The 72,089-nt window shown below is 40.5% G+C and overlaps 1 protein-coding gene across 3 annotated transcripts; it reads left to right on the plus strand.

Moving 5' to 3' along the window:
* The first annotated feature begins 7,368 nt into the window (after positions 1–7,368).
* On the plus strand, positions 7,369–56,673 carry igdcc4 (immunoglobulin superfamily, DCC subclass, member 4). Of its 3 annotated transcripts, XR_006841968.1 has the most exons (21): positions 7,371–7,817; positions 23,377–23,691; positions 30,211–30,352; positions 32,352–32,485; positions 37,172–37,306; positions 37,961–38,113; positions 38,692–39,099; positions 39,179–39,343; positions 39,721–39,858; positions 40,258–40,440; positions 41,133–41,345; positions 41,847–41,948; positions 42,124–42,322; positions 43,812–43,939; positions 46,112–46,282; positions 46,481–46,615; positions 51,108–51,210; positions 51,396–51,627; positions 51,755–51,883; positions 52,918–53,590; positions 53,736–56,673. XR_006841968.1 is itself a non-coding variant. In XM_046376128.1 (20 exons), exons 1-20 carry the CDS (start codon positions 7,751–7,753, stop codon positions 53,443–53,445), a joined length of 3,780 nt encoding a protein of 1,259 aa, XP_046232084.1. In that variant the 5' UTR covers positions 7,371–7,750; the 3' UTR covers positions 53,446–56,673. The 3 variants fall into 3 exon arrangements, 2 of the variants coding, with proteins under 2 accessions (XP_046232193.1, XP_046232084.1); XM_046376128.1 differs by having other exon boundaries at positions 52,918–56,673; XM_046376237.1 differs by lacking the exon at positions 51,755–51,883 and having other exon boundaries at positions 7,369–7,817; positions 52,918–56,673.
* Positions 56,674–72,089: the final 15,416 nt, after the last annotated feature.

A 72,089-nucleotide genomic window follows, 5' to 3' on the forward strand; every position in this document is an offset into this window, starting at 1 on the left:
AAACCCCTCCTGCTGTGGCATGCTAACCACTGCACCACAGCACCACCCCTCTATCCGCCATCTGTCAGTGCTTATCCTTTGCAGGGTTTCACAGGGCTGAAGCCTGAGAGAAACATCCATTCACGCTGATATTCACACCTACAGGCAATTTAGAGTCATCAGTTAACCTAACCTGCATGTCTTTGGACTGTGGCAAGCCGACAGAGCTTCAGACAGGCCAAGAACCAAGAGCCTTATTGTTATGGGACAACAGTGCTAACCACTGCCCCTCTCTACAGATTAACAAATTCTTTTTTATCAACTCTTATCATCTTGCTGGTGGGAATGGAAAGCTACTACATCTGGCCCTTCTCTACCCCCTTACCTCACATGGTCACTTTCACTGGTCTCTCTTTTTTCCTCTTCTCTGGCCATTAATAAGCCTTAAACAGAAACAGCAGAAGTGGCTATAAGCAGTCCCTCTATCAGTCTTTCTCATTCCATCTCTCTTTCTGCCTCTCTCATCTCTCTCCACCATTGACAGGACCGTTGAGATGAGCTCTTCTCTTCTACCCTTGCAATCTTAAATTCAGATTGTGATTCAGAATCCATCGTTAAAGCTAATTAAGAGAAGGACTGCTGGCCCTGTTCTGTTCAGAGCCCATCTTCTCCCTCCCACTCCAGCTCACCAGTAGTGCTTCACTCTGTATAGATTAGAATGGGAAAGTCAGATTTCCCCCATGAGCTTTCCCAACGCGGCATTGATGCAACACAATGAGCCTTTTCAGGGTCCTCTTTGCTGTGACCATTATTTTGCATAGGACGTAGATACAAGGGAGGATATTAAGTGTCGAGTGAGACAGTGAGAGATGGTGGAAAAAGAAAGACGTCAGACAGAAAGGGAGAGGAAATGAAGGGTGATAAATAGATAAGATAAGATGAGATAAGAACTTTATTGATCCTGCAGGAAATTGTTGAATAGACTTGACATTTTACAATCAACATTGTTTGAACATCATTGGCAGAGGTTGACAGTATCTTATTTTGTGCTTCCATATTTGACAGTTACCCTTCAAATACAAAACTTTATTTTTAAATCATGCTGATTTTTCTATGTTGAGTAATGCTGATTTATCTGTGGTTGTCATGCGGATTTGTTTTATAAAATTAAGTTAGATAATGTCTTTTTAGAATGCTCATTTTGTTTTCAGTCAGTGCTTTGCCACTTTACTCCACTTGTTTAATATTGAGTATATGAATACGTTTATTTATCTTCATCTCTGGGTGTGTAAATGCACTTTAAATGAGGAAAAAGTAAGCGTCTGTTGTTTGACATCCTGGCTTGATGCTCTCAATTGCGCCCCAGTGCCAGAGTACCCTAGTGTCATTGCCCAGTCGCCCCCTACCCCATGTGCCACTGTTGTTACGGTTTCTATGGAGACGCTTTCCTACAGACCAAGAATGTGGAGGGCACCCCTCCAGTGGAAGGAGGTGGAACAACATTGTGGCAAGGCAATCATACACCAACCTCATTTACATATCCAAACATGAACCATGGACCATGCCATACAATGTTTGTTCGCTAAACATCTCACAGTAGTTGATTAAAACCAGTTGGAAATGGACCATATATTTATTATTATTATAATTAATATTATTAACAAAGGTTTTGTTGATTCTCAGGCTAATGATAACAGATGAAAGACAGCTCCAGCACACCATTCTTCTCTGAGAGTATAGAAAACTTTTTCGTGCACTAGGATTGTTCAGCATTCTGATCACTGTTGCTCCCTTTCTAGTGTAGACATGAATGATGCATGCTGCTGTCTGGGCCTGATGTGACCAATCCTCAGCACCTCCAGCTGGGGGCACTGTTCTACCTGTCTGTCAGCCAAGCAGTCTGTGGTATTCCCTTACCTATTCTGGAGATGCTCTGCTGTCAGATGGGGCTGCGTGCCTCTGACCTTGACGAATATGAAAGACAGCCACCACAGAGCCTACTGTAGCATTCAGATACCCAAACCTTACAGGCTCAAGACTGTAACACTTGTGGCCTAAAGACAAGGACATACACACACACACACACACACACACACATATATATAAAACAATATAACAGAAAAATGTAGTAGTCCATTTAAAACCTTTTAAATACTATGGTTCACTAATTAACAGGCCAAAATATTAATGGAACCAAAGCAACAAAATTGCACCTAACAACCATTAACATATTCCACTGGGGCCGTAATTATAGCAGTGACTGACTGCCAGACAGTCACACTTATTTTGATATAATCTTGCACAGAATCTCAAATAATAGACCCCATTGCTGGTTACATGACAGTAATGAAAGAGTGTTTTAAATCATTAAAAGTCTATTTTGGTAAGTAGAACACATAATCATAAATTAATTTCAGTTAAAGGCTAAACTGACTGACTTATAAAGATCTTGTGACCACTTATTTAGCACATAAAATGCCAACTTCTGACAGTACATATATCATTTTGGCATGTGAACGCTTATAATCCTTCCACCTTGAACAGCTAATGAATCTCATAAAGAAATCATCACTACAAATGTATTTACCATTCACAATTCCCTCAAGAAAAATACACTAATCAAACATAACTACAGGTTAGATACTTGCACTTACATTTATGACGCTTCAAGTTTTATGTCTTATGGCAAATTACTGTAATGTACCAAGTATACAGTGTGAGTTTTGTTAGAACGTTGGCAATAGGAATCAGAATCAGAATCAGAATCAGAATCAGAATTGTCTTTATTGTCATGTAAGTGAAGAGGTTCCACATTACTAGGAATTTGTCTTAGTGATTGGTGCATGCATAAAACGTAAGAACGAGTAACATATAATAATAGAATGAAATAAAATAAGATAAAATAGAATAAAGTAAAACAAAATAAGATAAGATAAGTAAAATAAATATGGTTCTGGAGGTAATACAATAGTGAGGTAGTACAGAGTGGAAGTAGTGCAAGTAAGTGAGGTAAGCAGTGCAAATGGTCAGTGGGTGGATCATGACAGTGGCAGTAGCTGAAGTGCAGATATTTTAATCAGCTGGCGTTCAACAGTCCAACAGCAGAGGGGAAGATGCTGTTCTAGTATGAGGTTTTGGTTCGAATGGACGGTAACCTCCTGCCTGAAGGGAGTTTCTCAAAGAGTCTGTGTTCAGGGTGAGAAGAGTCAGCTGTGATACAACCTGCATGCCTTAGGGTCCTGGAGATGTACAGGTCTTGGAGAGATGGAAGGCTGCAACCGATGGGTGAGGGGAGCGACGGAGCTGGCACTTCCCGAAAGTTTATGATCATCTCCACTGTCTTCTGGGCGTTCAGCTCCAGGTTGTTGTTGCCACACCAGGACACCAGACGGTCCACCTCACTCCTGTAGGCAGACTCATCCCCGTCCGAGATGAGTCCGATGAGAGTGGTGTCGTCTGCAAACTTAATCAGTTTGACAGACTAGTGGCCAGAGGTGCAACAGTTGGTATAGAGGGAGAAGAGCAGAGGGGAAAGTACACAGCCTTGGGGGGTACCAGTGCTGACGGTCCGGGTGTCCGAGACATTCTTCCCCAGCCTCATGTGGTGTTTCCTGTCTGTCAGGAAGTCAGTAATCCACCGGCAGATGGGGTCAGGCACGTTCAGCAGGGACAGCTTGTCCTGGAGGAGAGCTGGGCAGATTGTATTGAAGGCAGAGCTAAAGTCCACAAACAAGATCCTAATAGGTTCCCGGGGAGTCTAGATGCTGCAGGATGAAGTGGTATAGTAAATAGATGGACTTCCATATCACACAAGATGGAGATCGCACTGGCAAAACACAACTTTAGGGTGAGTTTTCTCTGGAGCAGTACCATCAGGCTGGATAAGATTGAAGATGGAATAATGACAGGAGTGCACCATCTCAGTGATTTTGTTTTCCTTGGCCATGAACATTTTTGTAAAATCTGCTCTGAGCCAGATTGCAGAAATCCACAGATGAAATCTGCCCAGCAGATCCAATACCAGGCTGTAGGTGAAGTGATTCTGAGGAGAGGACAGGTGAGCAAAGAGTTCTGCTTCAGTACTGAAAGCTTTATCAGGTAATATAAAGATGTAGAGCTGAGGAAAGATGTTTGACAACATCCTGAGGGATACATCATCCATCTGAAACACCTGTATTGACTTGGAGAGTTGGCTGAGCAGTGGACTGCTCAGGAATGCCAAGAAAGTCTAAAACGTGGTTATACCAACATGGTATTCTGCCCCAAATCCTGTGACCACTCCTGGTGTACAAAGTGCTGATGCCACCACTTGGGGACTTGAAGAGGAAAATAAGTTCTCACTTCAAAAGATGGCATGGCCTGTGTAGTAGTCTGAGCAGTATCGCACTCTATATGCATAACCACAAGCTGTAAGCTTACATTGAGATCCTTGGAAGAGGACATCAAGGTCACAAGAACTATGGAGGTGTACTGGGAGTCTACTGACTCAAAGGTAGCCGAAGCTGGAATCAGGGTGGGGAGCGGGAGAAAATTGCAGTAGAGATGTTTAATACTGTTGGTGCCATGATCATGTCCTGAAGATAAATGCAAAAACAGCTCAGGTTCTCTCAGCACATCCCAGTCGCTAACTTGAGAAAAGATATTGTACTTCTGTTTGAATCTTCCAGTCAGTCTCATAGGAAGATCACTTGGACAAAATAAGGAAGCTCACAAAGTACAAGGACCTGGTTGTAAAATACAGTCGAGGTGGAGGCTGGAGGGCAAGGTGCTTCCTTTGAAGTTGGATGTGAGGGCTTTGCACTACAGTCATTGGCTAGAGACTACAGCACATTGGGCATTGAGGGAGAAAGGCAGACAGGAGTCAAAACACCATAAATACAGAAGAAAGGTCCACAAGGTGGTGGTAGCAAGTAGTAAGCTAGCTATATGGACACAAGCTGAGGTCTTACCAGCCTCAGCTGGGTTGTCTGGAGGAGGATGTATAATGGTAAAAGACCTAAAACACCCAATGATTGCAAGAGCATCACTGAAGATGTGTCCAGAAGCATCAGCAGATTTGCTCATTATTACAGAAATGCTGACAATGAAATACAAATGAAATTACCATGACAGTATTTTGATAAAAGGCAGATTACGTATCTTCAGCAGATTCAAGAATGTTCCTGAAGTGCACTGGTGTGTTTATTCTCATTCCATGCAGTTTTTTAAGAAGAGTTTCATCTCACTGTGAATACAACAGATGCTAAAATGGACACTTTTGCGACTGCAGCAGGGTTGCTGCAGAAAATTATAGCATTATCTGTCAAATCTAATTTGTTTTCACAGAAAAACAGTGACACCAATATATCTCTTACTGCCAAGAAAAACTACCAAAATGTTGCTGTTTTACTCCAAGCCAGACAAGTTTACTGTTGTATTATCCTAATTGGTCTCAGTGGGCAGATCATCAAATGTAGAAATATTTTTCTCAGCAATTGGCCTGCTTTGTCTTTGGCTATCCTGGCTTTCCTTCTTTCACTGTGTAAAGAAAGCTGTGCCTATTGGAACGATGTCCTTTTATTTCAAGAGCACATTGTTTTTATCTTGTATAAAAGTGCTTTAAATATGGTAATAGAATACTAGTGCTCAATCAGAAAGCCACCAGTCTTATAATACATATCAACCAGAGTGCATGGCCTGCCATGACTGTTCAGAGTAACAAATTGTAGATAGAGTTTCAACTGTTGCTGCGGCATGTTCGGTTGGATTGTGGTTTACAGGAATCAGGTTACCTATAATTAAGAACATCTCTTGGTGCAGGTCGTACCCTCCAAGTCATTTCACTTCTGTCTGTCTGGCTCACAGCCAAAACTCCAACAAATAGTGAAGTATGAACATTTTATGACTAAACCAAAGCTATTTCTCATAGATAGTTTGTGCATTCAGGTTATAGTGCTTTTGTGAAGTGATTTGTGAGCAGCTAGTCATTTGTGTTCATTATGTTACGGGAGCTGGGGAGGAAAAAGGAGAAGCAGGGAAATTACAGCTTGACCACAATCACAGAGGACACAGCAATGCTATTAGCTTTCCAGTGCAATCACGTAATCCGATGGCCCAGACATTTGCTTTAATCAGACACCTGGGAAATGCATCCATCCCATTTCATTTCATCAGCTCAAATCAATCTCATATCAGTATTAAATGAATACGCTCAGACAAGAAATCAGGATGGACAAGATATTATGAAGCTTCCAAAGGGAACTCCTTCATTACTGCCTTTATGATTTCCTGTCTTTCTTCTCAATATTACGCAAATATAAAACATATTCTACTCCTACATGTTCAAAACCCATTTTGGAGAAAACGAAGGCAGGCTATATTTGAAAGCGCAAATGGTTTATTATAATTCAAATTATGCAAGGTGACTCTGTAATAGTAATTAATAGGCTTTGTTTTCAGGCTGGAAAGCAATTTATAAGTAGATGTCACATCAAAAAGTGTAAGTGTGTATGTTACACTTCAGAAGTTCAAAGAAGGAGCCTTTGTTCATTACAGAGTAACAAGTAGCTGCTTTGATGTATATCTGTCTGTCTGGATGAATCTTTTGTGTATTTCTCTCCTGCTCTATCTTTGGGCGCTGGTGAATTTGGGGATGCTGCTGCTGGTATCACTGATGCTGAGAGTGCTGCACGAGGCAAGTCTTTGTCTGCTCTGGGAAGGCTGGGCTCCAGCTGGCTCCCGCTATGTGCAAGAGTCAGTGGGTCCCTCAGCACTCAGTGCAGGAGGCGAGCCGGTTGATTGATTGGGATGCACACCACAACCAACGCCACCCTCCCCTCGTCTCCTCCTCCTCCAGCACCACCACCACCTCCTCTTCTTGCCTGTGCCTGCTCAGTGAGCACATGTGCTTCTCTCCATTTTTGTTTTTACCCAGACCTCCTTTATCACACACAAGCATTCACGAAGCCATGCAAACACGTCTGTGCGTGTGCATGAAGAAAAAGCGCACGCTCTCTCATACACACAGAAGAAAAAGATACGTTTATTGAAAGAATTAGTGTAGGTATTGCTTGATTAGAACATACGGTTTCCAATGAAACACGTGTATCTGGATGTCTGAGTGCTCATAACGAGTCTGGCCAACACTGGGTTCATCCAGGGCAACACACTGGCAATCATTACATATGACCGCTTCTCCACACTTCGGGTTGTGTTCTAGCACAGAAGGAAATATTACCCAAACGAATTCATCACTCCAGACAGAGAGACGGGGCACTTGTGGTAAAATATATATATAGACAAATTTAATATTGCAAGTGTTTCCACAACGTATCCGCTTTGAATAAATCCCCCAAGTGCTGGTGGGAAGCATGGAGTTGGACAAAAAAGGAGGAAAAAGGGGTGTGTTAGAATCACCGACTGCTTTCCAGGACTCCAGCGACGAACCAGCCAGCCAGTGTCAATGTGCGTGTGCGCTTAAGTGCGCGTGCGTGCACCGATGCGCGTGCGTGTGTATATGTGTGTGTGTGGACTAGCAGCCAACACACACTTAACATTCGTTCGCAACATGGCGTTGAAGCGCCGAGAGACACGACGGCTCTCCCCCGACTAATGCAACGTTATTGTTAGGAAAGCTAGGGGAGTGTTAACCAAAGAGACCTAAACATTCACAGAGACGGCTTTACGCACCGGCGGAGACAATAGCGGATTCCAACATATGCATGTCGCTATAACGGTATAGCTGGTTGTATAGACGTACCGCTACCCCACTGGTGGAAATCAAAGGCTGTACATGGCGGTGGAGAGTACAATTTGGCTGCTCTGTCTTCTTTCGCTGTTTTGTGGTCCATCCAAGCAAGGTAAAGCATTCACTTTAATCATCTGTATGATTTTCAGTGGAGTACATGTGTGGGGTATCGGGACACTCATATTACTCTGAAGTACAGTTCCTCAGAACAGAAGTAGGCTGTGATAAGAAGCCACTGGGTGAATGTGCACCTTGCACGGAACGTGCAACGTCCCATCCGTATTCTGTGTTCACCTCATGTGGCCTCTCTGGTGCGTATGAGGTAGTTTTACTTTATGGGTGTCTCTCCCGGGACGCATTGTAGGCTTCGGCGTTATGAAGTTGCAGTACGTTTCCTCAGGAACAGCCCCGGATGGTGCCACGGAGCGGCCAGGGGGCTATGAGCCCGCCGGGGAAGTTTCTGATCAAGCAGGAGATGGTGCTCATTCAGACATGTGGGCTCGGCCGTGGGGTTTAATGCGAGTGGAGCGCCAAGCTGCACGGTCTGTAATGTGTAGATTGTTTTGCCAGTAAAAAAACAGAGCTTTTCCCCTTCACAGTTTAATTACAGTGTGTGCGCATGGGACGTCTGGTGTTAGCCGCCGGCTCAGAGTTGAGTGAGAGGATTTTGGTGGTGTCGGTGCATTATCTCACTAAACTTGAAGAAGAAAATGTCTGGAGCTGATAGCGTAAGATGCACAGAAGCGGCTGTGTTTCCCACACATTGCTGGTGGCTCCTGAGAGGGGAAGCGTGTTGGCTGGAGAAAGAAGTCTGCCCACACAGAGGAAAGAGTGGAGATTTACATGACAAAGATCTGCGCAGACTATCAGTCTACGTTACACAGTTAAATGCTCTTTAGCTCCAGGAAAAAACAGATATTCCTAACAAAAAGTGAATCTGATGTATTTTCTTTCTTAAAACTTTCTTTTTTCAGCAGAACATGCACACCCAGATGTTCTGCCCTATAATGTCATATCATATGAAATGACATCAGTGTGAAATCAGTGTAACAAAGCAGCTGTGAGGAGTTAACTGCAAAGCTGTCCTTTAGTATGTTATCCACATTATTTTTGTACAAATGTTTAGAGAGAGAGAGCAAGCGCACAAGTGCTGAAATGAAACCGGCTGCCATCAGGCTACATAATGTAAAACTATGGCAAAAACTCTCACATTGCTCTAGTACTCTGCTTTTCAGATGTGTGATGGACAAAGTAAAATGTTCATAGGTGCATAAAGTTTGACATACTAAGCATGAACACATAGGATATATAACTTAAGTGAATCTATACTCTTTCTCAGTTTGAATTTCAATCACTACAGCAAAATGAATCAGCCAATATTCTGATAACAGTTTGAATCATTGCTGAAGAAGGAATGCCAAATGTTATCTGGCTCCAGCATCTCAGATGTGAGCTTTTTTATGCGGCAGTTGCAACCCCGGTGTGACATGTGCTGCAGCGATTGCTACCAGTATAGTGATGAGAAATAAAGGAAATAAAGTGTGCAGGGATTAAAGAGGCCATGAGACATCAAGTGTGGCAGAATGAATATCAGAAACTCTAAAGTATTTACTGTAGTCTAAGCACATACAGGTAGATGCCTCCCCTTCCAAGATAAACTTTAATTTTATCATTTAAGTTCCATTATTTATTGCTCAATTACATGTCATAAGGTCTTAAAAAGGGAAGCTGCTAGAGATTTGTCTCCTTGACTTCCATCTGATAGTGGTAGAAGGTCAGAGGATACAGTTTATAAAGAGTTAGATTACCATGCCCTGCAGATTCCAGCAGAGACAGAATAAGAAATGACTCCCTTTGAGATCCTCCTGACAGGAGAGTGAGTAGCACACTGGGGGCGATCACGTCCAGATGATGAAATCTCTTGCAAGTGAATGGCGATTGTGCTGGAGGTTGTCTGAGATAAGAGTGTAGAGGAAGAGAAAATGGATTTATTTACACTGTGAGATTTATCGTTGAAAGTTTTGATATGTGGTTGCTGTCTGAAAAGCCTTTGAATTGATAAAATTTGTAAAATTACTAATGGAACACTAAACGAATCACAGACTTAAATCCATTAAATCATTTAAGAACTGTCGTCAGAAAGTGTTTTGCTTCAGAGCAGAAGCTCCATTCATATTCATGGGCTTTGCAAAACACTGACAGCAGCATCGTGCTTCATGATCAAATGAACAGGTTGCCATTCATCATGTTTTATTACTGAATAATCAAGGCGCGTTCACAACTCAGTAAGGGTGACTTTGTTGTTCACATGTTCCTCTGTGTGTGTGCATTTTGTTGGGTTTAGAAAGTGGAGCATGCATGTTGTGGCTGATGGTAGCTGTGGGAACTGAGGCTGGTGAATGGGGGCTGGGGGTGATTCTGGGACAGGGATGAATTGGTGGGTGCTGGTGGGGCCAATTTGAGGGCAAGGGCCATGGCTACATCCACAAACAAAGAGCTTGTTTTGACCAAATGAAAATGTGTCAGCTTCATTTAACACATCACAGTGTCTGTGTGTTCACAGTCTACACAGTGATTAAGGAGACTTAATAAAAACAATATTTGCACTCTTGTAAGGCTTTATGAGCACACAAATGTGATTATTGCCATGCCTTTGGCCTTTTTATATGCACATGAAGTTTTAAACACAGCAGCCGCTGCATAATGAAGCATCGGCACTAAAATGACTTAGAATGTCACATGACATCACTTACCCTTGATGTACCAAATTTGACTAACAGTTATGAAAATTGTTTAGGAGTCCACATTAACTCTTATTGAAAGTCTCCTCTCAGTCATCTCAGCTTTTTGATTTGTACCAAATAATGACTGAGCTCACAGAATGCTTTTGTGTCCATATTAACACTCGCACAGTCAAACTATTCTCTTGCAGTTCCACTGGAGCAGCATAGTGTGACATGCCCTGATTAAGAGGAAAAGTGCGTCACGTTGCTTTCTTTCTCCTACATACGTTTGTACAGTTACACTGTACAGAGAAACAAATCAACAGTGTAGACTGTGGGGAGCCACTGAACGCTCTAAACTTTGTCAGTCAAAATTAAATGAAAGAAGACAAATGGCAGACCAAAGGTTTTTGAATATCTAAACACGCTGTAACCAAGTGAAAATGATAACGACCTTCATTCAAAATAAAGCATCCAAATGGGCAGCGTTTGCTTACATGCTTTTGACATGTCTGTGAGCCAGCCCATTGGCATCACCACGCTGTTGATGTCCTATTTTTTTTATCTTGCTTTGAACTCATCTTTGTTCAACAAAAAATGCAGTTGTTCCTCTAGTATTACTAGTCCAGATAGGGTCATCTCAGCAGCTTGTTTCATACAAAGTTAAGATTTTAACTATACACCTGAAGAAAATTAGCCAGGAATCCCACTGCTGAAGTGACCTTGGGTAAAGTAAGGCACGGTGGTGGGAGGGAAAGGTTTTTTTGAGTCAACCATTTATTCCACACACTGCACCAGGGGTACTCTGGGGCAAAGTCCATTCTCTAGCTTAAATATCATGGAGATGTAAAGTTACACAAGGGGTTACATTTTGGCTTGGCACAGCACCAGAGGAAGATATTTTGAAACTAGCAAGGCTGGTGCGCTAGAAACATAAGTCAGAACAAAGTGATTAGGCAAGTGTTACCACAAAATGCACAAACTCCTGTTGGCAGAACAGTGAAGTCATGGTTATCAGTGTTTCAGGTTGCATCGGTGGAAGCTGAATGACACTGCATGACAGTCTTAACTGTGTTACGCTGAAATGCAAGACGCTTAACAACAGGTTCTTTCCAACACACATTTCACTTTTTTTTTTCAATATTCTTCTGTTTTTCATGTTTACGTCCATTATGTTGCCTTCAGCAGAGCACACCAGATGCTGAAATGTGTGTGTTAATAAATAATTGATTGTTTAATATTGACAATTCAGACAAAATAAGAACACAGGACTATGAGATAACAAACTCTTACATTTGAGCCAAGTGCATTACTCTCATCAGTTGGCCTTGGTTTGGTCCTCCAAATAATGAGAATTATTTCTGTCTTTCTTTGGCTTGGTAGATGCATAATACCGTACACTTCCCCAACCACTTGTTTACATTGTTGTATATGCAATACATTTCATATTGGGCATATAATGAACAAATGCCTTGTGCTGCTGTTGGCTGGTGTAAAGAGCAGTTTTATAACTTCCTTTAAAGCTTAGTTTTGGTTGCTGGAAATAATTTTCCTCCTGCCAGCTCCTTTTGTCAAATTTTGTACAGTGATGGTGTACTGTACTTTCATACTTGGTGTCAAAGGGATCTCAGCGATAAAAGAGTGAAGTATTCAGCCAAGTTTGCATGTACAGAAAAGGAACAGTCAGTGGATCTCAATGCACAGACTAACAAACATACAGCTGTTGTATACTGGACAAACGTACGTAGAAACAGACCTAAAAATAAACACGATAGCCATATAGAATAGAACTTCAGGAAAACTGAGTCAGCGCTGGTCTCTTTGTCTTAAGTGTGGTCGTTCATGTCTCCTCCTGAACTCTGTTGTCATTTGTGACGTGTGCTCTGCTCAGGTTTGTTGTGTCTACGCCTTATGGTCAGCTGTTTGACATCTCATATAGTACAGAATATTAAATATTGCATGTGTGGAGGGACGTACTGTCTGTAGTGCGACTTGCCTTCACTGGTACGGGAGTGTGTCTAACAGGAGTGTGTAACTGCTCCGACGTGACCAGAAAATAAGTTGTTTGTGGTAATTCCTCCGTGCCTTGAAACATATTAACAGATCATCTCCTGTTTGTGAACGCCTTAATGACTTCATGTAGTTACTTTTCTTTTCTTTTCTTTTCTGTGCTGTCCCTTAATATTAATTGTATTTTTAATGACCTTGTTTTAGTTGTTATCATTTTTTGTTCCCAAACTTATTGCACACTTTCAGCATTTCTGTGAACATACATACACAGATCTCATGAGCCGGGCAGACAGCAGGGCCTGTGGAGAATAGCTCAGTACATATTAGTGGTGAATTAAGTATCTGCATGTGTGTGCGTGTTTGTATTTGCTGAGGTGCATTCACCCCATGTCCCTGCCTGCATGTAAGCGTGGGTGTGTCAGCTGTGATTTGCGAATGCATTTTGATCCCCTCCCCAGAGAGTCTATGCTAAATTAGGATGCATATTATTTAAAGATGCCCTGGGCTGAGTTTCAACTGTGTATATTTGTGCAGTGAATATGTTGATTTTCATGGTGCCCTGTGTGCGCCTATTCATGCTGCCAGTGAGGCACTCTTAAGCACAGAAGTGTTTGTATGAAAGGAGAGGACGTCTTGAGCTCAATTTTGCCTGCTATGATTTCGAACGATTTGCTCTCTTGGGATGTTTAAATCCTCGTGTTGAATTTATTTTGTTAGTGCTCATTAGCACCAGTGAATAGCATGGCCTCTCTCTGAAAGTAAACCTTGCGAGCTAATAAGTGAATGAATTAATGTTTTCATTCTGGTAACCTTTTCCATCTAAAACCTTCACAGAGATTATACTAGTATAATGAGCCAAACAAATATATTTAAAGATCATAAACCTCCAATTTCCTGCAGTTCTTCCTCTCAATTTATTTTCTTAATTATTTTATTCCAGTACGATGTAGTTTTAGATGTAAAATCTTTCTCTGGTAAAGGACATTTCTGAGATTGTTTATCACAAAATGTAGAAAAGGTTAAAAAAAGACTTATTTGGTAGGACTTTAAAGATGAAGCCAAAATTGGCTGTAGTAATATTCTCCTATAGAAGCTTTTGCACCGAGTTGCACCTCAGTTGCATGCAGTTTCCAAATTGCTCTCTGGTAATGCTGCTATCTGTTAATTCTTTGATCCCAGGAGCACAAAATCTTGATGCAATTTAAATGGATGGTGCATTTCATCCTGTCATCCTGCTAGGTCACTGAGGTTTGCCACAGAGTGTAATTTATAATTCTACATGATGTCATTTGAACTGATGTTCAGAGTAGGGTCACAGCTGCATTGAATGTAGTATGCACATATTATCTGAGTGGGCTTGGAGCCTTAGCCAGCACCAACTTCAGTCCAAGGCCTTATCATAATTTCATTACAAAGCTGATCACTGAAGCTGCGGCAGTATTTTGTGTAATGAGACTACTGAACAATCAGTTCCTTATGGTAGTGGATATTTTAGTTTTTTGGGTTTTCATTCTGCCGGTGTAGTTTCATCTTCGTCTGTGTGTGGGGCATGCATCGGATCTGGCTACGCTCACATGGTCAACTAACCTAAATTCACATTCCTTCCATTCCTCTCTGCTGTCTGCTTGGTCACATGAGAGCTGGGAAGATACACTGAAGCTAGTAGTGTAGATGGAAAGGTGTGGGTAAATACAGATGTACAGTGTCGTTCAGCTTCCATTGATGCAATGCAGATGAAACCGAGTTGTAGCTTAGCTTTAAGAAGATGGTGTATTGATGACTACATGCTGTGGGTGGTAAGGCAGTTCAGGAAAATTATATCCATTCAATAGAAGTCAGATTAGTGCAGCAGTAGATTTTGCTTTCACTCCAGGATTACTCATGTTACATGTAAGCATCCTACAATGCACATATTTATGAATCTTTTAAGAAATCATCTATGCAGTCATACTGAGTGCACACACACACTTCAGTTCACATTCAAACACAGTATATGACTCAAAGATCACAACAAAATCGCGCTCACATCAGTGATGGAAAATGTCATTGTTAAGCACCCCAGTGTGAGCATAATATAAGATGCTTGCTCAGTGCAGTATGACCTTCCTGTGTGCATGTACTGTCACATAGCAGTCTCATTCATCATCCTGACCTTGTGTGAGATGTTCAACTCTGATTCTTGCACACGAACATTATAATGTATGTGTTCCCCACTTTAAAGAGCAGAGTCTTAGACTGCTATGCCTGCTGTCCATTTTCCATATGCCTTTCCCCATTTCTGCGTTTGTCTCTAGATACTGGAAACCTGTACATTAGCACTATACCAGGAGTCTCATGCACCAATGTCAAATGCACAAATTCCTGTACGCTCATTGTGCTGCTGCGTGAATGAACAGATTCTGATTTGGATCTCCCGTGCTCGTCCCATGTTAGTTTTCTTGCTTGCTTTGTTGACTCATGCAAGTGGGCCTGGCAGTTGACATGGCCATGTGGTGGCCCCATGCTGCTAGGAGGCCCTGCATACAAGAACGCTGCACTGTGATTGGAGGAAGCCTGACTGGGATGAATGAGCACTGTACATAGAGCAGGAGGCATGAGGGACTGCACTGGTACGCCCCCTCTCACATTCTCTATCCCTCATTCTCTGTTCTGCTCTCATTCTCCTTCTTGTACTCACATGTTCAGTGGGACACAGTAGCCATGTTTGCCTCCCCACAGCCCCTCTTTTTTTTCATCATTCACTTTGATACCACTGGCTTCAAGAGTTAGGATCACTGTATAACGGAGTCATATCAGGGCCAAAAGTTTCATTAATTTGAAAAAAAAAAGAAAGATTTGAAATTGAAAGTTGAAATTTGGATTTTGAACAATGCAACATTGCACTTGAATTAAAAATAAGTATATGGAAAGTTTTTTTTCAGTTTAAATATAAATTTAATTCTGTTCAGAAATTCTTTTCAACAAATTATGTCTCTCACATCATCTTTTTTTACAGTTTCAGATCTTTTTTTTTCGGTTTGAGATTTTTTTTTTAAATTTATTTATTTTTTTTCACTTTTGGGTCTCTTTCAATTTCAAATTCAAACTTTGGCCTATTTAAGTTGACTTGAATCCATACTCCATTGACAAAAACAGTAATCTAACTGTGTGACGCCCCAGTGTGAAATTGTGTTATTTTCTAAGTCTTACATGACCGGAAATTGAAAATCTTTTGGTTGTTTACTGTTGGCCAGACAAACAAGTAATTTCAATATGTCAACTTGTGCCCAAGGAAATCGTGATGGGCATTTTTCATTATTTTTTGATAGGAAACAACTAATCAATTAATTGAACAGAATCATCATCAGATGACAATGAAAACAATCTCCTTTTCATCTTGAAATGTCAACAATGTGCTTTGGGAAGTAATGAAATGGTAATGAAATAAGCTTCACTGGTTTTAAGTTAAAGATTACCAATATGTCACTTAGTCTGTCTGCCACGACCGAGTAGCCATAGAATAATTAATGGTGAAAGATGCTTGAAACAGTTTTCCAGCCATGTCTTTATGTCTAACCTCAGTCCGTTAAGCAATGTCCAAATTAGACTACAATTTTTACTTTCAGCTTTCTGACAGTGGGTGAGTGTGTGTGTGTGTGTGTGTGGTTAATATGACTGGGTGTGAGAAGAACCCTGCTGTATCGTCAGGGGAGGAAACACAGCTGGAACGGTTAACATCTGACACAGCAGCTGTTCAGATTGTTGAGTGACTCACAGCCTCACTGTGGGTTCAGTAAAATGTTTGGCCCTCTGCATGTAGCATTGCCTATCAGGGAGTTTTAATTTGCCATCAGAGCAATTTAAGGTTCATAAAGAGGGTTGAATGTCTAGCATGCTTCACACTTCTGACAGTGCTTTTTTGTTTTTTACAGGCAAAAACTAAGCTAAGGCAGCATTTTTAAAGCCAGAGGTCTACGAGATAAATGCCTAAATATTTAGACAGTAGTGAGGTGCATCTGTCAGCAAGACTCTCTGTTCCTTGTTACACAAGCAATTCCACCTGCATACCAAAACCTGAGAGCTCCCACCTCCCTGCAGGGTTTATCTGTAGCTGTGTCTTTGCTCAGATTATCACAACTGCTGTTTCAAAATATCGATTTATTCTCACACTGGGTAGTTTTTGGCCACAAGCTCATGTAAATGACTGAGGGTTTTTTTTGTTTTGTTTTTTTTTACATTGTTTCAATCAATGGAAGATAATTGAATTAGAAAACAAAACCCTGCTGAAACAGCAGTCGAGCACTAGTTGAACTTGATTTGAGGTTTGGTTTGTGGTATCCAAGACCAACACACACACACACACACACACACACATACACACAAACAAACACAGGAGTTTTCTTGCTGGAAACTGCTCAGTGCTATCAATCAGACCATCTATCAGACTATCTGTCCCTGTCCTCTCAGTCTGTACAGTGATTTTCTGAGACAAGTAGTACCAACGATACAATACATTGCATCATTCAGGACTTGTAGCAATTATTCACTGCCGCTGTGTCAATTTAGCAGAAGGTACAAGGCAATCTGGTTATCACTGCTTTTGAGTGCTTTAGTGGTCCCTCTTCACAAAAGCGCCTGTAATCACATTTCTGTGCTCTCTTTCAGTTGGCTCTCAAAGCTGCTCTAATCTTATCTGCACTCTTCAGTCCTCTTTTTCATTTGGTAATTCCAGAGCTCTCTTTTTTTGAACCGTATACTCCGTTTCTTACCTTCCATTCTTCACCTTTTTAACTGAGTGACTTCTTTCAGAAGACTTGTTCATGCAACACTATAGTACTCATATTCAAGTCTTTGTCTACACTAACAGTGTAGTCCAGTACTTGACAATGTTAGTCTTTCGGTTGTTCCACCACTTTTGGATAAACTGAAAGACCTCAGAAACTACTGGATGGATTGCCATGAGATTTTGCGCAGACATTCACAGTCCCCAGGGGATTGAGCCTAATAACTTTGGGGATACACTGATGATATCACAACTCTAGCACCAGCCAACTCTGATTTTAGTGAAATATATTGACAGCTATTGAGTGTATGTTAGCCTCAGGATGGACTGTTACAGCTTAACTCTCTCTCTCTCTTTCTTTCTCTCTCTCTTTCAACTTTTCATTCAGTGCCATAATTAGGTCAAAGTTTTAATATGTGAAATCCTTTATGATCAAATAACTGCAAAATGAAGCCTTAGCTATACTTTGTGTTTGGTGCTAATTTACTAGCATGTTAACTGCTAAACTAACATGAAGAACATCGTAAACATCATTAAGATCAGCAAAAAAAAAAGCAAAATAAAGCAAATAAAGCAAAAGTCATATGTTTTAATGGAGTATCAGCATCGGGTAAAAGGAAATTCATTTCATTACATGAGGCACCACTTTTTGGACACTTTGAGTTAAGACTCTTTATGCATATTGGAAATTTCTGAAAAGCCTGCAGCATTGCATAGCTTCACTTTGGAGGCTGTGGAAACCTGAGCTGTGGCCTCAGGGTCAGAGGGTGTCCAGTCTCTGTTGACAGCGAGCTGTGCCAGGTGAAATATTCGCTGTGTTGGGTTACTCTCCTCCTCCTGCTCCTCCTCTTTCTCCTTCTGTTCTCCAAAACATTTTGTGAATAGGTGAGCCATTAACAGAAATGGATGAGTGGAATAAATGATGATGGTATCGAGAGTGCTGTCCTCCTAGATTCTCTATTTTTCTTGCCATTTCTTGGTTTCAGGGATTCTTTCTTCGTCATGTTTCTCTCTTGTCTCTCTTTTTTGTGTAAATCATTGTGAATAGGAAATGTAAGTCTTAATTTTTTTATTTATTTTTTTTTTAAAAGAATTTCCCTTCGGGGATAAATAAAGGAATTCTGATTCTGATTGATCAGTTTATTTCTCCTGTTGATATTTAGCAGGAGCTAAAAGTCTGATTTATCTGACAAAATGTTGTAGCTTATACCAGCACTATATTCTTGCTTTGTCCATTTTACTGATTTTGGCACAACGTGAAAGCTATTATCAGTCCAGATAAGGAGTCAAAACCGTTACTGGTTCAGTGGGCTCTGTATCATTCCTGCGTAATATGTTTGCTTCCTTTTTTTATGTTTTTGATTATCGCTTGTTGTCTGTAGGCCTTTTTTCATTCTCTCTTTTTTTGTCAATCGCTATCCTCCCCCTACTTAAGAGTAAGCTATGAACTGCTTGGCACCGTGCCATCCCGATCCATTAACTACGGCTCAGTGAGATCACACAGCCGCTACTATATCCCAGAGTGCACCCTGTCCTTCCCAACAGCTCCCGTTTGTACAGTAAAATGGCCACTTCACAGATACCTCCCTCTTCACCACATTGTGTCCTCATGAGACACTGACAGTGACTGTGTGTGTATGTGAAATTGGTTTGTGTGTACATGTGAACTTGTGAATACGTGTGTAAATGTGTGTGTGTGTGTGTGTGCTCTACACATATCTAGGGCATGCTGAGGTTTCTGTTGCAAATGTGTGCACGGATATCAAGTGTTTTATTCCCAGATGGAGCAACCACTACTTGAAACACTATGTGAAATATGTGTAATTCTTACCTTGCCTACTTTTTAAAAGGATAGTAGGTCATGCTAGCTCTCAGTTCTGAAAATGTTACTGTGATGTTTCTAGGTTGGACACATGTTTTAGTTCAAATAATTACATTATTAGTTTTACACAGGTTATTAAAGATGAACCTTGCAAAAAGGAAATTGGTGTTTTCCTGCTTTCATTTTCTTTCATTGCATGTTCGTCATCACACATCTACTTCAGTTTTGTGAAGCATAATGGATTCCATATCCACTGCAGAATGATCCCCACCTCTCACCAAGTGAAACCATTGCCAGTGAGCTGGGAAATGGCTGCTAACATTTTAATGACTTAATGAGACCTAATTAGTTGAAATGGGAGAAGAGCCATGGAGGTAAACTGTGTCAGTGTGTGTTGGAGCTCTTCAATGCATGTTTCTGTTCCTTTAAGATAGCGTACGTGCTTTTATGTTTTTTACATGTGTGTCTGCGTGTGTCTCTGTTTGTATGGATTTTGGCTGTATGTGTGTGCATACAGGTTTATGTTGTCTCTATGTCAGGTGTGTGAGTGTGCATGTGTGTGTGTGTGGTCGCGCATGCGCCAGGGCACTGTGCGGCTTTTCTCAGCGCTACCCAGCCTCTTCATCAGGAAGTGATGGTGGGGGGTCAGGCCTCATTTAATCAAGGAAAAAAATTCGATCTCCCATTAACTTAATTAATCCAACGTTGGAGAAAGAGAGGTAGAAGGAAACCTGCCTGTGCGGGTCTATGTGTATGTGTGTGTGTGTGTGTATCTGCAGTGTCTCTAAGCTGAATTCATGTAGATGTTTGTCATTCAACTACAGAAGGAAAATTGAAATGATATTAGTTGCAGAGGTGTAGTTATAAACCCAGCTGTAACACTTTAATGTGTGCAAAGTCTTTCACCTCTTCAGCACTTTTGCCAGGAAATCTGTCCAACAGGTCCAGTAGAACCTGTTAAATGTTGTAAATATAATCATCAAATCAATCATGTATGACTCTCATGCTGTTGTTTGTTTTATGTGTTGTGCCAAAATGAATGCAAATCAAAGCTTGCATGCTGCAAATACATGAGTGGTTTATTCAGTCCTTCAATGCTGTAATAGGCTCCAATCCCCAAGTCTAAAGTTCATGTATGGATGGATGGATGGATGGATGGATGGACGGATGGATGGATGGATGGATAGTTTAACAAACATTTCTCATTAGCAGAGCTGCTTTGGAAACAAAAATAATTCAATAGATGGAGTAGATCTAAGATGATTAGTACATTAATGAGTTAGCTTATCAACAGAAAATTACTCCTCGACAATTGCGATAATGTGTGGAGGTCCCCTGGTGTCAGGTGAGAAAAAACAAGTAGTCACATGTCAAGTAAAAAAAAAAATAAAGGTCATCATCATTTTTACGGCAGAGTGCTAAGAATGAACTGAGGTGTCTCGCAGTCTGAGGAAAGAAGCTGTTGGCAGCGGAGCAAATGGCTTAACATTTTGTGTCCTTCTTCATTCACTGCCAAAATAAATGTACACACTTGCCTGATCAAGACAGTTGCCCTAGGAAGTGATGGTTATTTTATCATTTTTTGTCTGCAGATGTTTCCAGACTTAACAGACTTAACTTAAAGAAATGAATGTTCTTTGTAGCTGCTTAAACAGATCTGTTTTTCATTGAACTCTGATCTTTTCTGGGCTATGCTGTTGAAAGCTGCTGCACCAACAAACAGAGACTTATTTACTTAAATACTGAGAAGTAGAATCCACGAGTGTATGACCCATAAAATAAATTATATCTTTAGAAAAAAAATCCTCATATTTTGCTCACATTAGGAGCAGCATGGCAAAAAAGGACCAACCAGGAACCCCTAGACCAGTGCTTCCCAGACTTTTTCTGCATTGCCCTCCTTTTGTAGATAAGAATGTTTGACACACATGCTCACATCTTTTGCTTCCAAACTCTACTGGAATTTATTTTGAACGTTGTAATTCATTTATCAATCAATCAATCAATCAAATGAATTGTCTTTACCTTGTTGGCTGTTGCATTATCAGTCATGGTGAAACTATATCAATAGCAGAGGGAAGTATTACACTGTATTATACACCGAGCAACTCTTTTGGCAGCTTTATACCCGGTGGGTGAGAATTTGATGCTACATATGCAGCTTTAGCAAAGTGGCTCTTTTGTGCATGACAGTTCGTTTTCTTCTGGAGAAATAAACTGGCTCATCTGTGCGCTCCACGTGGCGTCTCAGCTGTCGGAGGCTGGTATTTTCAGATACATAACACACTGTGAGCTCTCCTTCTTACCCACCATTTTACTGTTGAAGCCACAGGTGACATATGCCTCGTCATATTTTCTTGTCTTTGCCTTGGAAGTTGTGCTTTAAGTTGGGGAAGACTCATGTTTTGCTGTATGTTTTACTTGGAGCCCTCTCACAAACTTGTCCATGTTACACTAACAGTGCTCAAGCATGCCTCATTCATTTGCCTTGCCATGCCCCCCATGTGGGAACCACTGCCCTAGACTGAGCAAACTGGCTGCACAGGGTCAGTGGTGAGCCCTTGCTCCACGTATCTCTTTGACATGTTTCTTGACTGCTATTGCGTCGTCACAGTATTGTGTATGTCAGATTTTTTTTTTTTTTTAATTATGCTTTTCTTCTTCTTGCAATGCAAGAAATCATAAAGTGTGATGATTTAAAGCATGTAAGTAATTAGCCATTCTGCATAACGCTTTTACATCTTGTTTTAATATTGTCTTATTTCCTAGAGGACATGTCAACACTAATTTCAAGCTGGGAGTGTTAACACTGAAAAGCTTCCACATTAACACGAGCTACCTTCATCGGACAAAAGGGACAAACATTTCTGCTTTCCTTGTCGGTGTAACTGTGTTGAACTGAATTTTGTTACTACAGTAATGCACTTTAGGGCACAACACTGATCAGGTTTGTCTGTAGCAGAGATCAGAAATTGGTCCGTCACTGCAACAAAGGCAACCAAGTACTCAACAGTAATATGATAGATTTAAGGATATATAGGGACAGTACATAAGGATGTAGTATTTGCAATGTTGGCATATGTCTTATTACTATACGCATTTGCTTCTCTCTTTACTGACAATTGAAATTTACTAATAGAGAGTTGTTTAAGAAACAATAAACTATCTTATGCAATGCAGTACATGACTGAAGACATACTTAATTTACCATGCCTCATTAGATTTTCAATTCTTCTTTAATGAAATACAAGTATCAAAATACTGCTACAGTTTTCTCTGGTCTCACACGCATTACAAAACAGATGTCAATGCATAATGCAGGAAGAAATACACACAAATTACAAGTAATAACAGTAGAGGGTAGTGCAATGCAGAACCACTACGGACTCCTTCTTTTTCACAGTTTTTCCTCTGATTTCTGATCCTATCCAGCCTCCTCGTATAAAGATAATTCACTGCCGACATGTCAGTCAAGATTTGTTCCAGTTCTTTCTAGTCTTCGATCTCTGATTTGCTCTTGATCTTTCCCCTTTTAGTTTTTCATTATTTTCATTTCTCTCTCCTAAGACACTTTACCCTTTATTTACTCTTTTCTTATTCCATCTTTTTCCTTCACAGAACTGAATTAAAATTGTGGTTGTAGTAAGTTTAAATAAAAAGGAGTTGAAATAAACATGAGGAAGTTTTGGTATTCTCAAAGTGCTGTGTTAAAACAACAACATTTCCTTTCTCTGCCGTTCATGGAACTCTCTGCTGCTCATTTCACCAGCTCATCAACCTCTCTCCAGGACTTCCCCCCACTCTCTCACTGACTTTAATGTCCTGCTGCTGACATACAAATCCTTTCATGCCACTGAACCCATTTCATTTTCAGAGCTCCTCCTCTTCCTCCTCCTCCTCCTCCTCCTCCTCCTCCTTAGTCTGGCCTCTTCTCCAACCCCAAAACACCCTGCCTCTGGAATGTGCTACCTCTCTATTCATCTGTGCTGCCAACACCATTGATTCTATTGAAGTTAAGCTTTATAATGATAAATTGCCAAAGACTGAAATTGATAAGGTAGGCAAAAATAGCCTAAAATGACAAATGACACAGATGTATGAATAACTGGACGAATGAAGAGGAAAAGTGCAATATTTAATTCATAGAGCAACTCCGATAGTGTTGAAAGAGCAATAAAAAGGGTCCTGCAGAGGCTTGCAATTAGACTCTGTATATATTGTGCTCATGTTAGGCTGTCGAATGCATTACAGAGTTACAATACAGAGATGTTTTTTTAAATAAATAAAGGTTTAGCTTAACCTAGACTGCTGCAGGTACCGAGCATGGTTAACTTTGTCTCTTTGTTCCACACAGAAAGGCCTGTTTCAGTGGAGCTGAGCTGTGGGGCTGGACCCAGCCATGTAGTATTGGAGCCAGGTTTGCCCCTTTTGCTGGACTGCAACCTTGGGGCCAGCGATGCTCCTTTCAATGTCACCTGGCTTCAGGATGGCCAGCCTCTGCCTGTGGAGGGGAGGGACTTTCTCCAGTATTTGCCCAATGGATCCCTCCTCCTGTTGCCCACTTCTAAGGAAGGACACCCTTCCCAGGGTGTGGAGGGAGGCTACAGCTGTGTGAGCGCCAGCACCCTCGGAGCACTGACCAGCCGGACTGTAAATGTTCTGTTAGCAAGTAGGTTTCCAGCAGATAAATTTCAAGTCCTGCAGAGCTCCCACATGCTCATGTATGACTCTCATGCTGTTGTTTGTTTTAATTAGTGAAATGTGCCAAAATGAATGCAAATCAAACACTTGCTGTAATAGGCTCCAATCCCCCAGTCTAAAGTTCATGGACAGATGGATGGATGGATGGATGGATAGTTTAACAAACATTTCTCATTAGCAGAGCCGCTTTGGAAACAAAAGTAATTCAATACGTGGAGTAGATTTGAGATGATTAGTATTAGTAGTATTAATGAGTTAGCTTATCAACAGAAAATTACTCCTCGACAATTGCGATAATGTATGGAGATCCCCTGGTGCCAGGTGAGAAAAAAATAGTCATGTGTAAATCTGTGCTCTCAGTTTATAAATTTGTGCACACGGACCTTTTTTTTTTCACCGGACACCATGGGAGCTCTGTTAAAACTGTTTAATCATTTTAGTCATTTTTAACATAAAGAATGCCCACACTGTGGACATCTGCTGTTTTCTGTAGTCTTCTGAGGCAGTAAACTGCATGGTTGGGTTTTTTGACTCTTTCTTTGACAGGCAAAACAAGACATTTGGAGACATCACTCTGAGCTACTGTGATGGACATTTTTCCCTATTTTTTGAATTTTGGCAAAGTAATTCATTGCAGTGCATCATGTATTACATCATATATTTTATATATCATTTGGTTTAACTGAAGTATGAAACAATTAAAAGGGATAAAACAGGACTTAGCTATTATTAAGACAGCACTCCAATGAAAAACTGTCTGGTACAGGCATGTGCAGGCATACAACAGTCCAAATGTTTGAAACTGCAGGAAGAGGAGGGTTGCATCATTGATGTAATGGAATATTGGTTGGATATGAAGACACGTGCGTGTGCATGCACACACACAGACACACAGCCATGTGATTTGTCAGATTTGTCAGGGGAATTTCATTGCATGAATGGAGATGAACTTGGTTCCCCTCTGTCTGAGATAATAGGAAACTTATCCTCTGGTGGAGCACTAAGTGTCATGGGTACAGGTACACTCTTTAACAACATTCTGTTAATATCCTCAGAATGACACAGAGTAAAGGAGGAAGTGTGGGTGTAAATGAAAGAAATGAACAGGAAGATGCATGTGTTAGGGATGAGAGGACAGGCTGTAGCTATTTAATCGCCTCTCCAAGGAGGCCTCTGTCTCTCACACTCTTAAGTAGTAGTCTTTATTTATCCATTAGCTTTGTGTAAAATGAGATGGTATCCTTTGTGCATGCCCCAGCTTTTGGCAGCTGTCACATGCCTATTTATGAGGATCTCTTGTTTGAGGGACAATCAGGAGTAAAGGGGAGGGAGAGGAGGGGTGTGTTGGTCGAATGGCTGGAAGGCAGAAAAGGCTGAAGAGAGTTTGTGGTCATGTTGAAAGGAAGGGCTTCAGACACTATTAAAAATTACCTGAATTATCTGCATGTGTGTATATGTGCATGCATGTGTGTGTTTTTTAAATGAAATCAGCTGTGAGAAGCTATGAGATAGACGCGATTGGCATGCAGGAGGTCAAAATGGAACTGCCTTGACGTTGACATTGAACGGACATTCTCATTTCCTGCTGCGTCTTCACCAGTAGAAATGAGACCGAAGAGTGAGAGTAGCAGAGATCACATCTGTGAAAACACATTACAAAACCCACCTGCTCCAGTTTCCCCATCCCAGTATATGGTGCATGTGGCCTTGTGCAGACGCATGTGAATGTGTCTGAGAGGACAAGAGACAGTGAAAGAGATCTGCTCCCTCTTTAGATGCATGTAAAAAAATAAAAATAAATCCACAGTATTTCAGTCTCTAAGTTTTCTAATTCTTCTCATGGCAAAGTGCCAGAAACAGCTCACTGTGTGCATATTACATTTCACAAATACATCCATGATTAAATGATCATGCAGGAAAGAGAAGCAGATTTTAATGTTAATTAGACCAATTAACCTTGCTCATTATAAGACTGCTAAGGTGAATGTCAGTATTTCCTAATTCCTACCAGCTTCAGCTGATGCCACAAGCATGAAGCATGTGCTCCCTCCTCCATACAAACAAGTTGCTTCTAAATTAGGTTTTAGTCTTCATTTACAAAGGACAGTGTAGAACTGTGCATTTTCTTTTCTATTGCCAGCTTTAGAGATGAAGAATTTGCACCCATTTCTTGACTCTATTTGGTGTTTTCATGTCAGTCTAGCCCTGTTTCTTTATTTTCAATGCACCTGATTGTCACCTGGTTTTAATAAGTTCTTATCTTAAAAGAGCCAATGGTAGTGCACACAATGCACATGCATCTCAAATCTGACAGAAATGAGCACCTTTATCAATTTGGAAAGGGCAGTGTGCCATAAAAAAGAAAGACAAATTTTCATATTGCAATTGTTTTAGCTATTATAAATATGTGTTGAAGCTGGGGGCATGGTTGATGGCTTTTCACAGTGTAAGTCAGTCTGAAAACTGGGTAGCAAAAAGGTTATGGGTGGAATTATCTGCTTGCACAAGTGGAGGGGAAAAACACTGCAATCTGATAGCTGTGGGGCCAAAGACTGGGGCATAGATAGAGGGACAGACAAAGACAGCAAAAGTCGGGGTAAAGTCAAGGGCAGGAGAGAGCGAGAGAGAGAGAGAGCAATGAAACAAGACAAATAAGAGGGAGCAAAGTAAGACAAGATAGGACTTTCGAAGTAGCACATCAAAGGTTTACAAACCTCACATGTATCAGTGCCCAAGGAGCTGCATGAAAATGTTTTTGTGAAACACAGAAAGAGTTTTTTGCTTAAGAACAGTTGGACATTTTTGATCCCGTGGCTGGACACTGGTCACTTTTTCACCTTTTGCTGGGAGTGTTACTCTGCAAAGTTTCCCCAGTGTATCATCAACGTCACTTTGCAACGTCTCTCAGTGTGTGTTTCTGTGCTGTGGAATTTCATTGCCGGGGACACTCATGGAATCCTGGGAAGAGACTAATATGATTATGCATTGACAGAGCAGAGGTGGAAGCTCAGCCAGTCGCCATTGTTCCATCACAGCATGGGCCAAGTGTCTACTCTGAAGTACAACCGCCTCCACAAACCCGCTAAGACCCGATAATGTGCACTCTTGCTGATCAGACCCACTGACATACATGCACATAGATGCACTCAGTGGTCCAGTCCAAGCAGTCCATGACCAGATATCAAGGCACACACTAGTGTAAACACTGAGGTACAAATAGCTGCACTCACACATGGCATCCCGCCAGGCTTTCTCTGGCAGTGTTGCAGGTGGTATGTTTACATGAGGGCATCATGATGTGTAAAGACTGGAAGTGGCAGGGGTTAATCATCAACTCCTGCGAAGCTTTCTATACAACAGTCTTTGCAAGTTTGGTGAGATGAATCACATGCTTTCTGCTACTGTGGCCAAACAAGTCTGTGTGCCTCTGTGGGATCATTGAGAATTTTACACAGATGGCCAGTTTGCTGCCATGACTAACAGTTGGTGTGATAGGGGTTAGGGAAGTCTTGGATAGTCTGCACTGGAAATCTCCAAAGTACTTAAAACTGGGATGTGAGTTTGGAAAGCTTCAGTTTGAAAACACCCACCCCTGAAGATGGCTCGCCTTGTTAGTTTTAAGTTGAAATAGAAACAAGTTTGGGAGGTAGTGTCAGGCTTCTGTGCTCCTTGTTTGAGTAAAGTCAGATGACTTGTCTTCAGTCTAATGCAGCTTCTTAGCCACGCAAGCGGCAACTGTATGAGTGGCAATGTTGCTCTGTTGTCCAGTTGGATGGTCAGTTCACCACATTTGACAAAAATAGCTTGATAAGTGTTGGATGGATTGCCATGAAAATAGTAAGTAAAGACATTCACAGTCCCCGGAGGTTGAATTGCTGACTTTGGTGACTCCCTGACTTGACTTTTAAGTTGGGCTATTTGATCCACAAAAATTTTTTTCCCAGGGCGGCAAGATAATGACTCTAATGACTCTGGTGATGACCTGACTTTTCCCCCAGCGCCACAATGAGGTTGGACATTTGAGGTTTTGAGTCTGTTGTTTTCATAATTTTTAGATGTGTTGCCATGAAATTTGGTACTGTAGTGACATTCATGTCCCCCTCACAATGAATTGAAATATCCCTTAACCTTTCAACTTGTCCTTTTATCAGGTCAAAATTTTACTTTGTCCAGTCTTTTGGCATATGACCAAACACCTGAATAACTAATGACATTCCCATCAGCCTCTGATGTATTTTGTGTTTGGTGAGCAAATGCCACCATGCTGAAGTAGGATGTTGAATATGGCAAACATTACACCTAGTACATGTCTGCTATATTAGTATTGTCAGTGTAATGTAAGTCTATACACATATATCACTGCACTCTTTAGACTCATGACTGCATGAACATTTCCTCATTGATGCAGAGATTGTCAAGATGAGGGTTGGAGTTTTTGAGTGTGATGTGGTGTTTATTATAGTACTAGTTTTGGCCTTGTTCAAAATATAACAATACAAAATAAAGCATCCAGAATCATTACCAACAAAACACTTTTAAAATCAGTTAAATTTAGTGCAGCAGAGCTTATTAAGGTCTGACAATGGAGTCTGGCCATAATTAACTTAATCAGGTGAATGAACTTGAAAATATCTGCCACTGAACATTGAGTGAATGAGCAAGCCTGAGCAGAGATTGACAATAATCGCTGATACAAAAGCCTAAGTATAACATGTGGTAAGTAGTATCACATTGGTGTAAAATTTGACTAAAACTCAGCTTTGTGAAAGCCAATTACATGTTACTTATTATAATATTACCCTACCCTATTCTATTTTTTTCTCATTTAACCACTTTAGGTATTTTCAAACCTAAGCCCTATGAATTTGAAATAGTCAGTTTTGGAACTGATCCAGTAGATCACGACAAGGCTGGACTGGCTGCAGTGGAATCCTCTGAGGCAACGCCGACCATCAAAGTTATGTCCACCAGAAGTGCTTTTTGCCACTCACAGACAATCAGAGGTTGTTACTTTAGCTGTCTGACAAAATTATGGAAAGGATTCCTACACAGAGAGACAGTTTTGTTAAAGAGTAAAATCCCTCTTGTTTAACCGGAAACTCAAGGAGAAGTCTTAATTCCGAAACGTTGTGAGGTGTGAGTTGTTGCAGGAAGACGAACATGGAAAAGTCAGTCAAAGCTGAATAGTTTGGAGTTTGCCAAGAGGAACTACGTGCTGGAACATATTTCCACAGTCAAAGAGTCCACCGTGTCTGTGAAATGTTTGAATCAGCTTTGTCCTTCCTGTAAGACTGATTTCTGAACTCTATCCGGTAATCTTTACATGTTTCATGCTGTGCAGATCTGGTCTGAATCAGTTTTGCAATTAGCTTCACATGGAGAACATGGCTGACAAAACAAGACACAGGAACCAGAAAGATGCATTTATTTATACACTCACATTGTGGTGTAGTGATTTACAATGTATCATGTGACTTATGTAGGTTTTCCGTCTTTACTACTTAGAAAGGCTATTATATGTTTTAGTGCAGTTGAAAATTAGAGTGTCCTTCTTTTTTGTTACCTTGCTTCTTTCTCCCTGCCTTTGGTTGCCTTCTCCCACCTCTTTCTCTCTCTGTGCCTTTTCCTTTGATCCACCCCCCACTCTGCTGCTCGGTCAGAGCTACAGGCAAAGTGGCTGGGACAGCCAACCAGTTTTGTTCTTTTCTCCAACAGCCTGCTGGGGTCAGAGGTTAGAGGCAGCTCAGACAGTGCTCACTGCTGCCTCCTGGTGTTCACAACTAACTACAGTAGGCAGATTTCTTGCGTGTGTGTGTGTGTGTGTGTGTGTGTGTGTGTAGGGGCTGTGAAAATTGGAGCCCTGCCAACAGCCCTGCCTGGAGAGAGAAATAATCCAACCAAGCCTGATTAAACCCTCAAAATTCTCCTGATCGGGACATTCAGGGATATTTAAATGGTCTGACCAAGTCTTTAATTAAATTACAACATTCAGAACAGTACCTTTAAAATCTCGAAAATAGCCTAAATACATTAATTAAAAGTTTGAGAAAGAGACTGTGTTAGTTATGTAGTTATGGACAGATTCTCAACTTACTTTAGATGGTTTTTAAAAGTAAACTAAGTTAAGAAAGGCCCAAAAATCTGAGATTTGAAACACATCTCTTAAAGGAGTATGATCAATTATACCTTAATAATAATTGTCATAAAACCACAATTGGTGCATAGAGCCCCTTTTACCTGCATGGCACAGTGGCTTTACAGCCATTTTGTGCTTTTCATTTAGAATACTTGGTAAAATTTCTAATACCATCCATGTTGACTCTGATGATGGAAAGAGTCCAAATGTGGACTGGGGCTTCAAGATACTGGCACATTCAGTCTCATCAAACACTCTGGGTCTTATCCATTTTTGTTCTTTCCACTCAAAAATCAAAAACGTCTGCTTTGATGAATGCCCTCCTGACCTCTGTTGCCTCCATACCTCCAGGTCTGTCTAAGTTCCATCAGGAGCCATCACCCCTCACAGTGCCCACCGGGGGAGCTGCCCGCTTTGAGTGCCAGATTGAGGGAGTACCCACACCTGTTATTATGTGGGAGAAGGACAAAGTGGCTATCCCTCAGGAGACAAGGTGACTTTTCTGTGTGTTGTTGTTGTACTTCATCTTCATCTCCTGCTTATTCTTAGTCTTCTCTTCTGTGTTCTGATTTTGTTACGATATATCAATGCTTGAGCCATATGTTTACAATATATTTGTTTTGGGATCTTTGCAATTTAATTCACTTTTACCCAATACTTGTCTCTTTATGTGTTCTCTTATTAATATCCCATTACTGCTCATCAAGTCATTTAAGTGGACGACATGATAAGTCTTTAGCAACATGACTTTCTAGCTTGACTACTTCATATAATAGAAAAGAAAGTTTAGTGAAATATGTTAACTGGGAAAAACACACTTTTGTACAAGAATGAGTGTGAATTTTATGGCAATGTTCTTGAATATCAAGCTAATTTTGTTTGGGTTCATATTCCATTCAATAAAATATGCTTCTCATAAAAATGCTTTTTCACTGGAATAAGTTGCTTTGGATTTTCAAGTGCTCTTGTCTAATCCCCTTTCATCGCTCCACACTATAGTGCCGTTTGTACGAATGATGAACTTGGTCACTGACTCATGAAGGGCTAACACGAGTATTTGCAAACTTCATCCTTCCATGACACTTAGCAAGATTCACCTAATTTTGACATTTAAATTTCCTTTTATGTTAAACATGAATGTAAATAAATCATGTTGGTTTAACTACAGTCTCAACAACACCTTATTATTTCTTTGTGTATTCCACCAGAGCGTGCAATTAAAAGCTTCAGTGAAGGAGCATTCTGCTCTGACCTTTACAATGCATTGTAAGAGTTATAAGAAAAGTAAGTAAGAAATAACAAAACATGCAGGCAGTATCTATATGTGTTTTCCTTGTTTTTATCGTCGTAGTATTTGCGTAGGTTTGGAGTAGAGTAGATAAAAAGATATGTGCAGAAATAAGCACATGGTCAGGATTTTAACAACTATCAGTGGAGCACTAACAAATCACCTAAAGTTTAAATCAAACCACTCACCACTGAACCCTATGTGCTCTTACAGATAAACACACACACACACACACTTTCAAAATGAACTCCTGCTGCCACATCTTCGACATGCCTGTCTCTCAGTCAGCTCTCTGTCTCACATAGTCTCATTTTCTGGGCAGCTTAACGATATTGACATTTCTCTGTAGCTCTTCTGGCTCCAGCGACTTGAATTTTTTTCCAGCATTATTGACTAAGTACTAATGGCTGCTGTGGCCCTGCATGACCTGCAAACAGCTTGCTGCTTCAAAGGTCTTATTGGTGGGGTGTGGTTCTCCCACAATGGCCTCTCACAAAGATGAGCTAAGGGACGGCTGAAACATCACTGGCTTTTTTCCTCTCTCTGTTCTCTCTGCCTCTAATGTTTCTTTTCCTGTTGGCCACTCAGCGATCTCTTGCTCTCTTCTTTTGCTGTTATCCCCTTTTCACTCCTATTTGTGCTGTTCTGCTATTGCCATTTTCTCTTCATTCGTGGCTCCCTGTCTTCTGCTCATTATCTCTCTTTCTTGTTCTTTGTTTTTTCCTATCCATTGCCTCATTATTCTCGTTATTTCTTTTTTTTTTCTCAGCTCCTCTCTACTGAGAACACACACACACACACACAACAGACAAACAGACTTTGTGCCCCAAAAAGACAATATACGCAAATTTACTATTACTATTTTTAAACAATCCTTTTGGTGTTTTCTGTGCTTTTGTGATGCTGGAGAGCCTCGAAACAGCTCTTTATTTAAGTCATATCTTTGTATTTAAGTAAGTTTTTGGGTTATATAACTAGAAATCGCAACCCTTCCTCAGTGGTTGTGTACAATAGCTTCTCTCCTGCCTAAAGAATAGAGGAGACCTGTGAGGACTCAGCAGGATCCCAACAGAGTTGAACAGCTGGGTATTTCATGCTACAGGGCACTGAGCCATTTATTAACTTGTTTGTCTCGCTTGCTCGTTCACCTTCTTACTATGTCTCCCTCTGCCACCTCTCTTCTGCTGTGTCCTGTGTGCAACAGGTTCATTTCCCTTCCTAACGGGGTGCTCCAGATTCTGGAGGTGACCAAGGAGGATGAGGGTGGCTACCGCTGTGTTGTGTCCAACTCTGCCAGGAAGGACATCAGTCAGGAAGCCAAGCTCACCATCACCACAGGTGAGGTCTGTTGCAGTGTTTTATAGTGTTTGAATAGGCAACCAGCCCCTGCTGGGAGCTGCTAGATCAGATTTAAAATGACATGCTTGAAATGTATTATGTAGGTCCCTTCAGTGCTAACAAAATGGCACTTTCTCATCTAACCTAGTGCTTGTATTGTGGCTTGTGTTTTTGAAACCACAGAGTAACAGTTAGCATAGTTGGTGTGAGGTATGCTTTATTTTTAGACTATTTTTTGATAATAACAAGCTTTTGCTATCCTGAAAGATCCCCTCCAGACATGATTTTTCGATTTTTTTTAAAATGAATTCATTAATTGATTGACTTTCTTTATGATACGTTTTTGCCACAGAATAACCTATGTGAAATGTTTTATGATTGGACACTGAAAAGTCCATTCTCAGTGTATGTGCACTGTAAGTTACAACATCAGGTTTAACATACAGGCACAGGGAAACTTTTGCCTCTTCAGCAGATGAATGTGAAAATGTGTGTTGCAATACAAATCAATAGGTCTGTTCCTGTAGATGTTGGGCGTGCTGTGTTTCCTCTGACTGTAATAAAGTCAGCTTTAGGAATAGCTGATGCAGCACACACACATGCTCTCTGTGACAGGGGAACATACAGCACTGTATCTAGACCACTCTCTTCAATCATTCCTTTCTAATATAAGCAGAAAGATGGGAATAGAGGGCTGTAAACTGATTAAAATATCGACTTACTTGAGCTGTCGTTGCTGTAACTGTGATGCGGCTTATCGGGACTTCTGAGCAGAATATTTGAGTATTTAACTCAGAGTTAAACATTTTTCAGCTCATTTCTTTGAAAACAATGAGACAGAGGTGCAGTGGTAACAAAGTGAAGCAGTGTTCAGTGATGTGAATACAACACATTTTCTGATGATCTGACACATCTCGCAACTGACTACGGAAGAAAACAATTTCCAGCTGGCTTTTCAATGTAATATACTTGTTAGAAATTCAGTGACCTTTGCCATCTGTATTTTATGCAATTTTATTTCTATAACCTACTCCCTCCATTTCTCATTTGATGAATTTTGATTATGTAAAGCACTTTAGATTTGTGTTGTGTGTTAAAAACAAATGCTGCACTTTTACCTTGGCTGCCCTTCAGACTTTATTTACCAAAACACATACAGGTGTCTAGAAGTGTTTATTCTCTGATTGTTGACTGACTGCTGGCATTGAGCTTAGACTTTTAATTCAGCTTCCTGTATATGTCTGGTTTGTTTGATCATTTCTTTCGTCAAAAGGACTCATTTTCCCTGTTTGGTAGAAGAATTTTAAATTGAGCAGTGTTTCATTTCAGCAACAAATTGTGGGTGTGTGGGGCTGTACAAGCCAAAATTCCTTCTGGCAGCCTTACATACATCCATTTTCCATCACATACAAATATTCAAACTCTCTCTGGACTTTCATTCGGAAAACAGTCTTGCTTTTTTAATTATGCTGTCATGGTGAGGTTTAGGCAACATAACCACTTGGTTAGGTTTTTGAGAAGATCTTGACGTGGGCTGAAATTTACCCTTCTACAACTTTAGCCACAGTCTTTTTTGGCATAAAGTCCTGAAGGCTAACTTCTCCCATGTTCAAAGTCTTGCACATGTAGTTCCTGGTTTGGGAGTGACTATTTAGTGTTTACACACTATGATATGACAACTTTTTCTCAAGTAAAAAGGAACTTCCTCAGTCAGTGAAAGTTGTGGAAACAGAAAGAGTTGAGGGAAAATATGTACATGTGTGTGTGTGAAATTGACAATATACGTAAGTAGATTGATTCATATGTAAGACACATATGTATATATACATATACATGTGAGAAAATTCATATATTATACAATTTGTATATCTGTGATTAGAAATATACGCATGTGAAAAGAAAAAGAAGGCATGTGTGTATGAGGGGACCAGAATGAATTGTACAGGCCCTCATATACTGTATGAGTGTGTTAAATATGCAGTTCCTGAAGTCATACGAAAGTACCTAAGTGCTCTCTAAATGTCATGTAAACATAGGATGAATGTTAGATTAAGCTGTAATTATGTTCCAATCAATGGAACTATAGGCTGACAAACAAGTAATGCTGTTTTGCAGAATAAAGACTTATCTTTCAGTATACTGTTTCTACTGATCTGACTGTTTTGACATCAGCATACACGCTTTACTCAAAATTCCAGGGTGACTGCAGCTTACAAGGACTTGCATTTGTGGATTACACGATGCTGTGACTCAGTGAACAGTATTGTGAGGTGGGATTTCACAATTAGGCAGCCAACATTAAAGCCCTGTTGTATTATCTGCTTCTGTGGCTAGCTAGCTAGAGATCAGTCAGCTGTGATTGGCTTCTCTGTGGAAACCATTGTGTCCTTTTTTGGAGGGTCCTACCCTTTGTGTCCTTTTAAAGAAACAAAACAAAGAAAGAGCCCGACAGATGAGGCCAAAGCAAGTGAGTCAGACACGGCACTTGGACTTTTAGAAGTCCATACATTTTCACTCCATTAGTTTTCCAGTTTCAGTTACAATCATTAAGTTAAATTTGATATTATGATTGTAATGATTTCTCTGTTCTCATGCAATTATTTGAATACAAAATATACAACAGAGGAGAAAGTATCCTCGTTTTTTGCACGTCAGGTGTTCTGTTGTTTGGATTCAAGGGGTTGGAGTCAAAGAGCATTTTGAAATTAGATGCATGAATATGTACTGATATATTTTGATGGATGTTGACCTGCAATGACAAGAAGGCTGATCTTTGCAGGTTTCCCAAGGTAATCTTATTGCTGTCATGGGATCCTCGGAGGATAGTATTTATAGCTCTATTGTATGCCATTACATGACGCAGATGTCAGATCTAATGCCGTCACTCTAATGCCGTCACTTCACTCGTTTGCACTTCAGAGTCCTATGAATAAAACACTTCAACAATCAGGCCCTGCTCCGGCAGCTTGATGTTGAGGTGATCAAGTCCATGTACTTGAGAACTTGAGAGGATGTAGAAAATATGAAGCATTCAGATGCTTTGAACATCCCGTCTCTAGATTTTTCCTTTTCTTCCTTTACTTTCCTAACTATGCCCACATCCATCATATCCACATACGGTTAAGCGCGGTGCGGCGTGGTCCTCGCAAAGGGAGACTGACCCGCTTAAAGCCTTATGCATAACCAAAGATTTCTGTATGTAATGTCAATGATTAATTTACAGAATGCAAAACCTTTTTCTGAATATCATTAACATTATGTGCTGCTGAGACTGCTTGAGTCCTGTCACTGCAGCATTACATTACCACTAGCATTACGCTAGTGTGAGACTCATACACACTTAAGATGAGCCCCTCATCCCATAAGGAATATGCTTTGAATAGCATCCGTAGTCACTACAGAGGAGAGATGCACTTCACTTCAAAAACTATCATCTCTCTAACAAAAAGATTCTCTCTCTCTTTGCGTTCTCTTTTTCTGTGACCTACACTTTGACCTGTCAGGTTTTTTTTGTTTTTGTCGCTTATTGCCTCCTTTCATTGTCTCAGCATCTCAGCCCAGTTTGGTGACTCCTTGTGTTGTTCGGTATGTCTGTAAATAACATGTGCTGTAAGGTCTTCCACCCTGTTTATATGCAAATCACCTCAAATCATGTCCTCTCTATAACCAAGATTTATTATTCAGGTCATTGCCAAATCCAGAATTGATTAAGCTTCAGATCCCAAACAGTCTATAGCCCAAGGACTGTTGGTGTGATGAGGTGACTTGCTATGTTGGTAAGCAAGTCTGTCACCAGCAAACACTCCATGAGTCATTCTGAGAAGCTCTCTAAATGTTGTCCCATCTTCCACCGGAACTACTGTGAAATATAAGCTGACATGCTTTGTCAGTATTTGTATTATTACCTGTAATTCCCATGTTAGAACAGAAAGCCAGTCATTTTCTTGGTGCCTTAGCCAGCGAATTCAGACTCTTTTTCATCAACTAAAATGAAAGCACAAACATGACTGTATGTATTCGTCCATTGTCCAAACAGAAAAGTTAGTTTCAAAGTTAGTTAATTGGTAATACGAGATGTGCACTGCTCCTCTTTTATAATGATCTACTTCATGTCATAACTTAAAGTTCATGTGTCTATATAGAAGGAATGTGAAGAATGTAAATTTATTCACAATACGTGCAATAACTTCTCCTCAAATGGGAGAAAGCTGTCAGCACAACTCAGTGAGGAAAGTAAAAATTGTGAATGATTACCATAAGGCTGACCTCCTCCCTTCATTTTTCAGATCTTTTTAACATAATAATTATAATAAGCTCCTATTTCACATTGATAAGCTGTAGCCACACCCAAGTGACCTGGAGGCTTCTCAGCACAGCTTACTGTTGTGTTAGCATGGCAGGGGTGAGACAAGTAATAGCTGAACATATTGCGAGTTAGTGGTAAGAGATTGGATAACACTGAGGCCTGATGCTTGGACTGAAATGTTATTTTGTTTCACTTTGTTGGTCAATTATGCACTATTTGAATTGGTGGAAAAACACTGTAAACATGGGCAGCGAGTCACTTGTTGGTTGGCTTGGATGATTTCTCGTCCATTCAGTGGCTGCAAACTGGCATCCTTCCAATGACAAACACAAACTTATCTTGTATTTACTGGTCCACGTATATGTTTGTTGTTGTTATAGGCGCTACAGAAACCCTGAACACAGTTACAATTATTGCACCGCCTCAGAATGCAACAGTCGTGCTTGGCCGTCCTGCTGTGATGGAGTGCATGGCACAAGGGCAGCCGAAGCCACTGGTGTCTTGGAGCAGGCAAGGTAACGCTCGGAAACGCTTTTACTTTCTCTTTTCTCACTGTGGTTCTCATCCTGTTCTCATCCCCTACTGTTACTCTCTAACTAAATGTCACTCACACACAAAGAACAATTATCAACGATCAACGATCACTCAGCGATCATAAAAGTACAGTGTACCTGTACTTTTATTGTTTTACTGATCTCATCTCCACTAGTCCACTGTTGTTCCCTGTATTGTTCATATGCGCTGAGTCAGGGTTTACATCAGATGATTTGCCACATTGTTCATGTTCGTGACATTTTAAGTATCATTGTGAGATAATTCTCTATGTAGGTGATGATCATTCTCTGTAGAGGATTTGGCAACAGTACAACATGGTGGACAAACCAAATAAAGGTCTATATAGTGAGTAGAGAGTGATTTTACACAGCCTAGGAGTGTGCCAATGCAGACACCTCAGTGGGCCCAGACTAAAAAAGTCACAGAGCCACCTGTTGGTCAGCTTGTGTGCTTACAGGTCAAATCCCACTCTGGTCAAATTGCTGCCTTTCTCTTTTGTGCTGTTTCCCAGGCAACTGAAAGCCTGACAAATTATCTCCACTTTTCTCAATGCCAGTCTCTCTATCTATATGATCTGAGTCCCGTTGTCCTGTGATTCTTTCTTCTTTGATCAGATGGAAAGCCCATTTCTACTGATGTGGTTGTCCTCGCAACAAACCTGGTGATTAGGGACACGAGGCGTCACCATGCTGGCATCTATGTCTGCCGGGCCAACAAGCCTAAGACAAGAGAATTTGTCATTGCTGCTGCTGAGCTGCATGTGCCTGGTAGGAGTCATGTTATGAACTGTATATAATAACAATTTTGACTTTTCTAGAGTGGTTCTATTTAGACCTCTGACTTTTTGTATCAGCTTCCCCCAGATCACCAAGTAAATGAATATGTGATGGTGCTGTGTTTGAAAAAGTAAAAAGGAATTCCAGCAGAAAAGGGTGGCTCTTGCATAATCTTGTATCCACCTTAGCTGCAGGTAGATACTGTATAATTATCATTGGTAGACACTAGTAGACACCCAGGCTAACGATTAGCCTGTGATCTAGTTTTGATTACAGGTTATTTGATTGAATAGACTGATATGCATTAACCTAAATAATCTTTTCAGATTACAGAAGCCATAGGTGAAAGATTATGGCCAAAACCAGTATCAGTAACAACTGTAACACTCTGTGACAACATCCTAAATTTGAACACAGACAGTGAACTGTGTTCAAATTCAAATAGAACCGTAGTTGTAGTGCTTGTGACATGTAAAGCTTTGTCAAAGTGAAATACTAATTCTTTTAAGGCTCCCATTAATTGTATAGTTCTTCTTGTAAGTCAAAGCATTGTTTCCTACTTCCAACAGCCCCTCCAGTGATCCTCCAGCCCCCAGAGACGGCATCCCTCTCTCGGGGAAACACAGCCAGGTTTGTGTGCAACAGCTCTGGGGAGCCTCCACCTGTGCTGCACTGGCTGAAGAACGGCCAGCCCATTAAGTCATTCAGACGGGTGAAGAGCCAAAGCCCTGGAGTCCTGCTCATCAACCAGCTCGCATTAGAGGATGCAGGCTATTACCAGTGCATAGCAGACAATGGGCTGGGCACAGCCTGTGCCACTGCCAAGCTGACGGTCATCGTGAGGGAAGGTCTGCCCAGCCCTCCTCGCCACGTGTCTGCCACACCCTACTCCAGCACAACTGCCCTACTCACCTGGGAGAAACCTGAGTACAATGCGGACCAAATCATTGGCTACTCTGTACACTGTCGCGCCACAGGTGTGTCTGTATTCATGAGTGTATACAGTCCACAGTGCCGTAGAAAATATTTTAATTTGAATATTTCCACCCTTTTCAGGCTCAGATAATGTGGAGTACCAGTTTGCAATGAACAATGACACCACAGAGTACCTTGTCAAAGAGCTTCTCCCCCATACTGCCTACAAATTCTTTGTGGTGGCTTATTCTCCCATGGGTGCGAGTGACAAGTCCCAGTCTGTTACTGTAGAGATGCTGGAGGATGGTGAGTAGTGAAACTAATACACAGGTCAGTGTTGGATACTTCACTGACTCACAGAGCAAACATTATTATTTTTAAGAGGGCTTAAATTGTCAGTATCATCCGTTTATGAAATGTTGAAAAGCAGCATTAGTGCACATTGTAGACTCATTTTTGCCTCAAAATCTGATTGACATCTGATATTTCATTTTATTTTGGAATCGCCACATCTATGCGTCTCATTTAAAATGACTCATTTACTTTTAAAGATTTAAAAAGCATAGATTATTACTTGACATATCATGTTTTATCACCACTAATTAAGTGTGCAGCACTATTTTTTTTTGGCTGTGCCTTCATAATACAGTTCATTCAGTATGTCTTTCTGTTCCCTCCTGCAGTTCCGAGTGCACCTCCTCAGCTGTCCATAGCCAGCACCTCCCCCACAGACATCAGGCTGATGTGGCATCCACTGTCCTCTCAGCATAGCCGAGGAGCTGTCACCCGCTACCGCATTGAGTACAGCACTCTGGATCAGTGTGAGTAACCCCTGCTGGTCAACGAGTTGACCTTATCTGCCAATGAAAGCACACTGAGCATAATAATTCAGGGGATTTACCCATTATAAGTTGGTTTTACATCAGTAGTTCACAGGAATGTTCTCAAAGCCTTGTTTGCTTTATGAAATTTGATTCCTGCTGGCTGTATTTATGAAAATACTTTATAATTAAGAGTGCAGAAGGTCGGAAATGTGTATGATAGGGTTAGGAATATTAAGACGATGCAAGTTTATGTGCAGAGCAGAACCATTTTTTTCTGAATAGCCTGTTCCACATAATCTACTGAAAGTTCCATCTGAATGGAACTGTTCTCACAACAGGTTGTCCTTCGTGCCCTTTGTACATTGATTTGGGAATGTGTACTGTGTGTTTCCACAGTGGACAGTGTGTTCTCAGTTGAAGTTCTGGGTAATGAGACTCAGTTCACACTTAGAGAGTTGCAGCCCAACCAAACCTACCGACTGAGGATCGCAGCTGGAACAGGCGTTGGCTTTGGGGTTCCTTCTGAGTGGGCCCAGCACCAAACATTAGCCCACTACAACCACAGCAACCACAGCATGGGTAAGGAAGCCTACACACAGGACTGTCTTTGCATTTGATCATTCCAAAAATTCCGAGGTCCCTGGCTTTCCATTGGTTTGTTTGTGTGTGTCATTTTTGTAATTAGGTGAAATTTTGAGAGTTATGATTCATACAAGGAACATAACAAACACGTTTTCTGCTTCTAAGTGACCATTTAGTCATTAAGCACAGTCCATTCCCAAAACTATACAGTCTGGTATGTATACCTCCCACCCCATGATTTATTTTCATGTTAATACGCCCCAGCCCACAGGCACACACACACACATGCTCAAACCGTATGCCCATATAAAAAAATCCACTCAAATACCATAAAATACTCAGATGGGTGTGCTTCAGATGGCGTAAGTATCTCTGTACTGTCTGGCTGAATTTGAAAAAGTTTCAGGAAGTTTTCCACACTGTATAAGAAAAAGAAAAGAAATGAGAAGACACACACCTGGGGTTATCAGACTTTCCCAAAAAAATAGCATTGCAATGCAGAAAAATAATATTATTAAATGTGTTTGAACAGAAAACTTTAATCTGAGCATATTTTGGGATTAGGCAGAGATCTTTGTCAACAGGCTCAAATGTAGCTGAAGTGAAAGCTTGGTGGTTAGTGCACATTTTTTCATATGGAAATCTTGGTCCTGTCTTTTTTTTCTTTTCTCTTTTTTCCAAATTTTAAGTGATCTTTGCTCCAACTGAACTGAAAGTAAAAGCCAGAGTGAATACACTCAATGTGACCTGGCATCCCTCACCCAATCACACGCTGGTCTCGGGCTACAAGCTGTCCTGCCAAGAGGTGGAGGCTGATGAATTAGTCCATAGAGAAAGGACAAGACAGACTCACACCATCAGGCTTCGTAAGAAGGCCAGGTACCATCTCCTCACTGGGCTGGGTAAGTTGCCGGCAGAGGCTTCTTCTAATGTAACGTGTATAACATGTGTATTCTGCCACTCTTTTAACCTTGTATTTAGCTAAGTCTGACTAAATATTAAATCAAATAATGTCCCACTATGCGTTATATTATATAAAACTGTCAGTCACCCAGCTTTTGGACAGCTTTATACAACTCTGAGCAAAAGAAAGTTTCCTTTTTTTGCTGCATTTCGTTCAAAGACTGGTTTTACAAGCAATTATACACACGTAATGAAAAATAATGATTAATAATTCAGCATTTCATTGAAAATGGCAGGATAAAGTAATTGGATCCAGTTTGTTGCACAGCTGTCATTTGTGGTTTTCAGGATACAGCATTTCAGGTTCAGCATCCAGAGAGACCATAAACAGATTAATTCAGCTTTAAATGTCTTTTCTTTCTAATAAGTTGGTTTACTTGTAACTTACAACATATATGTTTCTATTTTTTTGATGTTTATTTTCATCCCTCTGTTGTCAGTCCCTGACCGGCAGTACGAGGTAAGAGTTTGGGCATTCAATAAACAGACTGATGGAGCAGCTGCTGTGTGGAAGGGAAGGACAGACAAGGCCCCTGAAAGAAGTAAGGTTTCTGTTTGTATGTGACCTTGTATACATAAATGATTGGGTTCCTTGTTCCTTCCAAACAAACAAACAAAAACATCATTTTTATGAGGTATGAAATAATGACAAATTATATTACATCTTTGAAGATTCAAGTCAAATATTTGTGTGTGTGTGTGTGTGTGTGTGTTCAGCATCGCCTACACCATTTTGGTCCCCCCCATTGCCCCCTCCATTGCCCCCAAGCAGCATTCAAGCCATGGCCAACAGCTCCACCTCCATCTGGCTGCGCTGGGAGAAACCACGGTTCAGCAACGTACGGATCATCAACTACACCGTGCGCTGCAACCCAGTGGGAACCACCAACGCTTCTTTGGTCTCCTATCACACCAGGTCAGAGACCAGACAGAGCAACTGGAACTTAATCATATAATAAAGAGATTGGCTTTAAATACCTCAAAACTCCAAAATCAGTCTACTCTCAACATGTGAACAATACACTTCCCACATGCATTAAACCAGATGCATTTATGTTTACATCTCAAAGTCCATTTTAACAGTTTGTGTGAACACATCTTCAGTACTGATACAGAACTAATCTGCAATGAATTTTAAAACCTTTAGAAGGATATTAGTTTAGTCACAGAAAAGAACCATTCCTCAAACTTTAAGTGAAAGTAAACAACTTCGCTCTTCTAGTGTTTCCAAGTGGCATTATTGTTGGTGCAGCTCACCGAAGGACAAGTGGATCACTTTTTCTTTTTCACAGAGCAGTAGCCACCAACAACACGGAGCAAAAATTTGAGTGTATTCATTAATTTAGTCTACAATGTAGGCAAGAAGGCAGATAGAAATGGTGCTAGGCTGCCAGCCTTTGTTTTCCTGTGACATTTCCTGCCCGGTGACAAACAAAATTACATATTGAAATGGATGTTGACAGGGAACCAGACTAAATGTTAATGACGTCATCATTATTATTACTATTATTGTTTGTATTGTTTGTTACTATTGCTGTTAGTAGTTTGATTGTGCAAGCAAATATTTTCTTCATAATAAATTGAAGTAAAAAACTTGTCTGTTGCTAGTTTAGGCAGAGCAAGGAGACAGGGAGACAAGTTCTTTATACTGATACTGATATACTGATATACTGCAGTGACCAGACTAAGGCGGCAAGCATTTCTCATTCAGCAGGGAAATGGAACTGGGATTGATTGGACAGTTACTCATTAATGATGCAAAGTGCCTTTCGACCAGCTCTGTTTTAAAATACCTTTAGTCTTTTAATAAGGCTGTCAAAAAACTGAAGTAAGATGCCCCACCTAGTGGCCAAAACTGAAAACTGCTTTAGTTATTTACCCGTCATAATTTAACATGTAGCTTTCTTTGCAACAAAGACCACAACACAACAATAAATAAATGCGAGCAATACAAAAATATCACAACAGAAATGTTAGCCAAGGCTAGAAAGAGATAGAACTGTATGTAAGTATTCATTTACTACTTTATATTTATATTATAGCTACTTGAGTAGTATAACTTGTCTGGCTAACAGTACCAGAAGAGCGTTTCTTTTAGTTCACACATTTTTCTGTATTAGCAGCTCATTAGCCTCTAGAGTTATTTACATGAAAATTGTTTCATATCCAATATCAAACAAAGCAATTTTCTCCTCGGCTTATATTTTGTTTAGTGCATAACATTGTCTTTATCTCTGCTTGTTTCACGACATATACTGTTTGTTTTTGTTCTACCATATTTATTCAAAAATTATCAGTATCATCAGTAACATTATGGAGTTCTTGGTAAGTTTTTTTTCTGTCACCACAGAATAGAAAACAAACACCACACACTCCAGACTCTTCCCTGTGTTTGTGTGTTGCAGTTCTGCTCAGGAGATACTGCTTGGGGCATTGAAGCCCTTCACCCGTTATGAGCTGGCGGTGCAGTCAAATGGTGTGGATGTGGTGGGTCCATTCAGCGGCACAGTGGAGGAGTCGACTCTGTCTGACCGTGAGTCTCTGTTGTGCCCTTATCACTGTATTCAGCTGAGTTTTCATTCTGCTGAAAGACCCAATGATGAAGCTGCAGAAATTAATCTTGTAGTATTCTGAGCACTTCAAATCTTGTTTCACTCATTCACTCAGTTGATGTTTAAAAACACTCCTTTCACTCACAGCCTTTGCAGTGGCCTTGAGCAAGTAAAACTCCCCAACAACTCATGGAGAACTACAATATGCCAAAAAATAGAAGAGTGTAGTTGTACTAGACAGCAGTGGAGGCAGGCAAAGGTGTAAAACATGTTTATGGAAGAGGAGTAGAAAGCAGGATCATTATGTGGATTGCACTGGTTTGGATTTCTCACTTTATTTGTTGGTTAAAGTGCTAGAAGCGAAGGCAACCAGGTTTCATTTACATTGATGAAGACATTTCACCTCTCATCCAAAAGGCTTCTTCAGTTCCAGGAGTCCCAGGTATTTAACCTCTAGCGAGGTTGTCACCTCGGTAGTGGGCCTGACAGTCACTGACACCTCCTGCCATCATGTGTCGTTGGGGTCACACGAGAGACGGTGTGGGTTGAACCATCTGGAGAGGAATCTCAAGGCTGTGCTACAGGTGGCTGATAGCTGATGCTGTAAGCTCCCGCCTCTGTTCAACAATGGTTGTTCTATCTGGACACAGATGACCTCTTTTACTTCAGTTTCTAGAACTGAAGAAGCCTTTTGGATGAGAGGTGAAACGTCTTCAACAACCTAAAAGAAATCCGATTGCCTTCGCTTCAAGCACTTTGACTACCATGACTCAGATGACTGAGAACCTACATAGACTCTTTACTTGTTAATTGTCCATGCTGGACTATCTCTGCTCTGGAATGTGTGTTGGCAACATGCGTGTCCTTGCAGCGGATGTGCAGACTCGGGTCAGACTTGAGGCACAGCTTTGACTGACAAAATCAAAAAATACTTGCAACTCGACTCGGACTTCAACACTAATGAACGAATCTTATGGCTTGAAAAAAACTGATAGTTTTCCCCCAAAGACAAAGATGAAAAAGTAAGTTATTGTACCCCTGTCACTGTGTTTGATACAAACTTAGAAATCTACATTGCTTTGTATGGCAAAGTGCACAGGTGCTGACAGGGACTTCAAGATGCATTCAAGCACACTTTGCAAAAAAAACACCTCAGCAAAAACTATGGAAAATGTGGGCATCAGAAATTGCAGAGATGCAACACTTGCAACTTCCTTCAACAAGTGAAGTTGCAGAGAGAATTGTAAGTAGCTCTGATGTTAAAATGACATTTGATGAAGAGCACATTATGATTTGTTGAGGATCTGTAGTTTCAAAATTCAGAATTTGACACTTGACTTGAGACTTATTGGTCTTGATTCAGGACTTGAGTGCAAAGACTCGACACTGCGTTGATTTGCTGTCTGGTCTTGGATTTACAGTCTTAGAATCAAATCTGAATTTAAATCTAAATATTCTTTCTAAATATTCTAAATCTAAATAATCTAAATCTTAATCTAAAATCTAAATATTATTAAATGTCCCTTATAAGTAAATGATCTCATCTTGTTCCCGAAGTGCATAATTCATCCCTTCAGAGTTTTCTTATGATTCGCTGCACTGAATAGGCTGAGTATGCCAGTTTCATTTCATCCCGCTAGTGGGTTAAAAATGTTGCCCATAGATGTTGTAATTTATGCATGTGCAGGTGTGCTTGAGTCTGCCTGCTTGCAAATGAGTGTGTGTTCACTCATGTGGATCAGTGTGGAGGCTGGCCAGTGGCCAGTGGACATGGAAATTAGCTGTTGGCATCAGTGGCAGATACTGGCTATAATAAAATACTCAGGTGTAGTAGTGGCTCTCCTGTTGGCCAGCTGCTCTGTCTGTCAGCCAGGGAGGGGTGGTGAGTAAAGAGTGGGCTTTTATTAATGACTTTATTATCACTAGTCACCCCGTCACGCTCTCCACCGCCATGTATCATCACCTGAGCCCCAGTCCATTCTCCCATTGCCCCGCTTGTCCCTTCTCTCCTGTACCCAGGTGGTGCAGACACGAGGACGCAGATGGTCGTCACACAACATGTCAAATCCCCCACCGAGACAATATACATTCCACAGCTGTGAGGCCTCATTTCTGGGCTCTAATTACTGACCCATTCTTCCTCTCTCCTCCAGGACCCTCCACACCTCCGGAGGAGCTGCAGCTGAGCGCTCTGGACTCAACCTCTGTGCTGGTGAGCTGGCGCCCTCCGCTGGAGCCTAACGGTATCATCATCAGCTACAGGATCTTGTACAGTGGCAACCTCAGCCAGCCTGAGCACTTGTGGGAAAATCTCTCTCAGGATGGTGGGTGTTGGCAGGAATTACTTTCTCACAGCTCTAAAAATAGTTAATCACTATTTTTATTGAGTTGAAGTGCAACTTACAGCTTTGTCTTCATTAATCTGTTTTCCAAGATGTTTTTAAGAAACTGTCCTTGAGTGACATGAGCTGTATGGTTGATGATGGTCCCTGACAATGTTTCTCTGTCTCTCTCTTTGTCAGGGAGCATTACCAGTGTGGAGGTTCAGGGTTTGTCCAGTGGCACCCGTTACTTTTTTAAGTTGGGGGCGTCCACTGAGGTGGGGCCAGGGCCTTATTCACCTGTAAAGGATGTTCACACCCCACTTCCCAAATATGGTATGTGTCATGTAGCACATATATAGGTGATAATAATATTAAAGAAAAAAGTAATAGTAGTTTTAACAACCTTGACAATCATATTACTAACAGCAGTTCAGTCAAAAGAAGTCTGTCTAGAATATTTTCGACAAGGTGTTACAATGGGAAATTGTGTAAATGTGTTATTAGTTTAATTAGTTTTAATAACATATAAACACATATGTTATGTAAATATGGTGATATTCAGTTTGTTAATGCGAGGAGATGGCAATGTGAGAAAACAGAAATGTTGAAAGTTTCATAATGGAGAGTAAGAACGGAGAGAGAGCAAGGAGGAGGCAGATTGCTGTCTCAGTTTCAGGAGAGTTTAAGGATTCAAAATTCTTAATGCAAAAGGGACAACAGCTATCACTTTGCCAGGAGCACAGTTATTTCTCTGGCTGAGGTCTGAGATGAAATTCAGTAATAGGACATGTAACATCTCTCTTATTTTGTGTTTTTATTGTCTTTAAAAAGAATGCTTTCTTAATACAACAGATTCATTGAGGAGTATTACCCCAACAACGTGAGGATAAACAAAACAGAAACGTAATACACTGCCTGGCCAAAAAAAATGTCGCCACCTGGATTTAACTAAGCAAATAGGTACAAGCCTCCTATTGGATAATTACTGCATGGGCAATTATCTTTCAGCTGGCAACAAGTTATTTAACCCAAACTGGTGCAATGAGCTGCCTCTCATTTCTTAAAGAACCACGTTGAAAGACACATCCTGTGGTTGTGGAAAAGATGTTAGTCTGTTTGAGAAGGGTCAAATCATTGGCATGCATCAAGCAGAGAAAACATCTAAGGAGATTACAGAAACTACTAAAGTTGGGAGAACTGTCCAATGTGTTATTAAAAACTGGAAGGATAGTGGGGACCCATTGTCTTCGAGGAAGAAATGTGGCCGGAAAAAAATCCTGAATGATCGTGATCGGCGATTATACATTATACATTTGGTGAAATCAGATTGAAGAAAAACAACAGGGCTATGTTTAATAGTGAAAGTAAGAGCATTTCCACATGCACAATGCAAAGGGAACTCAAGGGATTGGGACTGAACAGCTGTGTAGCCTTAAGAAAACCACTAATCAGTGTGGCTAACCGGAAAAAAAGGCTTCAGTTTGCTAGGGAGCATAAAGATTGGACTCTGAAGCAATGGAAGAACATCTTGTGGTCTGATGAGTCCAGATTTACCCTGTTCCAGAGTGATGGGTGCATCAGGGTAAGAAGAGAGGCAGATGAAGTGATGCACCCATCATGCCTAGTGCCTACTGTACAAGCCTGTGGGGGCAGTGCTGTGATCTGCGGTTGCTGCAGTTGGTCAAAGTGCTCAAAGAATGAGGTCAGCTGACTACCTGAATATACTGAATGACCAGGTTATTCCATCAATGGATTTTTTCTTCCCTGATGGCACGGGCATATTACAAGATGACAATGCCAGGATTCATCAGGCTCAAATTGTGAAAGAGTGGTTCAGGGAGCATGAGACATCATTTTCACACGTGGATTGGCCATCACAGAGTCCAGACCTTAACCCCATTGAGAATCTTTGGGATGTGCTGGAGAAGGCTTTGCGCAGCGGTCAGACTCTGCCATCATCAATGCAAGATCTTGGTGAAAGATTAATGCAACACTGGATGGAAACAAATGTTGTGACATTGCAGAAGCTTATCGAAACAATGCCACAGCGAATGCATGCCGTAATCAAAGCTAAAGGCGGTCCAACGAAATATTAGAGTGTGTGACCTTTTTTTTTTGGTGGTGACTTTTTTTTGGCCAGGCAGTGTACTTTCTGGGTTTTTTTCTCTATTTTTATCTTTGTGTCCTTTGCAGACATTGCAAAGAAGCAAATAATCAACATAATTATTTGAATTTTAGAAGAACACTGAATTTTCCATCCATCCATTTTCTATACCGCTTATCTGTCATTTTTTAAACACAATACAATAAACTTTAGTTATGTATCTGAATCTGTAAACAAAAATATTTAAAACCAAGTTTTTAAAATTGCACTTCTTTTTAATTCGGAAATATTAAAAACAAAGGAGACTTGTATTCAACCACATCAAGTGAAATAGATAGATAATAAATAAAATAATTAAGTGCTTTAAATTCTGTGGTATCTGTATTTCGACATTGAGTATTCAGTCATGACTGAATTTCACAATAAGGCGTTCAGTTGCTTCTAAGACTTAAAATATTATGGTCATTTTTGCTTACCTAAGACACACCTAAGAACACAATATGCATTCAAACACTACTTCATCCGCAGACGCTCACAGACTTTCCTATTAAAGTGGGTAATTTGTTCCTGCCAGCAGGGAAAGTGTAGCTCAGCAGGACACTGTTATTCTGCTTCTCCTATTCTGCTGCATTTGGAGGATAATATTGAGTGTGAATATCAAAGGGGTGGCCTCATCAGCGACCCCCCAGGGGAGAGCTTTGAATTACTGCCCTCTGCAGCCAGCAGAAATGCTGTGAAAAGCACTTCTTTACTCTCATGTCACTTTGTGTTTAAGCATGCAATCTCATTATACACTTTTTAATTCCACCAGTCAGCATGTTAGCTTTACCTGTAATTATTAAATGCCTCTTTTGTCTTTAAAGAGAGAGAGACTCACAAATGCAGAGCTCTTCACTCCCCTGTGAACTATCATCCAATATGCCACTCAAACTCATTGCCCTCACAGCATTCTTAAAAACAGTACCATCAGCACGGAAAAACAAAATGGCTATACATTTTAGTAGAAGTATTTAAGCATTTCTTTCCTTCTCACTCGTATCTCATATGCTGTCCACCAAATGATAGGACTAAGAACCTATACAGTACACATACAGTTTTTTCTCCGGCAGCAGTTTTATGTTTGACAGGACAAAGGTGGCTTGGCGTTTAAGTAAGCAGTAAATTGAATTAATAGCAGACAGTGCAACAACAGGAATGGAGGGAGGGTATGTTTATAGGAGTGATCTAGCCAGAGGGAGTCACTGCGTGGGTAGAGCTCTTAAACCCAAAGCCAAGTGACTTATGAACTTTTAGAGATGGCATGTGTTGAGTGTCTTGTGCTGATGGAGAGGCAATGTATCATTCTAGGTGATTTTAACACAACCGTATTCATGCCTCCTAGCAAAAGCTGTTTTCGTCAAGATTTCTCAAACTTTTGTGGTGTTGAGTTTGGGACTAAAACAAACTATAGCCCATGCTGCCATTTCGTAAGTTTTTTTGCTAGAGTAAAACTGTTATTCCCGACACTTTTGACATTTTTTGACCTGCCTAGATCATATTCCAGTTTGATTTGGTAGATCATTGTGTGCTTCTGTCCAAACTGTACTGTGTGAACTCATGCAAGGTGCCACACGTAAGCAACAAACTTGTTTTATTTGTGAAATGATTTTATGAAGCGACTGCTATTAACAGGAACAGGAGATATGAGATATTATCTGTCCTGTTTTTCTGACATCAAGAACCGTGTTACAAAGAAATATTCTCACTTTTGCATGTTATTCCTTGAATTTGCTGCCTTTTATATCCACAAATCAATCAGTCTATAAATCAGTAAATCAATCAACTAATTTCCCTTTACCCATCAAAGTACATATTTTTAGAATGCAATAAGCACAGAGAATGCATTTTTTTTAACCCTAACACTTGGAAAGACAAAGTAACAACTTTCTTTTACTCACATAGGCCATAGTGTTGCCACTGTGCAATGTGAATGGGACTGAGATGGGTGGTAGGTGGCTGAGAGCTCCAGCCATCTGTTTCCTCTTCTCTCTGTGTCCGCACTGCCAAAGATACCCAGCATAAGTGAATATCAATGAAGGTCTGCTCTCTCTTCAGTGTTGCTTCATGTCTCTTCACTACTGTTGCTTCATCTAAAGTAAGAGTCTATTCACATGAGGCCAGAGTCAAATAATATTTCAAACTATATACAGTGTGTTATTGTAATGCTTTTTTAAGATGGAGTTCTAGATATGAGTAAAAAGAGATATCAGCAAGTTCAAATATTCAAATATGAAGACCAATATAGCATGTACACTCATGGAGACATACTTCTTTATTATCAAATTCAGGTGTGGTATGGGGCTGTTTTTCAGGGGTGGGGCTCAGCTCCTTACTTCCATTGAAGTGAAATCTTGATGCTTCAGCATACCACGACATTTTGGACAATGCTGTGCTTCCGACTTTGTGGCAACAGTTTGGGGAAGGACCTTTACTATTCCAGCATGACTGTGTCCCAGTGCACAAAGTAAAGTCCATAAAGACATGGCTGGATGAGTTTGGTGTTGTAGACAGCTAGAAAGCTGCAAAGCTGTCTATTTATTTAGAATATGATGTCATTATAGTCCCTATTGATGTCTAGTGTATTTTTGGGAGTAGCCACACTTCTGCCACGTGGAACGTGTTGTCCTTATTGTTTACACTAATTCTTACATTTTGTTTCTCATTTGTCTGATATATTAACAGAGCTGGACGTCCATGCAGTGACAGGCATCATAATCGGTGTGTGTCTGGGACTGATATGCATCCTCCTCTGTATGTGTTTCAGCTTTCGTAATGGCAAATCCAGGTAAGGTATCTCTAGAGTGCAAATACTTCTACAGTACCTATGCATGTCTTAGGTCTTTTACCTACTTGGAAGGACTGTTGTCTTACAGACAAAAGACCAGCTAAAATAACCCAGGCAACTTTACTAAGGTTCAGTCTTCTATAGCTCAACTCCTGTATTGCCCCTCTCACCTCTACTCCAAATAGGGAAGTATCTGGGGGTCTGAACTCCACAGCTGTGACCCTTCAGTACAGGAGAGGGGGCAGCCCCGTTCCCTCCCATGTGCCAGAGTGCAGCGATAGCCACGAGCTGGAGACGCTGATGCCGCAAGACAGCCAAGAGTCTGGTCAACCGTTAGAAGAGGGCTTAGAGGAGCAAAGCCTGATGCCAAGTGATAATCCAGGGGAAAGGGTGGATGCCCCTGCACCTGAACACAAGGTCAAAACTTGCAAAAGGAAGTGCTCCTATCAGATGGGCCATGGATACTCTTATTATTTTTTCATGTTGTTGATAGAAGGATAATAGTAGTAATTCTGGTCCATGCACTGTGTTGTTATTCTTGCAGGCTGCTTGGAATGGCTCTGTAAGTCATAACTGGGCCAACAGAATCACTAGATACAGAGACACCATGACAGAGGACTCTCCAACTCTCATTAATGGAGCTGTCAACATGCTATTAACTGATAACAGCACGGTAAATGAATAAACTAAATTCAGTGACTCATATATTTAAGGTACCAACTTGTGTCCGACAAGCAAGAACAAGCTCTGGCATCGCTGGGTCAAATGGCATCTCGAATTGACAGTTTTCTAAATCATGCCCCTTTTACTTTAGTTACTGTTGCAGTGTTTGTCAAGCTTTCTTGCATTAAACAGTTGCAGTTTACAGTGATACTGGGTAAGATTTACCACCTGAAATTTATAGTAATTCATGTGAAACTCTTTCTCAGCCTTCTCAGTTTTCTTGGAAGACTCATTTTTCATTGCCCTCTCCCTGTTTCCTCTCAGGTTACAGTTCTCCTGTTTTTCTCTCAATTTATGATAAATTTTAGCACTTGTTTCTCGCACTCTACATATGTATAATGTGCCAAAGCTTAAGATTACTATTACAAGTGAAAAGGCTTTTGGGATGAGGACCAATATGTACGTTTAGTTAGTTATCTGAGTTAACAATGTGAGCAGAAGGATATAACTGTTAACTTAACCCTAAACTCTGACAGCAGACCAGCTTACACAACGTAGGAAACTACTACACAGTGGACATGTGAAGCCGTGACAAGCTTTTTAACATACCACTAACCTGTAACTCAACAAACCAATGTCACCTAGTTAGTTACTTACATGCTACTTGGCCTTGGATGCAACACTTACAACTGTGGGAAATAAGCTAGTCAGTCAGACATGAGTCAAACATAGATTAATAATTAATTTCTTACATTTTTGGTCTTGGTTTTGTTAAGGTGGCATACATCACTCAACTTAAGCATGTGGAGTAATCTCACACTTGACAGACCAGTTACATTTGCTAAGCTGTGAATCGTTGCTGTTTAGGGAAGGGGTTTAGCAAAGAGCCTGTTGTGATCATTGCTGATGTCTTTGTGTGTGTACTAAGGAGTTGCTATTATTGACTGTGCGTTGTACAAATACTTAACCTTCGAATCTTTGAGTTACCTGGACAGATAAACGAACAGAACAACATGAAGTAAAAGTGACATTGTTTTGTTGCAGGACTTACAGGATCGTCTGTGCACATCCCTGTGCAGTAACCAGGTCGAGGCAGAGGTCATTGTTCACTCAGAGCTGTCAGACCCCGAGAGGGAGAAAGAGGAGGAGGGCAGTGAAAGGAAGAATGATACCAACACCACCAGAGGGCCCTTATTATCAGAGGGCAGATATTCCCTTTTAAACCAGCCAAGCCCACCAGGAGAGGAGGACACATTAGAAAAACTATCACAAAGTCCTTTGAGTCTTCCCTCAATAAAGCTGGTGGCTAATCACAAGAGGGAGTTAGACGGCATTGGAGACCAGCTGAACACAGACCCAGAGCCACAGCCGGAGGTGGGGCTTGCCAATGGCTTCCACTCCCCAAAGACAGTGCGTTCTGTGCTGAGGTCAGAGCATCTGGAGAACGGGGACTCCAGACATTGCCCTTCGGCACCAGGGAAGGCCATCTCAGCTGGGCTGTCCCCTGCCCCTTTTGTCAGCGCCGGCCTTGTCCACTCTACCTCAGCAGCACATAGTTACCTGTGCCCGTAACCTCTGCATGTAGGGAATTGACCCTTACACACATAGACATCAGACTGATTTTCTTTCTTTAACATACCCAGGAAGAATGCCTAAGGATTATTTTTAGTGCGCCTCATTACTGGATTCCTTTCTCTTCCTTGCATTGTTTTTATAGGTACTTTGAATCCATTCTTTCATATATGTGTATATACAGTATACATGTACTGTATATTTTCAGTGGTACAGAGTACTGTATATGGATATGCATTCTCTAGCACTGCAACCATATTTTCCTCTGGGCTTTCTTTCCTGTCTTATAGGAAAGAAAAGAAAGATTTAACTTAACCAAGCAGATGGAAGTGGATTGAAGCAGGCTATTCCTACCATGTCAAACATGGCTCTGTTCCACTCAGGAATATGAAGGCCTGGAATGTTCTGTGAGTATGTGAGACAGGCTATCATCATGGACGGGAGGATCGGAAGTGTTCCTCAGTGGGTCTCACTGGGCTTTGCCACGTGGACGCGAACTGAGTGGCACTGAGGAATAAGCCTTAAAGAGTATCTGCACACTCTGAGAGTGCAGAACACCTGTGTCTCTCTCCAGCCTCCTGCTGTCTCAGGGTCCCAGAAACACACACACACACACACACACACACACACACAAACATATGGCGAAACATACTCAAGAAGCTAAATATAGCTGATTCCATGGTATCTCACAGTCATCCATAAACACACATTTGTACACACACACACATACACTTTTCCTGACTGGATTGTGGGGGTCTCAGGTGCTTAATTATTGTAGATGCGTTTAAAAACTCTGTATATTTCTATAGATGTTTATATTCATTACAAATATAAAACACATGTCAGCATGTGGGGAAAACACTTAAAATGTAAAAAGATTTTGAGTATACTGATTTGGTACACATGAAGTATTCTTTTCCAAAATGCCATATATCCATGTGGTGTGATTGTGTGAACCAGCAACTCTCAGCTGAAAAGTAAAACGTGTTTTTACTGTATTTCAGATTGTGGAGATCTCATTTTGGAAACAAAGTGTTTCCATGCTCATGTTGGTATTTGTTTAATTATGTTGGTGGGAGAAGTAGTGGATATGTTACAACGACCCATCTGTAAATTATTCTTCTGGTCTGGCTCCCATTTAGGGATGCACCAGTTTAAGACTGTGCCGTTTTTGTCAGTTTAAACTCAGTATAATAATTTTTTATGCAAAATGCTGGTCACTTTAATTTGAGGGAAATTGAACTTGACTCTCCTATCTGACTGCAGCTATATGAGAAAACTTCCACAATGCTTAACTGAAATTTCTGCATTTATCAGATAAGAAAGGAGTTTGAAAATTAAATAAATATGCTCCATTTTTTTACACTGATCCTAAACTGTTTAACAGAATCCTTCAATTTTTGATCAGACTGCTCCCCAAAATTGACCGACATGTGAAGTTGAGTGAGTCAGTGCTGGTTTTGGCAGTGTTGGCCAACTCTTTATCAACAACACTACCTCATTTCTTTTAAGGATGGTTTCCAGTGTGGTTTTATTGGTTTTATGTAACTAGCACCTTTTTAATATCTCTTTCTTAACTTGTCTGATTTTACACCATTTGGTATTTGCAGAAATAATCGTCCGACACTGACTGTATGCTCTTGTGTTATGTCAAAGAAATTCATGTCGCATTGCAGCTTCCTCTCAGATCTGCAGAAGATTGTGTCACTCAGTATTATGTTAATATTGAACCTTTACACAAAACACAAAAACACAGTGTCTGTGATATGAAGCACCTTCATCGAGCAATTTCATTCAGTCGCAGTTATGGACAATGAAAACAGACAATGAAAACAATATCTCTTGCAATTACATACTTGTGCCACCTACAGGTATTTTTTGGCCTTTTTACAGGTTCCTTTTGAGTGTCTGTCGGTGTTGGATGTTTTATGGAACACATTTTAAATGATGCTGAGCTTGACAGTGCTTATGGATAGACCACTGGAGAGTCCAAAATGCAGGAAACTATCATAGCTTGTTAGCTGTTTTGTGCCATTCACTTTTACTTAACCTCCCTTCCCCGAGGAAAAAACTTTTCCGTAAAGGAGCAGCGATTAGCAGACTGTTATGAGACAGGAGTCTATGGTATATATATATATATCTTTTAAATAAACTGTGTGAACGTGTTGTTGTTCAGTCAGCATATGAGCAGAGCAAATTAAAATTAAATGTTCTGCCAGCAAAGAGCTTTATTTTTCCTATTCAGTAACAAAGAAAGAAAAACAGCAGAGAGAAGCTCTGGGAGCTGGTGATGATTTGAAAGGTTACTGAGTTAACTGTTAAGCCCTGTGGGTAGTCAGTATGCCACCAAGCTTCCTTCACTCTTTGTCTGCAGGTGGCAAAAGTACAGCAGCTTTAACATTCTTTGCCTGCAGAAGGCAGTAACTGACATATCTTTTACCCACGAGAAAGTCAGTTTGTGAATTAGTTACAAGCTAGATCCCATTTCGCCTCACATCGAAAAGACTAACACTGTACTTTAACTAATAAAGGTTATTCTGTATGAGTGTGTGAAACTGTAGATAATGTCATGTCATACAGCTCTGTGAATCCGAGATAATAGCATGGTTGGGCTCAGTTAATAATAGAAATATTCACTTTACAGATTGACAAAATTAAGCAGCCCATAGCCCTGCTGCACATGATGTCTCATCTTCTCTCAGGTGGCTTTCTTCTCGTCATCCAGCAGTTAAAAAAGGAGTGGGTGAACCACTTCTGTCCTTCCCATGTTTCTTCTCACGCCCATTCAAGTGTCAAAATCTCACCAGCTCAACTCAGTCACATCACATCAGCAAACAGAAATGGTTCCTCATGACAAGTAAAAAACACCGTGAACATGTTTCTCACCAATGTGTTTTGTTGTGTTTCCCCTAAAAGGGATTTTCTGAACAAAATGCGTTGTTATTACCTCAAAGAGACATATTTTTTTAGCCTTGCCATGTATGTACTTAACACGATTAACATGTTCTTACTGCAATAGCAGTCATATAGGGACAGAAATGAATGTGTTTTTAGCAAAACCTGGGTCAAATATTAATTGGATTTTGGTGATGAATGAGCCACATCAGGAGAATTCAGATTTTACTGCCAGTCAGTTACTGAAATGTTTCAGAAATACATTCTTATAAAACTTAAAATTTGTATGCCACTGACTGTACTGTGCTATAAGTGTGTGTAAGCACACTTAAATGGTGCCCCTCAACTCGTCAGTCTAAAGTGGCAAGCCTTTTTTATTTGTGGCCAAGCTTTACATCACAAATAGTAAGAGCAGGTCAGAGCAGATGTCTCTCAGCTCTTAAAATTAAAACACCTGCTGTCACATGATTGATTTGGGTCACAATTTATATGTTCAGCGAGCAATGTAGCCACAGCTTTCTTCCCTGTGGTTTCGTGATCATTTGTCCTTTATACAGAGTAAGCTAAGACAGACCACCAAGACTTTGTGCTTGTATCTTTGATCCAGGTTCTTTACCAATACTGTTCTGTACTGCTTCCCATCATCCTCAAAAGCCTATGTGTCCTGAGTCTAGAAAGAAGCATAATAATCTCAAAAGCATTCCAGTTTGATATCTGAAACATACCTCTGTCAGTTCAGGTCAGCTACCTTAAGAAGAATGTGTTATAGCCCCAGTCTGTGCTCCTGCTGCGCTGATAGGCCTCATCCACACCTGGGTTCAGATCTTCTATTCATCAAACTGATTGCATACTCTGAAGCCTATGACTAAATCAGGGCCATTAACATAGTGTTTAAAGCAGGTTGTCAGTCACTGTGACAGTTGACTCGTGATTGACTTTTCAAACATTTTCTGGTGATTGTTTATGTGATATGAGTATAAAGTTTGTCTCCTACTCAATATGGCCCTTTTTTAATGGAAAATAACACAGAAGGTGTTGACCTTTGAATCTGTATTTAAAAGCATTCTGTGAAAATGTCTCTATAGTCACTGCAAAAAGACCGCACACATTTGGCTAACGTAAAGTACAAATAATTTCCTGTGATACTTCTCTGCCCAGTAAGGCAATTGTCTGCAGCACTGCACCAATTAACTGATGGACATTTGGCATATTTGGAAAGCAACTGATTTGTGTCAGTGAGATGCAGTTTTGATGTTCTTCGGATGAACAAAGACACTCTTACATCAGTGATGCCGGAGTTAGATTGTATCATGATGCAGCTGCCAGAATCTAGTTGGGCGTTTGAATCGCACAGTGGTGGTGAATTTTAGAAACATTCAGTATTTAGAATCTGGGTTTCGTGGTCTTTTTGCCACAGATATGTCAATTAAATCACACTGTTTTGGCTGTGTTTTAAGTCTTGATGCAGTAGTGGATTGTTGTGGTGTGAGTGGAGCCAACACAGATGATCTTAAAGGGGATTTGCATAAATCCTGCCTCCAGCATAAAGGATGTATGCTCTCCTTATTGAAGCTCTATTGATTAACAATTAAGTTTTTAATACATGTAACATTTACTTTTCAACCATCTTTTTGTTGGCTAGAACAATCACTTTTTTGTTTTTTTGTAGTAAAATTACTCATGCTCCAGAGATGATAATTGTTTGGTTAATTTACTTTATTCCCACCTCTTTTGTAAGGGTTTTATTAAACAGTATACCTCATGTTGGTTGATTTGATTCTGATCAGTTTCATCAGCTTCTTGACACTGCACATTTTATAACAAGTAGAACATGTATATAATTAAGCATCCAGTTGTTTTGTGAGTCAAACTTTTCATAAACAACAGGGTCTACTGTTTTGTTTTACCTCAGAGAGATTTTTTTCTCATTACGGTGGCCTGGTTGGTCTAGGAGTAAACAAATGAAGGAATGAGGGATCAGTGGAAGTAATCTAAATAGTTTTTTACAGTGTTATTCTGCAATAGTAACTATGACCAAGTTTAAAGCGTGGGTTCACTCATTCGTGCTTCAAACAAAAATCAAAGGAGAAAGAGCAAAATTGTGTCCGCTTCTGCTGAAAAACAGCCTAAGAGTCACTCGCAGTACCACTGTAACGCAACCCAGGGGACTGAAGTACTAGGCAGGGAGAAGGGCTAAAGGGACATCCTTCCCCAGGTAGGTCATACCTCTTAGTGCAGACAGCCATTTTGAATTAAGGGTCTCTTTCTACTCAGGTGCCCCATTTCATGTCAGCATATCCCACCCAGATAGATTTCATTTGTTGTCAAAAAAAGTCATTTTGTCCTTTAGGCAAGTAAGAAAGCTCTTATACATATATGATACTTTGTTTTGTGCAAATCAATCAATGTATTTCTGTCTCTCTGGCTCTTCTTTGTGCTTTCTGGTGCTTTGTGGTGAGCTGCTTGAACCGGTGACAGTCACATTGTTTTTTTTCTTCTCTAGTTTTATGTGTTCCAGCTCAACTGTGCTTTTCAATCTGTGTATGAGCACAGACTCTGAGGTCATGTGCAACCAACGATGCTCTGCAGCTACTCAGACACTTTTGTAATCATTGTGTGTTGTACAAGACCATGTTCATGTCAAAAAACGCTTCTGTAAGAGCAGATTTCTAGGAGTACTTAATAGATTAGCACTTCTTCTTTGGTCATTAGTGACTTTGGACTTTCATCTTTACATTTCTAGAAGTGCAATTTTCTTAGTCTGTAAAACCACAGATGGATTACTCAGTGTTAGTCATGGTGACCATAGCCATGATTTGTGATAGAAACATTGCTTGTTAAGAGGAATTGTCACAGGATAGGCAGTACTTGTGGTTTGTAGAAATATTTCCACTGTGTGAAAATGTCAAAACTTACAGCTACTCTCGAGATGTCTGTGGAAACTACTCTTCTGTAAATAAACATCAACGAAAGAAGAGAGTGAGGCTCAGAGTTTTTGTATCTTGAACATTCTGGGGGTTCAGCAGCCTAACGTGAATCTCACTTTAATATTCTTTTCTATCAGTTTTGTCTCCAACAATTTTTCAGTCAATTTAACTCTGTGTGTGACTGCTTTTCCTGGCATTTACATTCTCAAATATGACATTTACGTTGTCAGGAAGCAGGGCTTCTTGGGTTATCTCTTGTCATATTCCAGTCATTTTGACCTTTTGGTTATATCTCAGTGTATGATATATGGTGCTCTGCTGGTTTCATTGGTAAATGAAATTGATCACCTCGTTCACTGTGGGAAGGAAATGAGAAAAGAGCCCTGCAGATGATTTAGTTTGTAGCTGATTTTAAGACCACAGCACGTGTTTTTGCAGTGAACAACAACTGTTTACAGAACGATGTAAAATGAAACACTGCCTAATTAAAGACTCATGCTGGTCCATTGTTTCATTTCAGTCATGTTCATTCTTTTGTCAGACACTTAGTTATTAGGCGCCATCTTCATGTTAGCTTTGTGTGCAATTTAAATGCGTGAAAATGCTCAAAGAGGAGAAGCTGAATCTTAATATTATTGCCCCAGTTACACTGGGGGATAATTTCAGATAGGTAAAATGTGATTTCTTTGCAGCCCAGGCTACAATTAAATAAATCCTGTACAGTAATAAGCGGCCTCCCATCTTCCCTTTGGGCACACATATCAGCCAGGTAACATTCTCTCAGTTACTTTGTGTCCCACCCTTTTCATTCCGGCATAGCCTCTAGGTAGTAATCAGTCAGACCTAAAGTTGTGGCTATTTTACAAACCACTGGGGGGCAGTGTGATTCTTCCCAATGATTCCTGAAAAGAAACAATGTAACCTGGTGCCACTCCCATTAGCAGAGACTGCTGCCTGAGTGTTGGACCTCATGTCCTCTGACCTCACAAAATATCCAGAAAAATGTACATGCCTTTTATTACCTGCTCAAACAGAGGGAGTGAAAATGTGTGGAAAAGTCCCAGTGTCAACAAATACAAGAGCTGAGGAATGTTTTGCTGGTATGTAAAACAATACATATGCATTTTTGTCACTTTGTGTGTGTGCAATTGCATGGTGGGTTGACAGACAGACAGGCTGGCTGAAAAAAGAAAAAGTCAGAGAAGGAGGTGATGGAGATAAGAGGGTGAGATGAGGGCAGAGAGTTAAGACAGGAGCACTGAGGCAACATCGCATGGCAGATTCCCCTGAGGACTTAGATAAAAGCCCTCGCTGAGCAAGAGAGGGGTCGGCCTCACTATCTTCAGCCATTCATTTCTGTTAATCAGAGGACAAGGCTCCTCTGCAGAGGTCTGCTCAAATCCATACGTGAAGACAGACAAGCATGTAAACAAAAACAACCACTTTCATACTTGTGTGTGTATTGTTGGTATTGTGTTTCTGTCCTCCAGCTGCAAAGTGGTCCCTGTGCTAGCTTAGCATGCTTCGTATTTCAGTGGAAAGGGAGACGAGTGGAGCACAGAGTGTCAGGCGAGGGCTGGACTCATGCGGGAGGGCTTGCTGCCTGTGGGGAAATAACTGTGCAAAGCTCTTGAATCAGTCCATTCATTCTGCCTTTTTCTGTGTCTTTTACAACACACTAGTGTCTCCACCTTCAGCGCCTGCTCTGCTTGTTTCTCTGCTGAACTATAGGTGGTTTCGGGCAGCTCAAAGTGTACAGCAAAAGACCTCCTGGGTTGACAAGTATTTGCAAATCTTTCTTTGTGCTTGTGGAAAGGAGGGACTCTAGTATCCAGTTAACCCACAAAACATAAAAGTCAGATCAGGTTAAAAACTCCAGGAGCAGAGATGCCATCACAAATGAACCTGTTTTTATATACCAAATAACAATGTGTACTATGTTTCCTCTACAGTGTCTGTCCTCCAATGGATGTGCTGTATTTTTGGGCATCCAGTTTGTATGTCTTGAAACATTATACTGACTTTTCCACAATCATCTTCCCTACATTGTACTGTCAACAAAGTCTTCTGTGCGTTTGGTTTGAAATGTCACCGTTTATTTATCTTTGGATACTCAGTCCATTTCATCCTCTCACACTAAAAGCTTGATATTGACCTTATCTCCTTTTCTTCGACTATTCCTGCCTTACATCCCTCATTAAAGCTGCTGGTGTGGTAGTGGGTGTAGTTGTATGACATGAGGTGATGACATCATTGTTACAGGTCTGGCGCATGACCTTACATGAAAGTCATTCCTTCTCTGCTGTCTTTTCTCCTCTTTACCTTTAAATAGAGCAGAGAAACTAGAATAGATCTTTGGAAAAATACATAAGAATGCGTCCTATTCTCTTGTATGTACAAGCCTTTTCCCTCTCTTCATATCAACAGTGGAATGATGTGATGATTTTACAGCGACAAAGATGTGGTTCTCTGCATGCATATGCTCTATTTCTGTATATGACAGTATGTACATTTGTGTCAGCTCTCTTTCCACACACTCATTTGATTTTTCTCTGAAATTACTGTAAGAAGTAATTCTCCTTACGGATAAGACGTTTTCTCAATGTCAGCCCGACTGCGGGTTATAACCTGCCAATCAAATATTCCCCAAACTAAACAGACATACCCTGAGGAGGAATAGTATGAAGGAGGATGACGTGGAAGATAAGTGAATGAAGTCAGGGAGAGGGGGATTTGAGAGGAGGATGAATATGGAGGAAGCCGTCTGCTTTATTTGGACTACATATCTCTGGAATTATATTAAATCCTGTATGCTTTATATTAAGCCTTAATATACCCTATAAAGTAGCTGTAAAAGGTGAGCTCACAGGGGCAAGTCTTGCAGAGAAACCAGGGAGTTGTCAGTAATAGATGTGGACCAGCTTCTTCTGTCCCCCGGCTTCTGCATGCTGCTCTCCGTTCACTGTTGGCTGGCCACAATGCGACTCCAGGAGGGGGAGCAGCTTTAAAACTAACTGTATAACAATTTGCTATACTGTGACCATGGGCAAAATGTGATACTGTTATGAAGGTAAGAAATGGTGCAGCTCACACTACCTTGTCCAGAGGAGTCAGCAGAACAGATTATTAAGAAGTTTTATGTTGCAATCACAAAGATTCAAATACCAATATAGGTTTAAGATAATAATGCTTTTGCTTTTTTATATTTTGATACTTAGTTTTTACTAGTCTTACACTTTATTTTCGTACTTACAGCCAAACCACTTAGGCCAGTGCCTGATAAGGGAATGCCTTGAATCTGGTAATGGACTGATAGCATGCCTGTCTCACGTTAGACCAGTAATAGTTGTGAGCCAACTGAGGCAATGAAAACCTTCAGCTTTAGGTAATGCATGTGGATTAAAGCTTGCATGATGCCTGCCAGTGAGGGCTTGTAAAGTGCTGGCTCCTGGCCATCAGTCCTCCAACAAGGGTTTTACTCGCTCTTACATTATATCCAAGTCTGACCTGATGTCAAAGCCGTAGGAGCTCAAATCTCTGCATATATTACAGCAGGTCTGCTAGAGTCACATAAACACATAGATTCTTGACTAGGGTGTATGTCTGCCAGTAATACAAAGTTAGGCATTTCTGCTGTTTTTTAAGCAACAGCAGTGACAGCCAAGTTTATGTGGCTAACTCTGTCTGAAATATGTGCCAGCATGAAAGCATATGAAGCCGACTCAGTGCAGCCTGTTTGCATTTCCCCCGCTTTTCTTGTTTGTTAGCAGAGAAATAGAACAGAATACTATAGAAATTGAAGTGTTTTTAATTTCCATTTGCTACTGACAAATGGCACTGATGAAAAGTCGTAAAGTCATGCCTTAGACAACAACAGCATTTATGAGCATGTGGGGCATCAAGTGCTAATAACCTCAATGTTAAATTATCACACGATTCAGTGGAAGTTCTCCAGAATATATCACCTAAGCCATATATGTATTATAGTGATATTTTCATGAATTATGATGATTACATGCAGGTTATCCTTGATTAGAACCTAGAAATGGCCATTTTTAACACATCCATGTTGTTTGTAGCAGCGTGTCTTTTTGTCTCAACACAACATATTATTCTCTTAACGTGTTGAAAATTACAACACAAAGGTTGTCGCCCTGCATTACAAACAGAGATGTGAGGAGAAGGAATCATTCTTTGTTGAGCTTGTGTACAAAGCTGGGTGCTGATTGTGGCTGTGTTTGGTAGTACAGCCTTTCTAGCTGGACCTGATGTTGCAGACTTATTTCTACATCAGTGAATGGTACAGGCTGAATCTCAGTGGGCTGGGTGACCCACTTTTGAGCTCTCCAACTAAGCATTGTGCGCTGCACGTCACACAGCACTCGGTCGTTATCGAGATTCCCTCACACGAATGCAATTAACGTCATGTACCGAAGAGCATCAAGACCATCATTACAAATAATTTGGTGTGTATCTTATACAGGTTACTGCTTCAGTTTTTACAATACAGCCCTGAAGATGAAGCTTTGTTGTAGGCTTAATGAGATTAAGGAACAAAGTCAAAAGTTGGCTCACTGGTCACCTCATGTTATTTTCCCAGCTATGCTGTTAATATCAACTACTCTGTGGTGGAATGTAACCAAGCATCTTTTCTGAAGTACTGCACTTAAGGAGAAATGTGAGGTGCTGAAGTTCCAATATCATTTTCATCTCTTGTCTCATGTCAATTCATACTTCAACTCCACTACAATGCAGAGGGAAACATTGTACTTTTTACTTGATTACAGTTATCCAACGGGCGGCACGTTGGTGCAGTGGTTAGCACTGTCGCCTCACAGCAAGACGGTTTCAGTTTCGAGTCCTGGTCTGGGCCCATCTGTGCACAGTGTGCATGTCCTCCCTGTACCTGCATGGGTTTTCTCCAGGTACTCTGGCTTCTTCTCACAGTCATGCACATTAGGTTAATTGGCTGCTCTGCATTGCCCCCAGGTGTGAACATGTGTGGTTGTCTGTCTCTTTGTGTCGGTCTTGTAATTGACGGGCTACCAGTCCAGAGTGTACCCCACCCCCTGCGACCCTGACAGATAAAGCAGTATAGGAAATGGTTGTGGTATTAAATAAAACTTGGAAAAAATTTTGAACCAAGAATCCAGTTTTTAGATTTGCTTGCTTTTATCTCCTTTCCATGGCCCCACTCCATGGGGGCGCTTGATGCTGCCCACTGCTCCTGTGTGTGTTTCACTGCATGTAATTTGCTGGGTGTTGCATGTGTGTGTTCAACTAAGGATGGGTCAAATGCGGAAGTCAAATTCAGTATGTGTATGTAAAAAATATATATACTGCCAATAAAGATTCTTCTTCTTACTAAAATTTTTCACTTGACACTTATACATATAAACATGAAACAAATTTTCATAATTTTTTTCTTACTTTGTGTGCCTTTAAATTGCCTCCTGGGGACAGGTAAAGTGTTTTGAATTGAACTGAATTCGAATAATACTCACACTATTACACTATGAGAATACAAGAATAAGGGTATGCCCCCCTAGGTCCAGGAAAGAATCACCAGTGAACAGGGAGGTGATGTCTGGAAAGACCATCAGCTGGTTTCCAGTTTGCAGAGCGCTGGGGCCAATAAAGGAAAAAGCTAAACCTTAAACATTACGACAGCCAGAAAGCTCCAAAGAACCAAGGAAAACAGAATGTACAACATCAAGGTCCAGCAGCCAGAGAAGAATAGGATTCACCAGAGAGAACCAGAAGACAGGTCTGTAGATATAAAACCATTATTAGATAGAACAGCTGGAGGCATTCAGGGTAAAACCCTTTAGGAAACCAGCTTCTCATTGTCAGGCCACAGTGAGCTTTAGTGATCTCACATGAGCATTGTTAAAATATGATGAGGACTCCTAATAACAACAGCCATTAGTGACCTCATGGTGATGCTGAGATACCAGAAAATTTCAGCCCTGATTTAATGTTTTACGTGCCGCCACCAGGTACCCAGGATCTGAAGGGGGTCCCCTCTTCTCAGCGTTTCTTCCATCTTTATCCTGTTAACAGGTTTAAAGATATTTTAATAATTAATAAATTCTTTATTTGAGAATTAAATTCTATCTTTCATTCAGAAATGATTAAAATTTTACTGTAAAACCTGCAGTATTACTCTTCTCCATCTGCAAGTTAAAGGATTTCCACTTTTTGTTGGCACTTTCTTGAGCCTTTAAACCCGTGTTTCCCAATTAGATTGCATCTCAGGACAGTATGGGCATGAACAAACCAGCTTTTATTGACATTTCCCTCATACTCCTCTTTTCGTTTCATCTGTAAAGGTCGGCCAACTTACCTTGTTATATTGGTCCATTGGTTTTTGTGACAAACATCTGCGTAAGTGTGAGTCCCTAAGATGGTGACACGGCTGTGTCTTCATTGGTTAAATACTGAGTGCAAGATGCATAGTGCATGTACTTACTTTAGAAAGGATGTCAACGACAATGAAGTGATAGTTCTAAAATGCAAGCAATACATTCACTCAAAGAATACCCAATGTCATTATTGTATTATAACAATAAGGGTCATACAATACCAATAGCTGAGAACGAACAAACAAACAACCAAACACACGCACACACACACACATGCAGAGTCGTATTTCCATCACTTTTGGAGACATTACATAGACATTCATTTCTTGGAGGCTTAACCACCACCTAACCATAATGATAGACATGACTTGCCTAATCCTAATCCTAACCCTTACCTTAACCTAATCCTAACCTCAAACTAACCTTAAGGCAAGTCTTCACTCTAAGATTTAATGATTAACATCGTGGGGACTTGCATTTATCCCCATAAGCAAGATGGGTTCTCCAGAGAACTACTGAAGAGTGAGTGAAAATAATTCAATTAAAGAACACAGTATGTATGAACATGGCAGTAGCAAACTGTATGAACTCCCAACGTATAGCCAGTTTATATACACACAATAAGCAGACTGGCTTCCCGTTTTCAACAGTGAGCTTTTCATTTACATTGGAGTCTGTTCCGGCTGCATTGAACCAGAAGTGACCCAAAGGATTCACACAAGGCAGTCAAGAAAATCGCTCAAGGGCTGAGCAATTTATGCATGGCTTGTTGTTTATTGCAGGGCTTATTTGGACTAGATGCCCGTGAGGTGCTTTTAGGGCCACGTGCCTGTAAAATGTGTTGAGGAATTGCAGTGTTATCTGCCCCATTATTATTATAGCCATATCATTCACACAAAGAGCTATGGTGTGGGGATAGCTGTAAGAATAATGGAGGTGGTGAGTCCTGTTACTTGGCAACCTCCATGTGTCATTGCATCAGTCATTAGGGGTAATGGCAGACATGACTGTTGTGGTTAAAAAAAACACAGCCTGCTTGTTTTGATGTATGAGATGCAAAGTGTTGGAATGAAAACGCCTTCTTAGATCTACAGTGTGTCTATCTAATCTGGTTTACTTTGCTAATGCAAAAGATCATCCGGGTGGAGGACAATGTATCCTTGCTGACTAAAGCCTTATGCCTTGTGGTGGGTCCATGTGTAGCCTCCACCTCAGGAAAGTTTCCACCAGAGGCTCAACCCAGAAGGCATGAGATGAATTTTACTCTTCATTCTTTAATTTATCCATAAGCTTCACAACTATTTCTCTCCTAAGCTTTTCAACATTGACATAATTATTATACTCCATAGATTGTCAGAGAGATGCACTATACTGTACTGTTGGTACTGACAAAAAGTAAGTACATGATACCTGCATGGAAAATATTTCTAAATGCGAATCTAAATCATACTATTTGTTCAAATGGAAGCATATGAAATTCAAAGCTCTAAAAATAATAAGATGTTCTGTACCATCCCTCCACTTGCCTCACAAGAACAGCTGGTACATCGTGTGGAAAGATACAGGTAACAAGAGGCAAGTGTTTATTACAAAACCTATTCATGATGCATTGTCTGCCCCGCATCATTCTGCATCTCTCTGATGGATTTTAGATTTCACTGATCTTAGTCTCTCAGAAGAGTCTGTATATGTGAGCATTTGGAGGTTGCTTCAATTTTATTGTTTCACTTCTAATTCAGAGTTGATAGGGTATCTACTTTTGGGTCAAACTTGAGAGCATCTGCAAAGCAAAATAATTAAAACAACAGAGAAAGAACAGAGACTGGCTGATTTTTAATCATGGGTCCTCATAGTACTTTTCTAGTCATCAGATATCATCTGCTGGCAATCTGAGTGAGACTTGATTCAGGAATGGCCTTTGCGTGACCCTCATTTTCTGTTTATATTGTAAAGCTAAGGTCTGGCTCCCGCCCACCCTGGAAAAATACCCTACACCTTGTTCAGCAATTTTTTGGGGAGGCACTATGAGACACCTTTAAAATGTCGCTTCCAGGTTACAGTGTAGAAATACACAGATGTATGGCATGTGCTGCATCTGAATTACTCCTTTCAAGCAGTGTTTCCAGCACCTTCTGGAAAGAACTTTCTGTGAAAGATTTAATCCTGGTGGGTACGGTCAAAAAATGGCATTTTGTGTCTACTTTAAGTAACTGTCAGTGAAGATTAAGAATTTATACCGTAGTTGAAGGCTTAAATATACAACCTGAAGACAAAAAAATGTGCTCCATGGTGTGTTGGTGGCTAGTTGGAACACTTCTGTTAGGTACATAAATCACTTCCTCAGTTGGTTTTCATTGCAGAGGTACTGATTTCACTCTTGTCATACTTAGCAAACAAGAGCAATCATCTCTCCAAATGCTGCTGCAAAACCTCGCACACCATTGAGATGAAACACTGTTCAACCAGTCACTGTTGCAAACCTCTGAAAGCACCATGAGTAATGTGGCAGTGGTGGGTACTGCAAATAGTCAATCACAGAATAGTTTATTAAACTGACTCTCAGATGGTAGAAGCTGAACCTTTTCACTGCCCCGTAACTGCAGTTCCTCCACATCTAGTGGGGTGAACAAAGTCATATAACATACCGGTATTTTTGAATATGACTTTGGCCAGCACAATAAGGACACAATGACATATTGACATGCTCTAATCATTTTACAGATGTCGCACCTCAGAGTGATTTTTCAGGCAGAGACATTAATGGAGCATCATTGTCCTAGAAAGAAGGTTCTGAGACAATCCCAGGCAAATAGATGACTTGTGCCACGAGGCCACGAGGACACTAGCCCAGCTTGAGTGTGTTCCGCTGATTTATGATTTCAGCACTCTGCCTGAGCTGAGATGATTATGCAGGCTGCTCCCTAGGCTCCAAGCACCACCATAAAGGTTATTGGAGGTGCTCTACCACTACACATCCAGCCATATGGAGAGAGTGCAGACGGATGAGTTTTTAACCGCCGCATTGTGGATCCAAGTCCTCAGAGGGTTTTGGGATCTCTTCTATACATCCGGTCAGCAGAATTCAATACAGCACAAACACACACTTTCACTTTCTCTTATACAAGTTTCTAATCTCAGGCTGAGCTTGGCCTTTTCATAGCACAGCCACTATCTATGTGGTTCTCACTAAGAACTTGACTAGCTCTTGCCAAAGGTCTGTGCAGGGCCTCTGGGGAGAAAGGAGGATCGATATAAATTGACTGTCCCTCTTTTACACTGATCCTCTCAGGTTCTGTCATGGTAAGTCATTTTCTTTGCCATGTATGTGTTTATTGGGACTGCAGAGTTATTGCTGGTCAGCCTGCACCAATATCGTTTGACTTAAGAGAGATCACCAAAGGTATTCTCAGTGGCTCATTAAAGGAATCTTCATTTGGAAGACAAATGACCCGATCCAAAAAGGTAATGAATCTCCATCTGAACAACCTCGGTGCCCTGTCCTGAACTATTTGGTGAGGCTAACGTGCAATCACATCTGTGCATAGATTGGACCAACACTTGAAAGGAATAGGACTTTGTGTAAGATTTTTTTATTTGTTTTTTCCTTTTGCTTTGAGCAAATAATAAATCAATAATCACTGCAATTATTTAGCATTTTTAATTATCTATCTAAGAACAATAATTACATTAAAAATCTTTGCATGAAATTGTCTCTTAAAAAAAAAATAAAATAAAAAGACCAGCCAGCAAGTGAACATTGTGTAACTGAAATTACACTGTAAAACTCAATAATTTCAGCTATGGAATATACACAGGTGGTGTGGTGGCTCAGTTGTTGACCTCACAGTAAAACGGTCTTAAACTTGCATTTTGGCTTTGGTTTATTCCGTGTGAAGCCTGAATTTATATTCAGTTTTGGGCTTCAAATAACCTCCTGTCCTCGTGAACCTGAAGAGAAATATACGAGTGTGGAAAATGAAAGCGGACATGTTCTTTTTGGCTTAGTATAGTTTGACCATTATTTGATTGATTTATTACCAATGAACATGGTGCATAATCAATAGCTTTGCAGTCATCAGTGAGATTTATTTTGACAGCAGCTCTTCTGAAAGCACAATAGATGTGTGAGATATTACAGCTGTCCTCCCTCCCTCAGGCTAACCTTTTTCAACTCATGGCCTCATTCCAAAGCATTTTATTATTGCATTAGCAGTAGCAGGCCCAGCTGAAGAAAACTAATATCAATAACAACATTCTATTGTGCCATCGCTTTACCAGTCGAAACAAACAAACCATCGGCCATGCCGTCATCAACAGGCTTCCCTTGTTTCACCTGCAAAGATATAAAAGTGGTATCAATCTTCAGAAAACCTATAATAAGCATATTTCTAGCTCAAAATGTATTACTTCCTGTTCCTTATCGTGACTAATAATGGTAAAGAGACCAGAAAAATTCCATGACAGTGTCTGCAGTGGTTACAGTTAACTTTGTTTAACTGAGTTTTTAAAGTTCCCTCTTCTGTTATCCTTCTATATAACAGCATTGTCTTTCTTGGTCTTTGATTTGTCTGTCCAATTCCATGCAGGAAAGTGGAAGAACACAGTCCCATAATCACTTGGAGACAATTTCTGTGCGTTCCCCTTGGGATACATTATGCAATAAAAACTTATGATTATGGTATTATGTATTCTGTATTCACAAGAGTTATTCAGCCAAAGAGTGACTTGCCATCATCCTTTTCCAAGTTAGAATGTTTCTGGCCTTCTGAGACTCTGTGGGTATTAAGGGATCCTGTCAGATATGGAAACAAAGATGAGTGTGTAAAGTGGTGGGCTGTTGGTGATGATGCATCACCTGAAGAAGAGAGCTCCTTAATATGGCTTGTATACCCGTGCCATTGGCTCTCCTTATAGAGATTAATGACCCAGACATTCATTTAAGCCTATGGATGAGCCTGAACTACAGCATGTCACAAATCACCAGGTCATACAATGCAGGTAAAGTCAAGCAATCCTCATCTTTTAGACAATGCAATGTGGATCAGCTCAGTGAGCTGTGACCCCTAAATCGTAGGGGTTTGCTTGGCTGGGACAGGCTCTTTGCAGTGATGAATATGAAAAAAAAAAAAAAAAAAACATGACATTTTATGTCTAAATGCTTTACCTTACTAAGAATTTTTTTAAGATCAGTGATATCTAACTATAGGCATAGATCTCTGTCAGAGAGCATGCAGTGTTGAATTTGGTGCATTTTGGACACACATTAATTTAATAAACTAATGCTAATAAACTATTAATGAACTAGCTGACACCTAATAAGGCTGAGTGTGTGTGAAGCAGCTTGGGTGAGAAGTTCTCAAGAGAGCTGCAGGCAGCAACACCAGTGGAGAAGTGATCGTCCTGTTGTGAACAGGCACAGTGTTAATGGACAGTGCAATGGGAAAATAAAATACAAGCACTTATTATCACAGATTTATGCAATTAATGAAAACTATTTATAAATTCATGGAAACCAGAAACAGTATACTGGTAAGCACTACTTTTGCTAACTAGCCTAGAGGAGACAACAAACATTATGCTCTGACAGGTATGGAGTAAGACAACTATCAAAAAGATGTGTGCGTGATTCTAACCATTTGTATTCGTAATGTTGAACGTTTGTATGTCAGTAAAAGTGTACGCTACGACTACGAATTCAGGTTTGTGAACGAGTCGAACAGCGTTCAAATGACGTCACTGAGGTCACAGGCAGGTCACAGGGGAAAGTAATCGAACTGCGATTTTCCCAACTGCGCATGCTCCAAATCCAAAAATGGCTGACGGCAGTGAACCTGGCGACTCAGCATCACAGGTAAAGTCAATAACGTGTGTATCAAGTATTTGTTTCATGAAATTGTACTGTTTTAAAATAATATACAGTTCTTGGACTTACAGACTTACTGCTTTAGCTTGCAAGGTAACGACATGCTGGCCGGCCACGCTAAGCTAGTGATAGCATTACTAGCTTAAGACGTTGGCTTGTGCTAATTGATTACCACTGAACTGCAAAATATGAAATAGTTAATTTAATTGAATTTCCCTCTGTGCTCATCTAATCAGACCGGCGTCCCTAGCAACAGTGTGTTATACTTAACTTCTGTTTACAGAAATAACACTGTAGAACTTGGAAACTAATGATTGGCTTATTCATTTGCTAATTCATTTTGCGTTTTGTTTTAAATGTCTGCCCAGCCTAACATTACATTATGTGGAACTGAGAGTACTGTATGTTGTTAAAACTAAGTTAACTAAACTAAGTTAGCAGTGATCAACTTGTATTTTGTTGTTTAAAGGGACCAGTGGCCACTCAATTGTTGTCAATTTATTTATTGAGAAGGAGGTAACTGCTCATTGTCATTTCATCTTTTGTTTTCAAGGTACAACATCATCATATTTGGTGCAATAGATGGGTACTCGA

This window comes from Scatophagus argus, chromosome 1, assembly GCF_020382885.2.
Source record: "Scatophagus argus isolate fScaArg1 chromosome 1, fScaArg1.pri, whole genome shotgun sequence".
NCBI classification, from domain to species: Eukaryota; Metazoa; Chordata; class Actinopteri; family Scatophagidae; genus Scatophagus; species Scatophagus argus.

Coding starts and splice junctions, on each gene's coding strand:
- igdcc4 (XM_046376128.1), top strand. CDS start 7,751: ATGGCGGTGGAGAGTACAATTTGGCTGCTCTGTCTTCTTTCGCTGTTT. Junction 39,859..40,257: donor GTACAGCACTCTGGATCAGT/GTGAGTAACCCC, acceptor GTGTTTCCACAG/TGGACAGTGTGTTCTCAGTT. Junction 51,884..52,917: donor TATTAACTGATAACAGCACG/GTAAATGAATAA, acceptor GTTTTGTTGCAG/GACTTACAGGATCGTCTGTG.